General features: G+C 36.6%; 3 protein-coding genes across 3 annotated transcripts in view; 2 read left to right on the top strand and 1 right to left on the bottom strand.

Moving 5' to 3' along the window:
• The window catches only part of LOC110792750 (V-type proton ATPase catalytic subunit A), a 7,396-nt gene extending 6,392 nt beyond the window's left edge, over positions 1-1,004 (top strand). Inside the window, exons 19-20 of the mRNA XM_021997575.2 lie at positions 260-348; positions 455-1,004. Of these exons, the coding sequence (XP_021853267.1) occupies positions 260-348; positions 455-569 (204 nt within the window). The 3' untranslated portion in view covers positions 570-1,004. The remainder of the gene's footprint in view (positions 1-259; positions 349-454) is intronic.
• A 36,457-nt stretch (positions 1,005-37,461) lies between these two features.
• On the top strand, positions 37,462-40,975 carry LOC110779298 (uncharacterized). Its single transcript, XM_021983828.2, has 4 exons — positions 37,462-37,727; positions 37,809-37,891; positions 40,502-40,557; positions 40,648-40,975. Exons 1-4 carry the CDS (start codon positions 37,556-37,558, stop codon positions 40,724-40,726), a joined length of 390 nt encoding a protein of 129 aa, XP_021839520.1. The 5' UTR covers positions 37,462-37,555; the 3' UTR covers positions 40,727-40,975.
• A 659-nt stretch (positions 40,976-41,634) lies between these two features.
• LOC110779297 (dihydropyrimidine dehydrogenase (NADP(+)), chloroplastic) lies at positions 41,635-48,913 on the bottom strand. The gene is made up of 8 exons (XM_021983827.2): positions 48,340-48,913; positions 44,528-44,791; positions 44,249-44,419; positions 43,773-43,885; positions 43,497-43,680; positions 43,050-43,159; positions 42,807-42,973; positions 41,635-42,022 (listed from the first exon to the last, which is right to left on the bottom strand). Exons 1-7 carry the CDS (start codon positions 48,607-48,609, stop codon positions 42,817-42,819), a joined length of 1,269 nt encoding a protein of 422 aa, XP_021839519.1. The 5' UTR covers positions 48,610-48,913; the 3' UTR covers positions 41,635-42,022; positions 42,807-42,816.
• Positions 48,914-72,089: the final 23,176 nt, after the last annotated feature.

Genomic DNA, 72,089 nt, shown 5'->3' with positions numbered 1-72,089 from the left:
CAAGTATGCTAAACTTAAGGTAAAGGTGGGAACATGAAGATTGTGTATTTCACCTTTATACTGGTACCACTTGAAGCGATAACTATTCTATTCCATTTGCCATAATGCTTAAAATTATTCTATATTTGCTGGATTTTCATGTAATCTCAAACAAGGCATTGTAATAGAGTAGATGCTAAAATGTATTGGCAACAGAAAGAATGGGTTTTAATGGCTCAATGTTTGCTTATGGTGTTATGCTTTGATCGTCTGATTTTAGGCTGTGGAACGCGGTGCTGGTTCTGATGGTCAAAAGATTACCTACAGCTTGATCAAGCTTCGTCTTGGAGACCTCTTCTACCGTTTAGTGTAAGTGGACTGAGTACAGCTAATCTTGAGTGTTTGAGTAATTAACATTCTCTTGAATGAGCATCTTGTAATGTAATGTAATGCAATTATCTTTGACATACTACAGGTCACAAAAATTCGAGGACCCAGCGGACGGAGAGGATACCCTAGTTGCCAAATTCAAGAAGTTGTACGAGGATTTGAGTGCTGCTTTCCGCAATCTTGAGGATGAAACTCGATGATTAGCTTGCATGTTGGGTTAATATCTATCTGTTGAGCAACAAGTAAAATCCTGTTAGGGTTGAAGTTGTTGCTTTTCTCATTGTACAAGAAACGCAATAACACTTTTACAGACAGCCTTGCTTGCTTTGCAGCCCTTTTTGGGCCTTTGTATTTTTTCCCTTTTTTGAGGCTTGTCTGGAATGTAGTGTTACAATGTTGATGACTTTATTTATTGTTTCCGGTATAGAGAATAAGGTCCCCTTTACATTTGAGGGTTAAAAATAAGTTCTTTTCATGAGTTGATATGAAATTATGAGGCTGAGAACCCTGTGATTTAGTAGGAGTAGGGATTGCTTTTTGTATTCTTAATTTATTTCCTCAAGTTGAACTGGAAACCACATCTGTATTATTGGTTGAAGCATTTATTTTCAGCAGCTGAGTACTTTGGTTTTTAATAGTACTTCTATATTAGTACTACATATCATTCATTACTGTGCAAACTACAGGCATCAATTCGTTTCTCTTTTTCCACAAACTCTTAATTAAGGTTACCTCAAAATGCATATAATACAAAAGTTTATTATTTTTTAGCGATAAAAATAAAAATTATCCCTTCAATATAACTAATAATGATTAATGAATGATACAATCTCAAAGAGTACGGAAAAACGAGAATCAAAGGTTAGTACCATAGGGTGGTAAACCTGGAAACGTGTTTTGGAGTGTTGCGTGCCCAGCACGTTTTAGACACAGTTAAATTCAAATTGTTGTCGGGTACGTGCATCCTTGCCGAAAAGTTAACTAACTTTTAAAACTAGAATCCCTTGATGTCATTATGAATAGCTACTAAAGCCCAGTGTAATGTTTTGGTAGCTTTTAGTTATAGGTTGTAATCATGTTTTTAAGTTCTATGCAAATTTAAGCTTATGTAAAAATAAAAAAAACAAAAAAAAAAACTCATTGTTAATGTCGTTAAATGATTTAATAAGAACAAATACAAAAAAAAGTTAAATGACTTTCGAAAACATGAACTTTTTTTTTTTTTTAAAGTATTTAATTAATTGCATTAATAATGGTTGATAAATGATAATGAATAATGACATTACTTTCAGTTTCCGTTGGCAAAATTTGAGGTAGGGTTAGAATTTTAATGGGTGACTTTTCTAGTAGACACAATTTGACTTTTGACACTATTTATATAACCTAATTTCACTATCAATTGTATGATTTATACAGTACTTGAGAAAAAAAAAATAGCGATACTGTATGAGGTCTTGTTATAAACAGGGGCGGGTCTCAATTGCGTACCCTCTTTAAAATAGTTTTCTATGATTTAATAACATAAATAGAGTTGTAGCTTGGTGGTAACTGGAGATGTTTTTAAAGCTTTATGTAGACGTGAATGGTCATGGGTTATATCCTCATGTCTAACCCTAATTTGTCATTTTAGCTTGGTGGTAATTGGAGATATTTTTAAAGCTTTGTTTAAATGTGTATGATCATGTGTTTTATCCTCATGCCTAACACCAATTGCCATTTTGGCTCCGTTCTTCAAATTTTGCCCTAAAATATTTGATTTCCTTGTTTTCTTATTTTGTTTTCTTAACGTATGAAATACTCATAATATTTTAATAAGTATGTTCACCCTATTCCGAATTCTTGGATCCGCCACCGATTATAGTCGTCTCATTGTATAGATTTATATTATCAGCTTTTTATAAATTTGAATTTTAACAATTAAAGATATAAATAATTAAAATATTGTATTGATAAATGTAATAAAAGAACCAAGTGGTGATTAAGGTTGAACTTGGTAGGGAGGACCTGATGTTCGATCTCCCGCAACAACAATTGGGAGGGGATTGGAACATATCCACTCAGAACTCTCCCCGAATGCGGATTACCCTAAGTGCACGCTTGGATTGAGTGTAATGAATTATGGGGGTAATAAAAGTCAAACCACCATAATAAAAGGACAATGAAGGTGAATTGAGGTGGTTGCAAGGAGGTTGGTGTGGTGGTATTGTGATGAGAAGTTGTGATAGTGGTGGTGTTGTGAGGAGAAGGGAGGAAGGGGGGAAGTAATTACCCCCCAAATGAGGGTAATAATCACCCTAGTGGGATGGTGGGTAACTATTCCCCCAATGATGAGGGTATTTGTTCCCCCTTCCCTTTAATTTTCTTCTTGCCAATACTAGCTTGTTCCCTTTGCCACCACTTCATCCCCTCATCATCCCCTTCAATTATCTTAGTTTGACTTTTATTACCCCTTTAATACATTACCTTCAATCCAAGCATGCCTTAGGGCATGCTTGGATTGGGTGTAATTGATTATGGGGGTAATAAAAGCCAAACCACCTTAATAAAAACACAATGAAGGAAAAATTGAGGAGGTTGCAAGGAGGATGGTGTGGTGGTATTGTGATGAGAAGTTGTGGCAGTAGTGGTGTTGTGAGGAGAAGGGAGGAAGGGGAAGTTATTACCCCAAAATGAGGGTAATAAACTAATAATCACCCTAGTGGGATGGTGGGTAACTATTCCCCCCATAATGAGGGTATTTGTTCCCCATTTTCTTTTATTTTCTTCTTGCCAACACTAGCTTGTTCTATTTGCCACCACTTCATCCCCTCATCAATTACCTTTTTTTTTAGTTTGACTTTTATAAACCCCTTAATGCATTACTCTCAATCCAAACATTCCCCTTAGTGAACTGGGTGGTACGGCACAAAAAAAAATGTAATAAAAGAGATATGTCTACTAAAAAAAGGACACACGATTTTTTTTCTAATTTTAACTACAAAGTGACAAAGTACAACTCTTCAAAGGTTGTATTTCATAATAGGGGTGTTCAATTTCGGATATCGAATCCGAACAACTCGAAAACTATCCGAACTTTTAGAAAAATAAAAAATAATCACGTTTTAAACTAAATTTTTTCGGATATCCAATCCGAAATATCCGAAACCTTAAAATAGGATAGGATATCCGAAAATTTGGATCGGATTATCGGAATTTTCTAATTTTTTTTAAATATTAAAATATTTTGGATATTTTGGATATCCGAAATGAAAAAAATAGTGATCCAAGTCCGATCTGAAAATCCGAAATTTTTTCGGATGTCTAATCCGAAATATCCGGAATCTTAAAGACGGATCAGATATCCAAATTTTCGCATCGGATCATTAGATTTTCAGATCAGATCAAACGGATAGGATATTTTTGCACAATGTACTACTCCCTCCGTATTTATTTAAGAGATACGCTTGGCCGGAAACGTATATTAAGGAGAAGAATTGAATGAAATAAAATAATAAAGCAAGTGGGGTTGGATAGATATTTTAATAATTAAAAAAGTGGGGACCATGTCATTTTGGTGGGTGGAAGGTGGGGTGTGTTAGGTTATGATACATATGAATAAACATAAATCATGCGGAAAAACCATAAAGCCAGGAAACATATTATTTACACATAATCATTTAGCATAATTCAGATGCATACACTTTGTAGCGTGCCCTCCCTAGCTGCGCCCGAACCGAACAAGAACAAGTCTTTAGGACTCCAAGTGTCGTCCATCTGTAGATAGTCCACAGTGTTAGGTTATGATACATATGACAATTCATGAATCATGCGGAAAAACCATAAAGCCAGGAAAACATATTATTTACACATAATCATTTAGCATAGTTTAGATGTATACTCTTTGTTGCGTGCCCTCCCTAGCTACGCCCGAACCGAACAAGAACAAGTCTTTAGGACTCCAAGTGTCGTCCCTCCGTAGATAGTCCACAGCACGTCCAGATCCGCCTTAAGATTGACCAACTAGAATCGCCCTTAAGGTACTTAGAATTTTCGGCACTTTATAGGCAATTGTATGACTGAATTTTGCTCTCAAAAACTCACTTTGAATACTTGAATGCTCGATGTAAATATGTGACCCTAGGCACCTATTTATAGAGTTATGGAAAAGGATTTGGAATCCTATTAGGATACTAATTTATTTAATTATAATCCTACTAGGACTCTAATTAAATAAACTAAATCTTTTAGGATTAGATTTAATCATATGACAAATCCCGGTAGCTTTAGGATTCGAGTAGCACACAAACACACACGCACGTACAGCAGCCCACGAGGGGCGCCATGCGCGCGCGCGCAGCCCGCGAGCTCGCAGCCCACTGTCGCAAGCCCACACGCTGCCGTAGCCTTGGCGCGCGCTGGGCCTGCCTTGCGGTGGGCCTGGCGCAGCCTTGGCTGGTGCGTTTGTGGCGCGCTGGCTTGCTGGGCGATGGCCCGGCTTCGTGCTGGGCCTTCGTCTGGTAGGCCTCGTCCGATGCTAATTCGTACGATACGCTTCCGATTAATTTCCCGATTCCGGAATTCATTTCCGATACGAACAATATTCAATATTTCCGATTCCGGAATCAATTTCCGTTTCGAACAAATATTTAATATTTCCGTTTCCGGAATTATTTTCCGATTCCGATAATATTTCCGATTCTGACAATATTTCCGTTTCCGGCAATATTTCCGATTCCGGCAATATTTCCATTTCCGATAATATTTTCCGATACGTACCATGTTTCCGTTTCCGGCAACATCTACGACTTGGATAATATTTATATTTCCGATACGATCCATATTTCCGTTTCCGGCAATATCATCGTTTCCGGAGTATTCATTTCTTGCCTGTGACGACCTCAGCTCCCACTGAAACCAAGATCCGTCGATTCCGAATATCCATAGATGGAGTATTTAATGCCATTAAATACTTGATCCGTTTACGTACTATTTGTGTGACCCTACGGGTTCAGTCAAGAGTAAGCTGTGGATTAATATCATTAATTCCACTTGAATTGAAGCGGCCTCTAGCTAGGCATTCAGCTCACTTGATCTCACTGAATTATTAACTTGTTAATTAATACTGAACCGCATTTATTAGACTTAACATTGAATGCATACTTGGACCAAGGGCATTATTTCCTTCAGTCTCCCACTTGTCCTTAGGGACAAGTGTGCATTTCCTAATTCCTTTGTCGCTCGATGCTTGCTCTTGAACATAAGGTAAGAGTTGTCATCCTTATTATGTCCAGAGGTGTTTCTCGGTTTCAGAGTTCAACTGATCAAATAAACAGATAATCATAGCCTATGATTCATCCGAGCACGGCCATGCATTTCACAGTTTCTAGCTCTCCGAGTGGCCTTGTACAACTTTTAAGCATCTCACCCCGATTTATGGGAGGACAATCCCAATCTTGCAATCTTGAGATTAGACTTCGTTTGATAGGTGATTACCTGAGCGTTGCCTTTATAGCCTCCTTTTACGGTGCGACGGTTGGTCAACGTCAAAGCAACCAGTTCTCAAACAAGTAATCTCAAATCACTCAGGTATTGAGGATTTAGTGTCTAATAATTTTAATGAAATTTACTTATGACAGATTTTCATCTCTTACAGTAAAGTTTCATAGGTCTTGTCCGATACTAGTCTTCCCAAAGTAAGTATCTATGCAAATGATTATGACATTGCCGTGTCCACATAGTTCAAGAAACAGAACTACTAGTCATCTTGCATTCTAATCGTCTAACGTTTTCTATGCGTCCAATTTTATAGAAAACTCCGAGTAGGGACCATTTTCAACCTTTGACATTCAAGTTCACTTGATAGACATTTCTTAGTCACAGGACTGGTCCTGAAGTCTATCTTGAATATATCGTCAAATTGAAGGGACTCATCATTTAATACTAAACCAAGATTAAATGGAATATGAAAATACATTTCATATATGATAAATGTTCAACCCCATTGTTTTACAACCATGGGCCTCTAACCCATCTTTAAAACATTTCATGGAATTCAAAGCTATGCTTGATTTCCAGTGCTACAACGTGAGTGTTGCTTCTCACTTGTTGCATAGGTTTAGTTATCATGCTTTGCCAATCTTAATATCCTTTTCATCGAATGTTCTTCGAGATATGATGATAAGATCTTTTGAGTTTGTTTATTATGTGATCTAGTCTTTCTTACTTCGATAGTGGTTCTACGCATTTTGCAATGAAGAACCATCAAGTTAGCAGACATGTGATCCACCCAAGTTCAATGAAGAACTCATTAATATAAACAACTTTGTTTTATTGCTTCTTAGGCAATAATTACTTTTACTTCAACTATTTAGGTTGCTAGTGATGCTTTGTTTGGATCTACTTATCCAAGCAGTTCACAGATATGTGGAAGACTCTCCAACTATATCTTAGAACATAGAAATTATTATTTTAATTTCCCACGCAACAACTCATGGTCTTCAATCCATGTTGCCATTTCAAAACACGATGCTCTTTAGCTCGTCCTTGTCAATGGTTAACTCCAAAGGGTCTTGCTTGATCCTTTGCCAGTGTTTATGCGTGTAGCATCAATATTTAGCACATCTTTATTTCCTTGAATCAAGAACTATTCCTATGTACCTTTTCAAGTACCATAAGTATTCTTGATCTCAATCTAGTTGATCTTCACTTAGATCAATAGAGATTGGTATATGTTCGTCATGCCTAAAGTCATACGATACGTTTTTGGCGATCCTCATATTATATTATATATGATAAATTCTTTTGCAGAATAATTCTCAATGTAACTTTAGCTCATTCAATTTCAGTAGATACTGAATCCAGCTAAATTCTTTGACATATAATATAGGTTAAGAATCTCATTTAGATCCTTTGATGTTTTAACTTAGTAAATTCTTATACATAGTTCAAACATTCATTACTTAGATTTATTCATATGGATCGAATATCTCCAATGGAGTCTTTCGTGTTTGATTTAGTAAATGCCATTACTAAACAATATCATAAGATCTTTGTAAATAGATCTTAATACCCAGTATGTACTAAGTTTCGCCTTGGTCCATCATTGATGAATAATTTCAAACCTAAGTCATTAGCATTTGAATGTTATTTCACAATGGAGAGATATGTGTGATACACATAGGACCAAATAAGTTTTACGTACTCCCACTAAACTTCTTATATATCTATAAGAATCATGTATATTTTATGAAACTAAAATTCTTATTAGCTTCACTAAAATACAGTTCCAATTCCCAATTGCTTGCTTAAATCTGTACTTAGATTTCATAAGTTAGCATTCCTTTTCAAGCATTTATTTGGATCCACAAATCCTATGACATGCCATGTACATAGTTTTCTTCCAACATTTGATTGAGGAATACGTTTTGTCATCCAATTGTCATATGTACCAATATGCAATCATTGCTTGAGTTATATACTTGAGCATTACGATTATGCATGAGGTTTCAACACAATCCACGCCGTGAATTTGCTTGTAACCTTTAGCAACTAATCTAGTTTTGTGTGTGAACACAATTTCATGTTTGATGGTTTTTATCCTTAAAACAAACTTGCAACCAATAGGTGTGAAACTATTCTTGCAAATCAACAAAATTTCAATTTTGTCATCAAAACATTGGTTATGTTTTATGGCCTTTAACCATCTAAAACATTTGAGTCTATATATGGCCTCTAACCATTTTAGGGAATCTGGGTTTCGTCATAGCTTTCTCACAGGTTATAAACTCATTAATCTATATGATAATAGTTTGACTGCAAGTTGTAGGTTTCTTCACTATCTAATAGAAGAATCGCATAGCTTTAGTGACCTGAACTCCATGTTTCTTCACTATCCAATAGAAGAATCTCATAGTTTCAGTGACTTGAACTCTATGCCTACAAGGATATAGAACATCAAACAACAGAATATCAATAGCCACTTAAAAGTCCTTTGAATATTCTGTTCTCCTTGAAGCACTTGTAAAGTCTTCTAAGAGATGTCTATTCTTTAAAATCCACTTCTAAAGTCCTTAAAGAATACGTGTTCGGATTTTCTAAAGCACTTCGAAAAAGCCTCCGGAATGTCCGTTTATGTTTGTTGTTCGCCTCGAAGACTTTCAAGGTCTATTTTCTCCCACTTGTCATTTTGGAAACGAATCTCCAAAAGGACATTATTTCGAGCAAACAAACATTATGTTCTCAAAAATTCGTGGTAGAAACAATACCCTTGTGTCTCATTTGAATAAATCACAATGAAACATATATCTATACTTGGGGCCTTAGTTTGTTGAATAACAAACACTAAGCTCCCACTGAGTTTAGGAACTCTTTAGATATATTTTATGAAAAGTTATTCTGAAATTACTTTTCAATAGCTTTGACGAATTTGGTTTAGTTTGGTGGTAGTTGAGCATTTTGTTTTAGAAATTATAGGAAAAGTCTTTATGATTCATCATTGATTGAATCAAGTACTAATTGACTTCGATTATTCCAACGTAGATATGCCATATCTTATGGAGCTAGATTGTGAAATTACAACACACAATCATTGATGATCATATTTGGTCCCAAGTAATCTTCAACATGATCTAACCTAGATCTTTATGATTTCTTGCCAAGTGGATTTTATACTTCTGAATCTTTGAACTAGCCAAACAGATTCAACTTATATCACATTTGAGTAAATAAACCTATATTCACTCAAATCCATGTGAAATAATAAAGTCATAAAACCTTTCTTTAGCTTTGAACTCTATCGTCTAGGCGTTCTAACAATAGTTCATATTCTTTATTACTTTCAACAAGTAAGACTAGCTTGTCTTAAGTTGATCTAGAAATCAACCAACTTTCAAAAGTCCATTAAAATAGAGTTTGTGAATGTTAACTTGTTGATATGGTCTAAGCAACAATGCCAAAGATTAATGGAACTCAAATCAAGGGTTTGATTTGAACCTAGTAAAGTTTTTATTGTTAAAGAGTTGTTTGTTTTAATTAAGCATATTGACTCATCCCGTAAATGACCATTTTATTCAAATAAACAAACAAACAAACATTGTTTTTGTTCTTCTGAATGTGAGTCTTTCTGTGTTTGAAGCAGAAATTTAGGTATGCTGATTATGGAACAAAATAGCCATTTAGTTCCAGCCTTTGAAAGGACTTAAAACAAACTAGATGACCCTACAACTAATGTAGCATTGCCATGCTTCATTTCCCACTTGTAGGTCATTAGTGTATCCTAGCTTCCATTGTTTGAGTTATTACCGAAGTAAGAACCTCAAGCGGTATATGATACCAAGGAAGTTTGATTGCTAGGTCACTTCTCTTTAAACATAAATTTATAGGTAGAAACGGAATCGTAAATTCCTTTCATTTGTTCCTCGTTTTCCTATTTCTTGTACCCTTTCTTATAGTCTTAAGAATTGAATTCTTTAGTGTTGACTTTTATACTTTGTTAGACATGTCCAATGTCACCAACAAGGTTCTTTACCATTTTAATTTATGTTGAATATTTTGTTTCAACTAGATGATCTTACCAGAAGCTTCTAAAGTTCTCTAAGCATCGATCTATTCGAATGTCTAGGGACTAGACTCATTCGAGAATTAAATGGACAAAGATGTTTAGGTTGTTAACCATTGGTAAAGCTGAGCGTTTAAGCTCAATGCTTTATGATCTCAAAACTACAGTGTATTTTGAATTCACAAGCACCAATTGGTTTGCCATTCGATTTTGATACTCGAAAACAACCATAAAAGTCGCTATAAGAAACGTACATTTTAAATTGCTCATTTTCTCTCATTTCCGTGAATCGTTCTTGGATTCACTACCAATAGAGGAAATTTACTGTTACCTTTCTAAAAGGATTTACCGCAGTGCAAGATTTTTAATTATAAACAATAATTAAAACATACATTGAAGCATGCAAAGTCTAAACATTTATCATGAATAATAACTTGAAAATTAAAGCAATCATGCAATTCAAACAAGTTATTACATTTTATTCGAATTTATTGTTCCGGCAGGTGTGAATAAAATGATTCCAAGATCCTAAAATCATTGAAGAACTAAGCACAGTTTGTCGACTTAATCCTAAAACATCTTAGGTAAGCAAAAGCCTTTTTGCTAATAGTCTAGAAACTACTCTTGGTTGATAGGTACGTCTAAGAACTTATTAGGTAAACCTATCGATTTTGCCACGACATAAAAGGACTCCTTACTTATATCGTTGAGTTTCACCAAAACTAACATGTACTCACAATTATTTGTGTACCTTGCCCCTTTAGGACCAATAAGTAACACCTCGCTGAGCGAAAACTATTACTGGATTGATGTAAAGGATATCCAAGCAAGTGTATATTTTGGCATGGCACCTTTTAACTCAATTTTTAAGTTTGGAACTTAAGGCTCTTACTATGTTGGTTAGATTTTAAGTGAACTAAAATCCTTAATCATGCAACATAATCAAGCTTTTGATCTCATGCATTTTAAGACATATTTAAAAGCAATAAATAACTTAAAACATGCATAAGATAAATGTGATCTAGTATGGCCCGACTTCATCTTGAAGTTTTAATTCAAAGTCCGTCTTGAAAATCTCCGTGGGAGGCACCATTTTCTTCAAATAGGATAAGCTATAATTAAAAACTAATTACAACTATTTGATGGTACGCAGACCATATTTGAATTGAAAAACAACTCTGGTACTTTAGACCAATTACATTCAAATTAATGGTACGCATACCATATTTTCTATCCTATTTGGGCCATACTAGTCACTTCATAACCTGCAAAACAGTACATATACAATATATACCATTCACCCATTCATTATCATGAATGGCCCACATAGCTGGTTAGTAAAACACATTATGCATCACGTAAACATTTGCAGCAATTAATCAAGGGCACCAATAATCTACCAATTATTCAGTCCTTATTAATTCTAATCAAGTTGTTTTAACCTTAAGGATTTGTAGACCTAATCAAGAGTTTATGACTAAAAAGGGCCCCCACTTAAACCAATAAATTCATATGCTTTACTAATTTTAAACATAAAAATGTATTTCTAGTCTAACCGGAAACATACAAATTTAATTAAAATTTAAAGCTCATATAAATTTATAATTGAATCCACAAAGTTTAATTTAATTTCAGTCGTATTTAAATTAATTCATGATTTTAATTTTAGTAAAATAATTAGAATAAATAAAATTTATTATAATTACAATATTCAAAATTAAAATCCAAGAAAATAATTTAAATTATTAATTTTAAAATTAATTAAAATTACGTAAACTGAAAATTTCAAATTAAAATTTCAAAACGATCCATTCGCAACGCAACAACCCCACGCAACGCACGCCCATGGGCCACACGCACACAGCCATCGCTGGCCATGTGCGCGCAGCCCATCCGCTGCGTCGCATCGCTGCTGCTGCTCTCCTTCGCAAGGCATCACGCGAGCTGGTGCTCGCTGCGCGGCCAGCACTTGATGCACGCGAGCCATCGCTCGCTGCGCTCGCTCGCCAGCGCTCGCTCGCCAGCGCTCGCTTCATGCGAGCCAGCGCTCGCTGCGCGCGCTTGCCAGCGCTCGATCCTGCGAGCCTCGCTCGCTGCGCGAGGCATCAACGCTGGGCGTAGCACTCGTGGCACGCGAGCTTGCGCTCGCTGCGCGCGAGGCTCCGCACGCTTGCGCGAGGCAGTGCGCGCTGTGGCGCAGCTCGCTTGCTGCCCACACGCGACTGCTGTGCCTTGCTTTCGCCCTCGCCCATTCGTCCATTGCTCACAGCCCACGACACAAGGCAGGGCTGCTGCCTTGTGCTCGTGCACCATGGGCTTGCTCATTGCATTCGTGCCGCATGGGCGACGAGCTCCCTTGCTCGTCGTCACATGCCCGCACTATACAACACCCCTTAAGGGTAACACGTAGCGTCCATTGCTTTGTGCGTGCAAGTTATATGAGCGAATCGCATAAAATTTAAAAAATTTATATTTAAAATTAATGACAAATTAATAAATAATATTAATTTCATAATTTTAGGGCGAAAAAATCGAAAATTTATTATTCAATTGATTTCCGATTAACATTGATTCAAGTCTAGGTCATAAAAATTTAAAATTTAACATAAATATACAATTTTTATGGTGGTTTTTAATCATAGGTATCTAATTAAATTATAATTAATTATGAAAATCAAATTAATTCTAAATTATTCTAATTTTCAACAAATTAATCATAATTACAAATTAGATTGCATAATTAACAAGGCTAGGCATTCAAACTTGTTAAACATATACAGTAGGTCAATCAAAAATTCAAGATTTATCAACAAGAATCGCAAATATTTAATTTAACATCTTAAATTTACGAAATTTTGCATTCGAAAACTAAAACCTCCGAAATAGTTAGGCTTCGAATTTGAGAATTCTGGGTTCGGCCGAAAAATACTTCTTTTGTCAAAATTTTAGAATGCCTTTTACATGCGGAATTGACACAAAAATCACTCGATTTGGATGAGTAACGAAGAAACTGCCGAAAAACTGAGTACGTATAATTAAATAAACGCAATTTGCAATTAATTAACAATTACGAAAATTAATCACCCCTTTTAATTCATGCAAATTTGTAATATTTAACCATGTTCATGCAATTTAGATTATGAAAATAATAAGAGGCTCGTGATACCACTGTTAGGTTATGATACATATGACAATTCATGAATCATGCGGAAAAACCATAAAGCCAGGAAAACATATTATTTACACATAATCATTTAGCATAGTTTAGATGCATACTCTTTGTTGCGTGCCCTCCCTAGCTGCGCCCGAACCGAACAAGAACAAGTCTCTAGGACTCCAAGTGTCGTCCCTCCGTAGATAGTCCACAGCACGTCCGGATCCGCCTTAAGATTGACCAACTAGAATCGCCCTTAAGGTACTTAGAATTTTCGGCACTTTATAGGCAATTGTATGACTGAATTTTGCTCTCAAAAACTCACTTTGAATACTTCAATGCTCGATGTAAATATGTGACCCTAGGCACCTATTTATAGAGTTATGGAAAAGGATTTGGAATCCTATTAGGATACTAATTTATTTAATTATAATCCTACTAGGACTCTAATTAAATAAACTAAATCTTTTAGGATTAGATTTAATCATATGACAAATCCCGGTAGCTATAGGATTCGAGTAGCACACAAACACACACGCACGCACAGCAGCCCACGAGAGGCGCCATGCGCGCGCGCGCAGCCCGCGAGCTCGCAGCCCACTGCCGCAAGCCCACACGCTGCCGTAGCCTTGGCGCGCGCTGGGCCTGCCTTGCGGTGGGCCTGGCGCAGCCTTGGCTGGTGCGTTTGTGGCGCGCTGGCTTGCTGGGCGATGGCCCGGCTTCGTGTTGGGCCTTCGTCTGGCAGGCCTCGTCCGATGCTAATTCGTACGATACGCTTCCGATTAATTTCCCGATTCCGGAATTCATTTCCGATACGAACAATATTCAATATTTCCGATTCCGGAATCAATTTCCGTTTCGAACAAATATTTAATATTTCCGTTTCCGGAATTATTTTCCGATTCCGATAATATTTCCGATTCTGACAATATTTCCGTTTCCGGCAATATTTCCGATTCCGGCAATATTTCCATTTCCGATAATATTTTCCGATACGTACCATGTTTCCGTTTCCGGCAACATCTACGACTTGGATAATATTTATATTTCCGATACGATCCATATTTCCGTTTCCGGCAATATCATCGTTTCCGGAGTATTCATTTCTTGCCTGTGACGATCTCAGCTCCCACTGAAACCAAGATCCGTCGATTCCGAATATCCATAGATGGAGTATTTAATGCCATTAAATACTTGATCCGTTTACGTACTATTTGTGTGACCCTACGGGTTCAGTCAAGAGTAAGCTGTGGATTAATATAATTAATTCCACTTGAACTGAAGCGACCTCTAGCTAGGCATTCAGCTCACTTGATCGCACTGAATTATTAACTTGTTAATTAATATTGAACCGCATTTATTAGACTTAACATTGAATGCATACTTGGACCAAGGGAATTATTTCCTTCACACAGCACGTCCGGATCCGCCTTAAGCTTGACCAACTAGAATCACCCTTAAGGTTACTTAGGATTTTCGGCTATTTTGAGTTGCAAGTGTTTGGCTGATTTTTGCTTAAAAATCTTACCTTTGAATACTTCAAAATCATCTATCAAATATGTGACCCTAGGCCCTTATTTATAGAGTTTATGGAAAGGAATTATAATGCTACTAGGATATGGATTTATTAATTAGAATCCTAATAGAACTCTAAATAATAAATTTAATCTTTTAGGATTAGGATTTAATCAATGCACGAATTCCGATAGGATTATGATTCGTTACGAACACGAGCACACGCACACGCATGCACGCCCGTACGCAGGCCTTGCGGCCCACACCGAGCGCACAGCGCATGCGGCCTCGCAGCCCATGAGCTTCGTGCGCGCCTGCCAGTGCTTGGCTGGGCCTGGCCTAGCCTCGTGCTGAGTCTGGTCGAGCACTTGGCGTGTGGCTTGCTGGGCGTTGGCTTGGGATGGCAATGGATCTGATTTGGGTCGGATGTAGTAAACTCCAAATCCGATCCATTTAAAATTCGGACTCTAAAATTGCATCCATATCCATATCCATTTAAAATTCGGACTCCAAAATTGCATCCATATCCATATCCATATCCAAATCCATTTAAAATTCGGACTCAAAAAAATTTATCCATATCCAAATCCGAATCCATATCCATAACCAAATCCAAATCCAAATCCAAATCCATATCCATATCCAAATCCGAATCATGCGTTAACTTTACTTACATAGAACTTGTATTTATTAATTTTAAAATAAATTAGAAATCCTATTTCTCATTTACCAAGATCTAATGAGTTTCTAATAAATGAATAAATTATAAATATATGCGCTTTAATTAAATATATTAGATTAAATTAGGAATTTCCTTTTTAAAAAATGTTATTACGAAAAACAATCACTTTGAAATAATTTCGGGTCGGATTTGGACTCGGATTCGGACTCGGGTCGGATTCGGGTCGGAGTCTCTGCGGACTCCATATCCGATCCATATCCATTCGGATTCGGATGTTTTTAATCGGATTCGGATTCGGACTTTTTTTCTCGGATTTGGATCGGATTTTTTCCTTTGGATCGGCTCGGACTCGGTTCGGATTCGGATGTGATTTCCATCCCTAGAGTTGGCCTAGCCTCGTGTTGGGTCTTCGTCTAGCAAGCCTCGTCCGATGCTAATTCGTACGATACGCTTTCCGATTAAATTCCCGATTCCGGAATTCATTTCCGACACGAACAATATTTAATATTTCCGATTCCGGAATTAATTTCCGTTTCGAACAAATATTTAATATTTCCGTTTCCGGAATTATTTTCCGATTCAGATAATATTTCCGATTCTGACAATATTTCCGTTTCCGGCAATATTTCGATTCCGGCAATATTTCCATTTCCATTAATATTTTCCGATACGTACCATGTTTCCGTTTCCGGCAACATCTACGACTTGGATAATATTTATATTTCCGATACGATCCATATTTCCGTTTCCGGCAATATCATCGTTTCCGGAGCATTCATTTGCTTGCCTTTGACGATCTTAGCTCCCACTGAAACCAAGATCAGTCGATTCTGAATATCCATAGATGGAGTATTTAATGCCATTAAATACTTGATCCGTTTACGTACTATTTATGTGACCCTACGGGTTCAGTCAAGAGTAAGCTGTGAATTAATATTACTAATTCCACTTGAACTGAAGCGGCCTCTAGCTAGGCATTCAGCTCACTTGATCTCACTGAATTATCAACTTGTTAATTAATACTGAACCGCATTTATTAGACTTAACATTATATGCATACTTGGACCAAGGGCATTATTTCCTTCAGTCTCCCACTTGTCCTTAGGGACAAGTGTGCATTTCCTAATTCCTTTGTCGCTTGATGCTTTCTCTTTAACATAAGGTAAGAATTGTCATCCTTATTATGTCCAGAGGTGTTTCTCGGTTTCAGAGTTCAACTGATCAAATAAACAGATAATCATAGCCTATGATTCATCCGAGCATGGCCATGCATTTTACAGTTTCTAGCTCTCCGAGTGGCCTTGTACAACTTTTAAGCATCTCATCCCGATTTATGGGAGGACAATCCCAATCTTGCGATCTTGAGATTAGACTTCCTTTGATAGGTGATTACCTGAGCGTTGCCTTTATAGCCTCCTTTTACGGTGCGACGGTTGGTCAACGTCAAGGTAACCAGTTCTCAAACAAGTAATCTCAAATCACTCAGGTATTGAGGATTTAGTGTCTAATAATTTTAATGAAATTTACTTATGACATATTTTCATCTCTTACAGTAAAGTTTCATAGGTCTGTCCGATACTAGTCTTCCCAAAGTAAGTATCTATGCAAATGATTACGACATTGCCATGTCCACATAGTTCAAGAAACAGAACTACTAGTCATCTTGCATTCTAGTCGTCCATCTTTATAGAAAACTCCGACCAGGGACCATTTTCAACTTTTGACATTCAAGTTCACTTGATAGACATTTCTTAGTCACAGGACTGGTCCTGACAGTCTATCTTGAATATATCGTCAAATTGAAGGGACTCATCATTTCATAAACCACAAATTAAATGGAAAATGAATTCTATTCATTTATTGTGAATGATTAACCAATAATGTTTTACAAAAGATTAAACTCTAAAACTTTAAAACATCAATCAAGGACATCAAAGCCATTCTCCAATATGCTTGATTCCCATAGCTGTAGTGTGCGAGTTGTGCTTCGCCTGCGACAGAGGTTTAGTCAATGGATCTGATATGTTGTCATCAGTTCCAATCTTGCTTATCTCGACATCTTTTCTTTCAACGAACTCTCGTAGAAGGTGAAATCTACGAAGTACATGCTTGACTCTTTGGTGGTGTCTAGGCTCCTTTGCCTGTGCAATAGCTCTGTTATTATCACAATATAGGGCTATTGGTCCTTTAATGGAGGGGGCTACACCAAGTTCACCTATGAACTTCCTTAGCCATATAGCTTCCTTTGCTGCTTCATGTGCAGCAATGTACTCCGCTTCAGTTGTAGAATCCGCAATGGTGCTTTGCTTAGCACTTTTCCAGCTTACTGCACCTCCGTTGAGGCAGAAGACAAACCCAGACTGTGATCTGAAATCATCTTTGTCGGTTTGGAAACTTGCGTCCGTGTAGCCTTTAACAATTAATTCATCATCTCCACCATAGACCAGGAAGTCATCTTTGTGCCTTTTCAGGTACTTCAGGATATTCTTGGCAGCAGTCCAATGTGCCTCTCCTGGGCCTGACTGGTATCTGCTCGTAATACTGAGTGTGTACGCAACATCCGGGCGTGTACATATCATAGAATACATTATTGAACCAATCAATGATGCATATGGAATCCCATTCATTCGTCTACGCTCGTCAAGTGATTTTGGGCACTGAGTCTTGCTTAGAGTCATTCCATGAGACATGGGTAGGTAGCCTCGCTTGGAATCTGCCATCTTGAACCTATCAAGTACCTTATTGATATAAGTTCTTTGACTAAGTCCAATCATCCTTTTAGATCTATCTCTGTAAATCTTGATGCCCAATATGTACTGTGCTTCTCCTAGATCCTTCATCGAAAAACATTTCCCAAGCCAAATCTTGACAGAGTTCAACATAGGAATGTCACTTCCGATAAGTAATATGCCGTCAACATATAATACTAGGAAAGCAATTTTGCTCCCACTGACCTTCTTGTATACACAAGATTTGTCTGCGTTCTTGATGAAACCAAAGTCACTGACTGCTTCATCAAAACGTATATTCCAGCTCCTGGATGCCTGCTTCAATCCGTAGATTGATTTCTTTAGCTTGCATACCTTTTTAGCATTCTTTGGATCCTCAAAACCCTCAGGCTATGTCATAAACATAGTTTCTTTTAAAACGCCGTTTAAGAAAGCGGTTTTGACATCCATCTGCCATATTTCGTAATCGTAATATGCAACGATTGCTAACATTATCCGAATAGACTTTAGCATTGCAACTGGTGAAAAGGTTTCATCGTAATCCACACCATGGACTTGCCTGTAACCTTTTGCAACCAATCTAGCTTTGAAAACTTCAAGTTTCCCATGCTTGTCCTTTTTCAGTTTGAAAACCCATTTGTTAGGTTATGATACATATGACAATTCATAAATCATGCGGAAAAACCATAAAGCCAGGAAAGCATATTATTTACACATAATCATTTAGCATAGTTTAGATGCATACACTTTGTTGCGTGCCTTCCCTAGCTGCGCCCGAACCGAACAAGAACAAGTCTTTAGGACTCCAAGTGTCGTCCCTCCGTAGATAGTCCACAGCACGTCCGGATCCGCCTTAAGCTTGACCAACTAGGATCGCCCTTAAGGTACTTAGAATTTTCGGCTAATGTAGGCAATTATATGACTGAATTTTTGCTCTCAAAAATCACTTTGAATACTTGAATACTCTGTGCAAAATAATGACCCTAGGCCTTTATTTATAGAGGTATGGAAAGGGAATTGTAATCCTATTAGGATACGAAATAATTAAACTAGAATCCTAATAGAATTCTTATTTAATTAATTCATCCTTTTAGGTTTAGGAATTTAATCATATGTCGAAACCTGATAGCTTTAGGATTCGTATAGCACACAAACACACACACGCACGCACAGCAGCCCACGAGGGGCGCCATGCGCGCGCGTGCAGCCCGCTAGCTCGCAACCCATTGCCACGAGGCCCACACGCTGCCGCAGAGTTGGCGCACGCTGGGCCTGCCTTGTGATGGGCCTGGCGCAGCCTTGGCTGGTGCGTTGTGGCGCACTGGCTTGCTGGGCGATGGCCCGGCTTCGTGCTGGGCCTTCGTCTGGCAGGCCTCGTCCGATGCTAATTCGTACGATATGCTTCCGATTAATTTCCCGATTCCGGAATTCATTTCCGATACGAACAATATTTAATATTTCCGATTCCGGAATTAATTTCCGTTTCGAACAATTATTTAATATTTCCGTTTCCGGAATTATTTTCCGATTCCTATAATATTTCCGATTCTGACAATATTTCCGTTTCCGGCAATATTTCCGATTCCGGCAATATTTCCATTTCCGATAATATTTTCCGATACGTACCATGTTTCCGTTTCCGGCAACATCTACGACTTGGATAATATTTATATTTCCGATACGATCCATATTTCCGTTTCCGGCAATATCATCGTTTCCGGAGCATTCATTTCTTGCATGTGACGATCTCAGCTCCCACTGAAACCAAGATCCGTCGATTCCGAATATCCATAGATGGAGTATTTAATGCCATTAAATACTTGATCCGTTTACGTACTATTTGTGTGACCCTACGGGTTCAGTCAAGAGTAAGCTGTGGATTAATATCATTAATTCCACTTGAACTGAAGCGGCCTCTAGCTAGGTATTCAGCTCACTTGATCTCGCTGAATTTATTAACTTGTTAATTAATACTGAACGACACTTATTAGACTTAACATAGAATGCATAGTTGGACCAAGGGCATTATTTCCTTCAGTCTCCCACTTGTCCTTAGGGACAAGTGTGCATTTCCTAATTCCTTTGTCGCTCGATGCTTGCTCTTGAACATAAGGTAAGAGTTGCCATCCTTATTATGTCCAGAGGTGTTCCTCGGTTTCAGAGTTCAACTGATCAAATAAACAGATAATCAATAGCCTATGATTCATCCGAGCACGGCCATGCATTTCACAGTTTCTAGCTCTCCGAGTGGCCTTGTACAACTTTTAAGCATCTCATCCCGATTTGTGGGAGGACAATCCCAATCTTGCGATCTTGAGATTAGACTTCGTTTGATAGGTGATTACCTAAGCGTTGCCTTTATAGCCTCCTTTTACGGTGCGACGGTTGGTCAACGTCAAAGCAACCAGTTCTCAAACAAGTAATCTCAAATCACCCAGGTATTGAGGATTTAGTGTCTAATAATTTTAATGAAATTTACTTATGACAGATTTTCATCTCTTACAGTAAAGTTTCATAGGTCTTGTCCGATACTAGTCTTCCCAAAGTAAGTATCTATGCAAATGATTATGACATTGCCATGTCCACATAGTTCAAGAAACAGAACTACTAGTCATCTTGCATTCTAATCGTCTAACGTTTTATATGCGTCCAATTTTATAGAAAACTCCGACTAGGGACCATTTTCAACCTTTGACATTCAAGTTCACTTGATAGACATTTCTTAGTCACAGGACAGGTCCTGACAGTCTATCTTGAATATATCGTCAAATTGAAGGGACTCATCATTTAATAAACCACAAATTAAATGGAAAAATGAATTCTTTTCATTTATTGTGAATGATTAACCAATAATGTTTAAAGATTTAAACTCTAAAACTTTAAAACATTAAACAGGGATATCAAAGCCATTCTCCAATATGCTTGATTCCCATAGTTGCAGTGTGCGAGTTGTGCTTCGCCTGCGGCAGAGGTTTAGTCAATGGATCTGATATGTTGTCATCAGTTCCAATCTTGTTTATCTCGACTTCTTTTCTTTCAACGAACTCTCGTAGAAGGTGAAATCTACGAAGTACATGCTTGACTCTATGGTGGTGTCTAGGCTCCTTTGCCTGTGCAATAGCTCCGTTATTATCACAATACAGGGCTATTGGTCCTTTAATGGAGGGGACTACACCAAGTTCACCTATGAACTTCCTTAGCCATATAGCTTCCTTTGCTGCTTCATGTGAAGCAATGTATTCCGCTTCAGTTGTAGAATCCGCAATGGTGCTTTGCTTAGCACTTTTCCAGCTTACTGCACCTCTGTTGAGGCAGAAGACAAACCCAGACTGTGATCTGAAATCATCTTTGTCGGTTTGGAAACTTGCGTCCGTATAGCCTTTAACAATTAATTCATCATCTCCACCATAGACCAGGAAGTCATCTTTGTGCCTTTTCAGGTACTTCAGAATATTCTTGGCAGCAGTCCAATGCGCCTCTCCTGGGTCTGACTGGTATCTGCTCGTAGCACTGAGTGCGTACGCAATATCCGGGCGTGTACATATCATAGCATACATTATTGAACCAATCAATGATGCATATGGAATCCCATTCATTCGTCTACGCTCATCAAGTGTTTTTGGGCACTGAGTCTTGCTTAGAGTTATTCCATGCGACATGGGTAGGTAGCCTCGCTTGGAGTCTGCCATCTTGAACCTATCAAGCACCTTATTGATATAAGTGCTTTGACTAAGTCCAATCATCCTTTTAGATCTATCTCTGTAAATCTTGATTCCCAATATGTACTGTGCTTCTCCTAGATCTTTCATCGAAAAACATTTCCCAAGCCAAATCTTGACAGAGTTCAACATAGGAATTTCATTTCCGATAAGTAATATGTCGTCGACATATAATACTAGGAAAGCAATTTTTCTCCCACTGACCTTCTTGTATACACAAGATTTGTCTGCGTTCTTGATGAAACCAAAGTCACTGACTGCTTCATCAAAACGTATATTCCAGCTCCTGGATGCCTGCTTCAATCCGTAGATTGACTTCTTTAGCTTGCATACCTTTTTAGCATTCTTTGGATCCTCAAAACCTTCAGGCTGTGTCATAAACACAGTTTCTGTTAAAATGCCGTTTAAGAAAGCAGTTTTGACATCCATCTGCCATATTTCGTAATCGTAATATGCAGCGATTGCTAACTTTATCCGAATAGACTTTAGCATTGCAATTGGTGAAAAGGTTTCATCGTAATCCACACCGTGGACTTGCCTGTAACCTTTTGCAACCAATCTAGCTTTGAAAACTTCAAGTTTCCCATCCTTGTCCTTTTTCAGTTTGAAAACCCATTTGCTTCCAATGGCTTGGTAGCCATCTGGCAAATCGACCAAATCCCATACTTGGTTTTCAGACATGGAGTCTAATTCAGATTGCATGGCTTCTTGCCATTGCTTGGAGCTAGGGCTAGTCATAGCTTGTTTGTAAGTCGCAGGTTCATCACTTTCAAGTAATAGAACGTCATAGCTCTCGTTCGTCAAAATACCTAAGTACCTTTCCGGTTGAGATCTATATCTTTGCGATCTACGCGGGGTAACATTTCTAGATTGACCATGATTCTCACCAGATTCATCTAAAGATCTCTGAGTTTCATCCTGAATGTCATCTTGAGCATTCTCTAGAGTTTGTTGTTCGACTCGAATTTCTTCGAGGTCTATTTTTCTCCCACTTGTCATTTTGGAAATGTGATCTTTCTCCAAAAAGACACCATCTCGAGCAACAAACACTTTGTTCTCAGATGTATTGTAGAAGTAATACCCCTTTGTTTCCTTTGGATAGCCCACAAGGATACATTTGTCAGATTTTGGATGAAGTTTGTCTGAAATTAATCGTTTGACGTATACTTCACATCCCCAAATCTTAAGAAAAGACACATTTGGAGGCTTTCCAAACCATAATTCATATGGAGTCTTTTCGACAGCTTTAGACGGAGCTCTATTTATAGTGAGTGCAGCTGTATTTAGTGCATGTCCCCAAAATTCTAATGGAAGTTTGGCCTGGCCCATCATTGACCTGACCATGTCTAGCAAGGTTCTGTTCCTCCGTTCCGACACACCGTTCCATTGTGGTGTTCCAGGAGGAGTCAATTCTGATAGAATTCCACATTCTTTCAGATGGTCATCAAATTCATAGCTCAGAATTTCACCGCCTCTATCAGACCGCAATGCCTTAATCTTCTTGCCTAATTGATTCTCTACTTCACTCTGAAATTCCTTGAATTTGTCAAAGGATTCAGACTTATGCTTCATTAGGTAGACATAACCATATCTACTGAAGTCATCGGTGAAAGTGATAAAGTAGCTGAAACCACCTCTAGCATTTGTACTCATTGGTCCACATACATCTGTATGGATTAAAGCCAATAGTTCATTTGCTCTTTCTCCAACTTTAGAGAAAGGTTGCTTTGTCATTTTGCCAAGTAAACATGATTCGCATTTACCATAATCCTCTAAGTCAAATGGTTCTAGAATTCCTTCCTTTTGAAGTCTTTCTAAGCGTTTCAAGTTTATATGGCCTAATCGACAATGCCACAGATAGGTGAGATCTGAATCATCCTTTTTGGCCTTTTTGGTATTTATGTTATATACTTGTTTGTCGTGATCTAATAAATAAAGTCCATTGACTAATCTAGCAGATCCATAAAACATCTCTTTAAAATAAAACGAACAACTATTGTCTTTTATTAAAAAGGAAAATCCCTTAGCATCTAAGCAAGAAACTGAAATGATGTTTTTAGTAAGACTTGGAACATGGAAACACTCTTCCAGTTCCAAAACAAGCCCGGAGGGCAACGACAAATAATAAGTTCCTACAGCTAATGCAGCAATCCGTGCTCCATTTCCCACTCGTAGGTCGACTTCACCCTTGCTTAACTTTCTACTTCTTCTTAGTCCCTGTGGATTGGAACATAAGTGTGAGCCACAACCTGTATCTAATACCCAAGAAGTTGAATTAGCAAGTATACAGTCTATAACGAAAATACCTGAAGATGGAACGACTGTTCCGTTCTTCTGATCTTCCTTTAGCTTTGGACATTCTCTTTTGTAATGGCCTATTCCATCACAATAAAGACAGCTTGATGTGGACTTGTCCTGCTTTGATTTAGCATCGCCCTTGGACTTTCCACTTTTCTTGAACGGTCTCTTTCTAGCCTTGAGTAAATCTTTGGCTTCACAGTCCAGTATTATTTCAGCCTTTCTGACAAGGTGAACAAATTCTGCAACTGTTTCTTCTCTTGGTTCACTTAGGTATAGTTTCTTGAAGCGACCAAACCCACTGTGTAGTGAATTGAGCAAGATAGAGACTGCCATCCTTTCGCTTATTGGTGTTCCTAGTAGACTTAGGCGATCAAAGTATGAACGCATAAGATCCACATGGAACCTTAGTGGGACGCCTACCCTCTGTTTAGTGCGAAGGAGCTGAACATGTGTTTCTTGGACTTCCATCCTATAACACCTGTTGGGAGAACTAACCTTTAGACCAGACATTGATTCAATTAACTCATGGACGTTCAGGTCCCTGTCCTCCGTGCTTCCACGACAGATATCCCTCAGATTCTTGATGAGCGTAAAAGGTTCATAGGCTACAAACCTTCTAGCCCAATCATCAGGGATATTGTTCAGCATGAGACTCATAACCTTTTTGAGATCCGCATCCCAAGCGTAAAATCTCTCAGGGATCATGTCTCTGGCATAGTAGCTTGGCATGGGATGTGATAGTACATACTCAAGTCCATTGAGTTTGACTATTTCAACTAGCTTAGCTTCCCATTCAAGAAAATTTGCCAAGTTCAGCTTGACCATAAGCTCAGAACCCATGATGATGTTTTGATTGTTGTTTGCCATAGTTAAAACTACAATTGAAAAGAATAAACAAATAAATAACCATTCACAGTTTCTCTTAATAAACTTAAATTCTAGCATACATGCATAATTCAATGTTCATTAAGCATTTTATTCAAGTTATGTGTTCCGGCAGGTGTGAATAAAATGATTCCAAGATCCTAAAATCATTGAAGAACTAAGCACAGTTTGTCGACTTAGTCCTAAAATATCTTAGGTAAGCAAAAGCCTTTTGCTAATAGTCTAGAAACTATTCTTGGTTGATAGGTACGTCTAAGAACTTATTAGGTAAACCTATCGATTTTTCCACGACATAAAAGGACTCCTTACTTATATCGTTGAGTTTCACCAAAACTAACATGTACTCACAATTATTTGTGTACCTTGCCCCTTTAGGACCAATAAGTAACACCTCGCTGAGCGAAAACTATTACTGGATTGATGTAAAGGATATCCAAGCAAGTGTATATTTTGGCATGGCACCTTTTAACTCAATTTTTAAGTTTGGAACTTAAGGCTCTTACTATGTTGGTTAGATTTTAAGTGAACTAAAATCCTTAATCATGCAACATAATCAAGCTTTTGATCTCATGCATTTTAAGACATATTTAAAAGCAATAAATAACTTAAAACATGCATAAGATAAATGTGATCTAGTATGGCCCGACTTCATCTTGAAGTTTTAATTCAAAGTCCGTCTTGAAAATCTCCGTGGGAGGCACCATTTTCTTCAAATAGGATAAGCTATAATTAAAAACTAATTACAACTATTTGATGGTACGCAGACCATATTTGAATTGAAAAACAACTCTGGTACTTTAGACCAATTACATTCAAATTAATGGTACGCATACCATATTTTCTATCCTATTTGGGCCATACTAGTCACTTCATAACCTGCAAAACAGTACATATACAATATATACCATTCACCCATTCATTATCATGAATGGCCCACATAGCTGGTTAGTAAAACACATTATGCATACATAAACATTTGCAGCAATTAATCAAGGGCACCAATAATCTACAAATTATTCAGTCCTAATTAATTCTATCAAGTTGTTTTAACCTTAAGGATTTGTAGACCTAATCAAGAGTTTATGACTAAAAAGGGCTCCCACTTAAACCAATAAATTCATATGCTTTACTAATTTTAAACATAAAAATGTATTTCTAGTCTAACCGGAAACATACAAATTTAATTAAAATTTAAAGCTCATATAAATTTATAATTGAATCCAAAAAGTTTAATTTAATTTCAGTCGTATTTAAATTAATTCATGATTTTAATTTTAGTAAAATAATTAGAATAAATAAAATTTATTATAATTACAATATTCAAAATTAAAATCCAAGAAAATAATTTAAATTATTAATTTTAAAATTAATTAAAATTACGTAAACTGAAAATTTCAAATTAAAATTTCAAAACGATCTAATCGCAACGCAACAATCCCACGCAACGCACGCCCATGGGCCACACGCACACAGCCATCGCTGGCCATGTGCGCGCAGCCCATGCGCTGCGTCGCATCGCTGCTGCTCACCATCGCAAGGCATCACGCGAGCTGGTGCTCGCTGCGCACGCCAGCGCTCGACGCAACAGGCATGCTGCCGCAGCCCATTGCTGGGCGCAGCGCTCGTCGCATGTCGCAACAAGCAAGCTGCTCGCCATCGCTGGGCGCAACGCTCGTCGCACGTCGCAACAAGCACGCTGCACGCCATCGCTGGGCGCAGCGCTCGTCGCACGTCGCAACAAGCACGCTGCACGCCATCGCTGGGCGCAGCGCTCGTCGCACGCACACTAGCGCTCGCTGCGCGCGAGGCTCCGCATGCTTGCGCGAGGCAGTGCGCGCTGTGGCGCAGCTCGCTTGCTGCCCACACGCGACTGCTCGTGCCTTGCTCTCGCCCTCGCCCATTCGCCCATCGCACACAGCCCACGACACAAGGCAGGGTTGCTGCCTTGCGCTCGTGCACCATGGCCTTGCTCATTGCATTCGTACCGCATGGGCGACGAGCTCCCTTGCTCGTCGTCACATGCCCGCACTATACAACACCCCTTAAGGGTTACACGTAGCGTCCATTGCTTTGTGCGTGCAAGTTATATGAGCGAATCGCATAAAAAATTTAAAATTTATATTCAAAATTAATGACAAATTAATAAATAATATTAATTTCATAATTTTAGGGCGAAAAATCGAAAATTTATTATTTAATTGATTTTCGATTAACATGGATTCAAGTCTAGGTCATAAAAATTTAAAATTTAACATAAATTTACAATTTTTATGGTGGTTTTTAATCATAGGTATCTAATTAAATTATAACTAATTATGAAAATCAAATTAATTCTAAATTATTCCAATTTTCAGCAAATTAATCATAATTACAAATTAGATTGCATAATTAACAAGGCTAGGCATTCAAACTTGTTAAACATATACAGTAGGTCAATCAAAAATTCAAGATTTATCAACAAGAATCGCAAATATTTAATTTAACATCTTAAATTTACGAAATTTTGCATTCGAAAAACTAAAACCTCCGAAAAGTCATAGTTAGGCTTCGAATTTGAGAATTCTGGGTTCGGCCGAAAAACATTTTTTTGTCAAAATTTTAGAATGCCTTTTACATGCGGAATTGACACAAAAATCACTCGATTTGGATGAGTAACGAAGAAACTGCCGAAAAACTGCGTACGTATAATTAAATAAACGCAATTTGCAATTAATTAACAATTACGAAAATTAATCACCCCTTTTAATTCTTGCAAATTTGTAATATTTAACCATGTTCATGCAATTTAGATTATGAAAATAATAAGAGGCTCTGATACCACTGTTAGGTTATGATACATATGACAATTCATAAATCATGCGGAAAAACCATAAAGCCAGGAAAGCATATTATTTACACATAATCATTTAGCATAGTTTAGATGCATACACTTTGTTGCGTGCCTTCCCTAGCTGCGCCCGAACCGAACAAGAACAAGTCTTTAGGACTCCAAGTGTCGTCCCTCCGTAGATAGTCCACAGCACGTCCGGATCCGCCTTAAGCTTGACCAACTAGGATCGCCCTTAAGGTACTTAGAATTTTCGGCTAATGTAGGCAATTATATGACTGAATTTTTGCTCTCAAAAATCACTTTGAATACTTGAATACTCTGTGCAAAATAATGACCCTAGGCCTTTATTTATAGAGGTATGGAAAGGGAATTGTAATCCTATTAGGATACGAATTAATTAAACTAGAATCCTAATAGAATTCTTATTTAATTAATTCATCCTTTTAGGTTTAGGAATTTAATCATATGTCGAAACCTGATAGCTTTAGGATTCGTATAGCACACGAACACACACACGCACGCACAACAGCCCACGAGGGCGCGATGCGTGCGCGCGCAGCCCGCGAGCTCGCAGCCCATTGCCACGAGGCCCACACGCTGCCGCAGCGTTGGCGCGCGCTGGGCCTGCCTTGCGGTGGGCCTGGCGCAGCCTTGGCTGGTGCGTTGTGGCGCGCTGGCTTGCTGGGCGATGGCCCGACTTCGTGCTGGGCCTTCGTCTGGCAGGCCTCGTCCGATGCTAATTCGTACGATACGCTTCCGATTAATTTCCCGATTCCGGAATTCATTTCCGATACGAACAATATTTAATATTTCCGATTCCGGAATTAATTTCCGTTTCGAACAAATATTTAATATTTCCGTTTCCGGAATTATTTTCCGATTCCGATAATATTTCCGACTCTGACAATATTTCCGTTTCCGGCAATATTTCCGATTCCGGCAATATTTCCATTTCCGATAATATTTTCCGATACGTACCATGTTTCCGTTTCCGGCAACATCTACGACTTGGATAATATTTATATTTCCGATACGATCCATATTTCCGTTTCCGGCAATATCATCGTTTCCGGAGCATTCATTTCTTGCCTATGACGATCTCAGCTCCCACTGAAACCAAGATCCGTCGATTCCGAATATCCATAGATGGAGTATTTAATGCCATTAAATACTTGATCCGTTTACGTACTATTTGTGTGACTCTACGGGTTTAGTCAAGAGTAAGCTGTGGATTAATATCATTAATTCCACTTGAACTGAAGCGGCCTCTAGCTAGGTATTCAGCTCACTTGATCTCACTGAATTTATTAACTTGTTAATTAATACTGAACCGCACTTATTAGACTTAACATAGAATGCATACTTGGATCAAGGGCATTATTTCCTTCACCATTTGCTTCCAATGACCTTGTAGCCATCTGGCAAATCGACCAAATCCCATACTTAGTTTTCATACATGGAGCCTAATTCAGATTGCATGGCTTCTTGCCATTGCTTGGAGCTAGGGCTCGTCATAGCTTGCTTGTAAGTCGCAGGTTCATCACTTTCAAGTAATAGAACGTCATAGCTCTCGTTTGTCAAAATACCGAAGTACCTTTCCGGTTGAGATCTATATCTCTCCGATCTACGCGGGGTTACATCTCTAGATTGTCCATGATTCTCACTAGAAACTTCTAAAGATCTCTGAGTTTCATCCTGAATGTCATCTTGAGCATTCTCTAGAGTTTGTTGTTCGACTCGAATTTCTTCGAGGTCTACTTTTCTCCCACTTGTCATTTTGGAAATGTGATTCTTTTCCAAAAAGATACCATCTCGAGCAACAAACACCTTGTTCTCAGATGTATTGTAGAAGTAATACCCATTTGTTTCCTTTGGTTAGCCCACAAGGATACATTTGTCAGATTTTGGATGAAGTTTGTCTGAAATTAATTGTTTGACGTATACTTCACATCCCCAAATCTTAAGAAAAGACACTTTTGGAGGCTTTCCAAACCATAACTCATATGAATTCTTTTCAACAGCTTTAGACGGAGCTCTATTTATAGTGAGTGCGGTTGTATTTAGTGCATGTCCCCAAAATTCTATTGGAAGTTCGGCCTGACTCCATCACTGATCTAACCATGTCTTGCAAGGTTCTGTTCCTCCGTTCCGACACACCGTTCCATTGTGGTGTTCCAGGAGGAGTCAATTCTGATAGAATTCTACATTCTTTCAGATGGTCATCAAATTCATAGCTCAGATATTCACCGCCTCTATCAGACCGCAGTGCCTTAATCTTCTTGTCTAATTGATTCTCTACTTCACTCTGAAATTCCTTGAATTTGTCAAAGGATTCAGACTTATGCATTAGGTAGACATAACCATATCTACTGAAGTCATCAGTGAAAGTGATAAAGTAGCTGAAACCACCCCTAGCATTTGTACTCATTGGTCCACATATATCTGTATGGATTAAACCCAATAGTTCAGTTTCTCTTTCTCCAACTTTAGAGAAAGGTTGCTTTGTCATTTTTCCAAGTAAACATGATTCACACTTACCATAATCCTCTAAGTCAAATGGTTCTAGAATTCCTTCCTTTTGAAGTCTTTCCATGTGTTTCAAGTTAATATGGCCTAATCGACAATGCCACAGATAGGTGAGATCTGAATCATCCTTTTTGGCCTTTTGGTATTTATGTTATAAACTTGTTTGTCGTGATCTAATAAATAAAGTCAATTGACTAATCTAGCAGATCAATAAAACATCTCTTTAAAATAAAACGAACAACTATTGTCTTTTATTAAAAATGAAAATCCCTTAGCATCTAAGCAAGAAACAGAAATGATGTTTTTAGTAAGACTTGGAACATGGAAACAGTCTTCCAGTTCCAAAACTAGCCCAGAGGGCAACGACAAATAATAAGTTCCTACAGCTAATGCAGCAATCCGTGCTCCATTTCCCACTCGTAGGTCGACTTCCCCTTTGCTTAACTTTCTACTTCTTCTTAGTCCCTGTGAATTGGAACATAAGTGTGAGCCACAACCTGTATCTAATACCCAAGAAGTTGAATTAGCAAGTATACAGTCTATAACGAAAATACCTGAAGATGGAACGACTGTTCCGTTCTTCTGATCTTCCTTTAGCTTTGGACATTCTCTTTTGTAATGGCCTATTCCATCACAATAAAGACAGCTTGATGTGGACTTGTCCTGCTTTGATTTAGCATCGCCCTTGGACTTTCCACCTTTCTTGAACGGTCTCCCTTTAGCCTTGAGTAAATCTTTGGCTTCACAGTCCAATATTATCTCAGCCTTTCTGACAAGGTGAACAAATTCTGCAACTGTTTCTTCTCTTGGTTCACTTAGGTATAGTTGCTTGAAGCGACCAGACCCACTGTGCAGTGAATTGAGCAAGATAGAGACTGCCATCCTTTCGCTTATTGGTGTTCCTAGCAGACTTAGGCGATCAAAATATGAAAGCATAAGATCCACATGGAACCTTAGTGGGACGCCTACCCTTTGTTTAGTGCGAAGGAGCTGAACATGTGTTTCTTGGACCTCCATCCTATAACACCTGTTGGGAGAACTAACCTTTAGACCAGACATTGATTCAATCAACTTATGGAAGTTCAGGTCCCTGTCCTCCGTGCTTCCACGACAGATATCCCTTAGATTCTTGATGAGCGTAAAAGGTTCATAAGCTACAAACCTTCTAGCCCATTCATCAGGGATATTGTTCAGCATGAGACTCATAACCTTTTTGAGATCCGCATCCCAGGCGGAAAATCTTTCAGGGGTCATGTCTCTGGCATAGTAGCTTGGCATGGGATGTAACAGTACATACTCAAGTCCATTGAGTCTGACTATTTCAACTAGCTTAGCTTCCCATTCAAGAAAATTTGTTAGGTTCAGCTTGACCATAAGCTCAGAACCCATGATGATGTTTTGATTGTTGTTTGCCATAGTGAAACTACAATTGAAAAGAATAAACAAATAAATTAATCATTCACAGTTTCTCTTAATAAACTTAAATTCTAGCATACATGCATAATTCAATGTTCATTAAGCATTTTATTCAAGTTATGTGTTCCGGCAGGTGTGAATAAAATGATTCCAAGATCCTAAAATCTATTGAAGAATTAAGCACATTATGTATTTAGACTCAATTCTAAAATCTTTTAGGTAAGCAAAAGCCTTTTGATAATAGTCTAGAAACTACTCTTGGTTGATAGGTACGTCTAAGAACTTATTAGGTAAACCTATCGATTTTGCCACGACATAAAAGGACTCCTTACTTATATCGTTGAGTTTCACCAAAACTAACATGTACTCACAATTATTTGTGTACCTTACCCCTTTAGTATCGATAAGTAACACCTCTCTATGGCGGAAAACTATTACTAAGATCGATGTAAAGGATATCCAAGTAAGTGTTATTTTGGCATGGCACCTTTTAACTCAATTTTAAGTTTGGAACTTAAGGCTCTTACTATGTTGGTTAGATTTTAAATGAACTAAAATCCTTAATCATGCAACATAATCAAGCTTTGATCTCATGAGTATTTAAGACATATTTAAAAGCAATAAATAACTTAAAGCATGCATAAGATAAATATGATCTAGTATGGCCCGACTTCATCTTGAAGCTTCAACTTCAAAGTCCGTCTTGAAAATGGATTGGAAACTCCGTCTTGAATTTCACCGTGGAAGGCGCCATTTTCTTCAAATAGGATAAGCTATAATTAAACTAATTACAACTATTTGATGGTACGCAGACCATATTTGAATTGAAAAACAAATTTGGTGCTTTAGACCAATTACATTCAAATTAATGGTACGCATACCATATTTTCTATCCTATTTGAGCCATACTAGTCACTTCATAACCTGTAAAACAGTACATATACAATATATACCATTCATCCATTCATTATCATGAATGGCCCACATAATTGGTTAGTTAAAACACATTGTATGCATCACATAAATATTTGCAGCAATTAATTAAGGGCACCAATAATCTACCAATTATTCAGTCCTTATTAATTCTATCAAGTTGTTTAACCTTAAAGGATTTGTAGACCTAATCAAGAGTTAATGACTAAAATTGCTCCCACTTAATCCAATAAATTCATATGCTTTACTAATTTTAAACATAAAAATGTATTTCTAGTCTAACCGGAAACATACAAATTTAATTAAAATTTAAAGCTCATATAAATTTATAATTGAATCCACTTATTTAATTTATTTTCAGTCGAATTTAAATTAATTCAAGGTTTTTAATTTTAGTAAAATAATTAGAATAAATTAAAATTTATAATAATTATAATATTCAAAATTAAAATCCAAAAAAACAATTTAAATTATTAATTTTAAAATTAATTAAAATTACTCGAACTGAAAATCTCAAATTAAAATTTAAAACGATTCAATCGTAACATGACGAGCACTTGGGCTTGCGCCCAAGCCCCATCGTGTGCACGATTGGTCGCTGCACAAGGTACGCACATCACCACGCAACGCACAGCCATAGGCCACACGCACACGCAGCCATCGCTGGCCACGATGCGCGCAGCCTCTGTGATGTGTCGTGTCTGCTGCTGCTCACCCTCGCTAGGCACCGCTCGCTTGCACGCGAGCCATCGCTCGCTGCGCAGGCAGTGCGCGCTGTGGCGCAGCTCGCTTGCTGCCCACACGCGACTGCTCGCTTGCCTTGCCCTCCCCCACGCCCATCGCATAACACACACGGCCAGCACCTTTGCTTCGCGCGCGCGCCATGCTATGCTGCTCGCTGCATTCGTACCGCACGGGCGACGAGCTCCCTTGCTCGTCGTCGCGTGCCCGCACTATACAACACCCCTTAAGGGTAACAAGTAGCTTCCATTGCTTTGTGCGTGCAACATTCATGAGCGTTTTCATAAAAATTTGAAATTTTTAATTTAAAATTAATGACAAATTAATAAATCATATTAATTTCATTATTTTAGGGCTAAAAATCGAAAATTTATTAATCAATTAATTTCCGATTAACATGGATTCAAATCTAGGTCATAAAAATTTAAAATTTAACATAAATTTACAATTTTTATGGTGGTTTTTAATCATAGGTATCTAATTAAATTATTAATTAATTATGAAAAACAAATCAATTCTAAATTATTCGAATTTCAACAAATTAATCATAATTACAAATTCGGTTGTATAATTAACAAGTCTAGGCATTCATAATTGTTAAACATATACAGTAGCTCAATCAAAAACTCAAGATTTATCAACAAGAATCGCAAATACTTAATTTAACATCTTAAATTTACAAACTTTTGCGTTCGAAAAACTAAAACCTCCGAAATGTCATAGTTAGGCTTCGAATTTGGGAATTCTAGGTTCGGCCGAAAAATATTTTATTTTTGTCAAAATTTTAGAATGCCTTTTACATGCAGAATTGACACAAAAATCACTCGATTTGGATGAGTAACGAAGAAACTGCCGAAAAAACTGCGTACATATAATTAAATAAACGCAATTTGCAATTAATTACGAAAATTAATCACCCCTTTTAATTCCTTGCAAATTTGTGAAATTTAACCATGTTATGCAATTTAGATTATGAAAATAATAAGAGGCTCGTGATACCACTGTTAGGTTATGATACATATGACAAAACATAAATCATGCGGAAAAACCTTAATGCCAGGAAACATATTATTTACACATAATCATTTAGCATAATTCAGATGCATACACTTTGTAGCGTGCCCTCCCTAGCTGCGCCCGAACCGAACAAGAACAAGTCTTTAGGACTCCAAGTGTCGTCCCTCCGTAGATAGTCCACAACACGTCCGGATCCGCCTTAAGCTTGACCAACTAGAATCGCCCTTAAGGTTACTTAGGATTTTCGGCTATTTTGGGTTGCAAGTGTTTGGCTGATTTTTGCTTAAAAATCTTACATGTGAATACTTCAAAATCATCTATCAAATATGTGACCCTAGGCCCTTATTTATAGAGTTTATGGGAAGGAATTATAATCCTACTAGGATATGGATTTATTAATTAGAATCCTAATAGAACTCTAAATAATGAATTTAATCTTTTAGGATTAGGATTTAATCAATGCACGAATTCCGATAGGATTAGGATCCGTTACGAACACGAGCACACGCACACGCATACACGCCCGTACGCAGGCCTTGCGGCCCACGCCGAGCGCACAGCGCATGCGGCCTAGCAGCCCATGAGCTTCGTGCGCGCCTGCCAGTGCTTGGTTGGGCCTGGCCTTGCGCTGGACCTGGCCGAGCACTTGGCGTGTGGCTTGCTGGGCGTTGGCCTAGCCTCGTGATGGGCCTTCGTCTAGCAAGCCTCGCCCGATGCTAGTTCGTACGATACACTTTCCGATTAAATTCCCGATTCCGGAATTCATTTCCGATACGAACAATATTTAATATTTCCGATTCCGGAATTAATTTCCGTTTTGAACAAATATTTAATATTTCTGTGTCCGGAATTATTTTCCGATTCCGATAATATTTCCGATTCTGGCAATATTTCCGTTTCCGACAATATTTCCGTTTCCGGCAATATTTCCGATTCCGGCAATATTTCCATTTCCATTGATATTTTCCGATACGTACCATGTTTCCGTTTCCGGCAACATCTACGACTTGGATAATATTTATATTTTCGATACGATCCATATTTCCGTTTCCGGCAATATCATCGTTTCCGTAGTATTCATTTGCTTGCCTTTGACGATCTTAGCTCCCACTGAAACCAAGATCCGTCGATTCTGAATATCCATAGATGGAGTATTTAATGCCATTAAATACTTGATCCGTTTACGTACTATTTGTGTGACCCTACGGGTTTAGTCAAGAGTAAGCTGTGGATTAATATTATTAATTCCACTTGAACTGAAGCGGCCTCTAGCTAGGCATTCAGCTCACTTGATCTCACTGAATTATTAACTTGTTAATTAATACTGAACCGCATTTATTAGACTTAACATTATATGCATACTTGGAACAAGGGCATTATTTCCTTCAGGGTGGGTTTATGAAATTATCTGTTTAATAGGATGGTGGGTCATAGGGTAAATTAGATATATTATTTAATTAGATGGTGGGGTTGATAAGTTACTAAAAATGACAGGTGTATCTCTTAAATAAATACGACCGGAAAAATACATCCTTTAAATAAATACGGAGGGAGTACATTACTACACCTTTATAAAACTATACCGCTCTCTCTCCTCAATTTCCTCTCTCCTCTCTCCTCTCTCTAGCTCCACCGCCTAATTTTTGCCTCCTTCCTCGCCGGCGATCGGTGATTCACTTCGCCATCGCCGGCAAGAGACCTGTGTTTAGCTCGTTTCCCTTGTTTTCTTAGGTTTTTGTTTGCTTTTGTCGGCCGATCGGTGCTCTCGAAGGTTCTCAGGCCCGGTTTCACCTACCGTTAGCGGCGGCCGGTTTGATTTTGTGCGGTGGTTTTCAATCGGCATCGGGGATCTGGTGCTTCTCACTGCCAATCTCTTTTGTAGAAGATTAGGATCGTTCTGGTATGGTTTTATCGCTCCTTCTCTTCTCCCTTAGTGTGTTTTTTGTAGATTTTGGTTCCCTGTTAGCGGATTGTGTTTGTTTTGGAGTTCTTAGTATGTTTGTGTGGTATCTTCGTCTTGGATTTCCCGTGATTCTTTCTGGTTGGGTTTGGTGTATAAGGGTTTCTTTGGGCGTTGTTCGAATTTGGGGTTTTGAGTTTTTAATTAAACTCGGTGGGCTTATGAGCATGTCTGAAGGGTGGAAAGTGCTGACGTTTGTTCTGGGTTTGCGGTGGCAAGTGTTTGGTCCCTCTGGCTGGTGTAGTTATAGTCGGGAATGTGGGTTTCCTAAGAAGTGGTTTGGTTGGTTTTTCTTAGGAGTTTGGTTGTTTAATTGGCTTGAAAAGATTCAAAGTGTGGAATCTCGAGTCATAGTCCTACTTTCAGGGTTTTGGTTTGTCGTGAGGATTGTGTTTGTTGTGCTTGTTGTGGGTCGTGTGTCAGATGGGGTTGGCTCAATGTTAGTCAGTTTCATCCCGGTCTTGGTGATGGCGTCTGTCATTGCTGTTAAAATATTAATCTTGAAAGAGGCTCCCCAACTTCAATGTTTGGGGCAAGCAAAGCCCTCCAGTTTCTTGTATTCTCTTGTTTGGGGAATACAGGATGTCCTGCACTTTGTTGCAGGTAAGTCCATCGAGGAGTCAATAAGGAAGGTGTCTCCCTTGGCAAGATCTCAAGACTTCCAGGATGAGCAGTTAATTTTTGGTCCCTGGGAGTGGACAAAAATGGTTCAGTGAGTGTCTCGCATGGTGCGGCATTCCAGTGCAATCTCTCGACATCCTCCATCAAAGTGTAGTTATGTTGCTTTCGCTTGGTATAAAGCCCGGTTCCAGCATCATTGTCCCTACTTTGCTCGTTTGCAAGTGGCCCTTAGTATACACCCTTTGAAATACTTGGGAGGAGCTTTGGTAAGTTTTTTGTTTTGCAAGGTTCGAGTTCGTGTTAAGAGCTCCGATGTCTCTTGGCTTTGGTCTTGCAATCCGGTGGTTGGGTTCTTACTTCTTGTAATATTATTTCATGTTGTGGTGTGTATGATGTTTGTTTTTAGCTTTTCTAGTGATAGGTTGTAATTTGTCCTTCTTTTAATGAACTCCTTATAAAAAAAATAAAAATGAATAAATACTACACCTTTATGTCCACGTGGATCGCGTGTCCTTCCTCCTCCTTCAAACACTTAGCAAGTAAGGCATCCGATCGTGCTCGTAGTCAAAAACCAACATCTCCCACCTACGAAGAAGAAAGAGAAAATCAAAATCAGGAGAAAATGGGCTTACAATGGATGATCCTCACCTACGCAGTTGCAGCAGAGGCCGCCATTTTTCTTCTCATCTCACTTCCTTCACCAAAGGTTCTCAAAACTCGTCTGGTTTCCTTAATCTCTCTTATCCTTCAGCCGTTAATGTTCATCGTCCCTTTCGCCGCTTTTCAGCTTCTCGGTATCACCTCTTTCTCTCTCCCCTTCCCCATTTCTTTTCTCGTTTGCGATGTCGAATTCAATTTTCTATTTTGATTTTCAGATATTTACTGGAAGTATGAGCACCGATTGACGTGTACTTCTGAGATCTGTACTGCCACTGAAAGAGATCGCTATGAGAAATCGGTAATTTTTGTTTTGTTGTTGATTGTCTAGGGTTTACTTACGTGTCTTAATTTTGTGCAATTTAATTTCTAATTTTTGTTGGATTTATTATTATCATGATTATTTACTGTCGGCAGATTAATTGCTCCTATCATCCAATGTTTAGGATTAATGGGGTGGTTTAATTGCCATAGTTTTCCTTTTGATATTGTTGTTTGTTGGAGTTAATTGCTCCAAACTTGACTTATTTATAACATTGTTAATCAGAAAAGCTTGGTGTTGATTCCCCGGTAGTTATAATGATGGATTTGAGGTTTTGTTATGGCGGTGATGATACTGCATTGTTGAAAGACTCAAAATAGAGCGGAGAGGCTGAGCCTAGGGGTATTATTAGGGTCTTAACAATATATTTGGCACTCCATTTGTTAGTTGCAATATTAGAGTCAATTTTCATTAGTTTTATAGAGCCGAATTTGTTGCGAGTGAGCCATTTATACGAAGGCATGTTACTAGTTGTGACTGGCTGTGTGTGAAGGACTGAAGGTGCTTCTTTGTTCCTTTGTTCATCAAGGATTGATAGTAATAAGATTGAGATGTTATCCCCGATTGAATAATGTGTAGGATTACTAGGATATCAGTTTTCCAGATTTGAAGAAGAAGCTGCAAATTTGATAAATGAATATAAACTTGGCTATGGTCCTCTACCCACTTTCTTGTGGCCTATTTAGCTATCTCGATTCATGAAAAATAACCTTTGATTTTGAAGATTTTGTGTTGCTGAGGAGTATTAAGTCATCATATTTTCTATTTTAGTATTGTTTTTGGGAGGTACATTCCTTGTGTTGCTGAATTTTGGCCTTGTTGCAAGGTGTGTGATTAGTATTTTATTTTAAGCTATTCGACGTCTATTTTCTCAACTCGGTCCCCGTCTTTGCCCAATTTTTTTGTCTTTTCCCTTCAAAATGGCTGTTCTATCTCCTATTTTCTTGTCTGTCTTTCAGCTTATTCCTTTTTAATATTCCCTCCATTTCCCTATTCTAACCTTGGTCTCGCGTATATTCATAAATTCATCTCTTCTCTCAAAAGGAGTCAAAACCTACTACCTCTCCTCAGTCTTTGTCAAGCTGGTATCAGGCAGTCAAGGACTACTACACTAACCATGATGTTGCTAGTGTCTTACAAAAAATGAATAGGTATATGAGGATGCTATGTTTTAGAGAATTTCTGTCAAGGAAAAGGAATTTTCTTGCTAAGCGTGGGATAATTGTAGCGGATACAAAAGGATAAGTTTGAGGAATGTAAAGTAGTTTTATGTTGAAGTGAATTGGCTGAGAATTTATAAAGAACTTACCATCTCCTCTTTTCCTTTAATATTTTTCTCGTTTTCTTCTCGCCTCTCACCCCTCCCTTCTACAGATCTACTATGTTCCTATGTCAATAATAGAGTCCAAGTTCTGTTTTCACTATAGCTGCTGCCTGCTTGTAAAAAAATCCATACATCACCTTGACTACTGCTACATACAATTCATTACTGCCATGTTTACTTTATAGGCAAAACCAAGGTCATTTCAGCTTTTAGTGGTTGGGAAAGAAAAAAATGTTTGCTCTATTTGCTGTTGCTGGACTGAGGTGAAACCTCTAAATATGCAGATAAATCAGGCTCATAAACCTCTAAATATGCCGCCATTAATATTAAGTAGGCTCATAAATCAGTTGCTGATTCTCAAGTTCATTCATTCATGACCATCATATTGACCAACAACAATCACCTAATTTATTGATATTGATCTTTCTTCAAAAGGAGAGGAGATATAGCTGGCGGAGAAAGGGGCTGGGGGTAGGGGGTAGGGACAACAGAACACTGGGATCATTGGGAAAGCTCTCTTTGATATGCAGCCAATTCGTTCTTTGATGATATCAGATTCAATGCTGGACTTAAATAGGCAACGACTAAAGCTGGAAAATGAGATTAAAAATATTACATATGGAGTAAGATGAGAAAGCTAACATATCATGAAATAAGTTATTTAAGATCTTTCAGTAATTAAATACAACAACAAAGATCCTTGGAAGAATGTTGGCATCAATGACCTGAGCAGAAAACTCAGCTTGAATATAGTTTGTGTTCATTTGGGAAAAGAGAGATTCGAGAGAGAGAACGTGGAAACATTATAATAAGGTAGTGAAAAGTGCCTCCGAAACTGTTGCCAGGCTGCCAGCTTGCTTAAATACGGCTTCTTCAGTCTGTATTACTCGTCACTTGAAGCATTACCTCAGCTATGTTACACAAGACTCTTCAATGTACAACAAAAACTCGTGTTAGATCCTCTACACTCCGACATTGATATGGACACTTAAGCACTTCTTTTTGGGATACAATCCACTTGGGCACGCACACGTGTCCATAATTAGTACCCGAGTCTAACATAAAGCTAAAGAGAAATCCATAGATTAGAAGCATAAAGAGTTATGTAGTTTTTGGGCAATGGTGTATTAGTTGAATCTTGAATCTGTCTTAAGCATTTATTTGTAGTGCCCACTTGATTTGGATTTATGAATGCATGCCAACTCTAGGCTGCCTATATTTCTTTCTCTGTAAATTTTAACTGTGGCATCTATTTCTCGTGACAGATCTACAAATCTCAGAGGAATGTGCTGCTTTGTTCTGCAGCCTGTCTTCTCTACTGGTATGTGTGCAAAAATAATGAACTCTTAGGTACCCTTTGCTGAATAATTTTGTAGCTTGATTATTTTTGTGTATATTGGATGTATTCTAGGTGCATCTACCGCGTGTGCAAATATAACAAGGATATTGAAAACCTGGAAGAAGTTGAAAAGAGATACAAGAAGCTGTAAATTTCCTCGGCATTCACTTTCGACAGCTATGGAGATTTGAAACTAGTACGGCTGTTTAAAGTCAGGATACACTTGAGCTCAGTCAGGATGACCTTCTTATTGTCTTTCTTTGTGCTTTTTGTTGTTGCTGTTTATAGTGTCTCTTATACTATGAAAACAATCTATGTGAACTCTGAAGACTGCTGGCATGTTCGCCGGAACTTTCTGAGAAATTAAGATTATTGGAGGTTCTTTATTTATTATTGTCAATTTGACATATGTGCATTGTGCAAATGTTGGAATACAAAGATGGGATACTAGATTACAAGACTTGATAAATGTGAGTGAAGAGCCCTACAATATATTTCATCACTACTCATATAGCTAAACTTCTATTTAAATTTAAAATAAATAAAAAGAAGTGAACTTATTTCTCTTTCCTTTGCCAGTGTTATTTACGAATTACAAGAAACTTGTTACAAAAATGCCACAATCCTTTGTAAAAAGGAAGATTGCCAAAGTAAATTGTTTGGTGCTCATAAATTGTATTTGTAAGTTATCTACACTCTTATATTATCTGAAATTTTATCTGAATTTAATTTATCTGAACTTTTAATTGAACTTACTTGAACTTATCTAGACTTATTTTGTCTGAAATAAATCAAACAAAACCTTATTGTAAACGCTTCATTGTCATTGTAGCACAATATAAAAATTTGGCCAATTCAGGGAGATTGATTAAACCAGTATGTGTTTGTGATAAAGCACATAGATTATACTTCCTCCGATTCTTTTTAATTGCAACACTCAAGCTTGAACAATTATTATATTTAATTACTAATAAGTAAAAAATTAATTTTCGCAAAATATACTTTAAACTGAATCTAACGAGACTCCACACGAATATGTTTTTCCTAAAGTATAGATCATCGAAAATAAATAAAGTAGATTTTATGAATAGTGCAAAAATCAAAGTGTTGCAACAATTTTAGAGAGGAGGAAGTAATCTTGTAACCCTAAAGATTGAACACAGAGTACTGTATATCATAAAATGTACTTCGTATACAGTACTACAGTACGTACTAGTATTAAAAGTAAAAGAAGTGTACACCATCTGGTATTATTATTCACTTTCCACCAGAGCGGAATGAGAAGGCATGCTAATTTGATAATTAGATAGTCCAGAAAATAATAACTGTGCATTTTTGACAATGTTAAAGGTTGATTGTTTCCCGTTTCTATCTTCCTTTGATGATCCCTTTCCTTCTATACATTTGATAATGTACTTTTGCATGCTCAAACCAAAGCACCTCCCAACTGCATACAGATTAATCAATAAAAATCACTTAATTTCAAGCTACAGAATTTTCACCAGAAACTCAGACAAGCGAATAAGCAATTCATTCAGATGCAATCGGTAGAGAGGAACAAACGAATCACCATAACAAGTTTCAACATAATACATTGTCCTGAATACCTTAAAACAAGAAAGTAAAGAAAGCCAGATTTCTCGAGAGCAGGGGATTAAACAAAAGAAAAAGATATGTACCAAACTAGCTAGTCACTTATACACCAATCAGAGCTGAAATGTCCTGAATTCCCTACTGAGTAAATTGCAGTTACACTTAAATCAAGGGCATAATTAACTTTTCATGCCTTGTTACAGCAAGCTAAGCTATTAACGAAATTGCGATTGGGTTTCAATATTTGATCCCAGGGATAATTGTAAGCCTACCATTTAATTTTAGTTTATTCATCTAGCACTTGCGTTGTTCATTACTTATGTTTTGTTTGAGCTAGGAACCTTTTTGCATATCTCGAGGTAAATATATACGGAGACACAGAGTAGTTTTCACAAATCATCTATTGTCTAAATATTTTGCAAGATCATCATCCATCTATCCAAGTAAGCGTCTGCTTGTTAAAATGCAAGGTGTGTCTCATCGTATTACCAAAACCTTAACAGTTAACACCCTCTCCCACCTAGGTATAAAAATTTCAGACGTATTTAGTCAAAATTTCAGAGGCTATTTCTTTTTTCCCAAAGAACATAATTTCACAGTCCTATTTCAAAACACCAATTTAGCAAGAAAAGGCTTACTTGGTAAAGATTAGTTGGAAACCATGCTTTCAGTTTCCTGCACAAACCCATCTCCTGTCCAGTCTTTGTCAGATGCCAAACCTTTTCTGGTAGCTTTTCTTTTCTGTATAGCTTCCTGCTGCATTCGTACCAGTTCTGTGTGTGTTGTGAAGTATGGTAAAGAAGCACTGTGGAGAGAAACAAACGAAATTAGAGACATACTAACTAAACCCCGCAAAAGAAATTATAAACTCTAGACTATACCCTCGAAAATCTTCTATCGACGAGAAATTATGCATTCTCATGAAATCCTTTAGCTCAGAGCATAGCTTCTTCACATGACCATACCCATGCATCATGACTCCTGTACAAACCTGAAAGATGAAATCATAGGTGTTTTAGTGTTGTACACAATTTTGTTTCAGTAAATACATCTAGATTTTTGGTTAGAAATGAATATTTGTCTCTTTGCTGAATGTTTGTAGGCAAAATATCCATACAGGTAGGTCCTAAATGTATTATTTCAACCATGGAATCATAAAAAGTACATTCCACTGTCTCCTTGTCAGAATCGTTTCCGTTACCATTTTGTCAAATATGCAGGACTAAATGATTATGACATCAACCTATAAGTAACAGGACATCTAATCATAGAAGAGGGTCATCAGAAAAATATATTTAGATGGTAAAAGGTTATTGAGAAGGTTGTACCTGAACAGTATTTGCTCCAAGCAGAATAAATTCAGCAGCATCACCTCCAGTCTCAACACCTCCAATTCCAGACAAGGAATGTTCAGGACTAAATTCTTCCTGCATCATCTTTGCAATGCTCATCACTTTTGCAAGTGCAATAGGACGAACTGCCTTTGAAGAATATCCGCCAGGGGTTGAGTATCTGTTGGTAAAAATTTGACAATTAAGTTTTTAAATCAAATTAAATTTTGTTATTGGAAATCAATTTCTGTCGCATAACGCAAAAAATCTTACCCCTCGACACAGGGTTCAGGGCGTAGGGTAGTGAGATTGATTCCCATAACACTCTCAATTGTATTGATAGCAGCAATTCCTTCACATCCTGATTTAAGTGCCACCCTTGCTGGCTATATATCCGTGAAAAGATTTATTAGAATATTAGCACCGGGCATAAAGCACAGTCAACAAGCGTATATTCCATTCGTCCCTAGCTAATAGGCCAATTTAGTTTGGGGTAATTTCAAGTAATTAGCTGAAATGACAAAACTATCATTCGGTAGTTGAATGTTAGATCAACTTTCCAATTTAGTACTCCATATTGATCAACTAGTAATAAAGGAAAGTTCAATGTAAACATAATAAACTTAAAAGGTGGTTTATTCTTATGAGACAAAATACATTTGAAATATGGCCTATTACTTTGAAACGAAGATAGTACCAGAGTAAAACTACACACACCGTTGAAAGGTATAGAGCAATATATAACCAACCTCTCTGATATCAGTAATGTTTGGGGTCATCTTTGCCCACACTGGAACAGTAGCTTTAGCATTTATCCAACCACTAATCTCCTCCATCAATGCACAATCCTTTCCTACAGCAGCACCCATCTTACGCTCTGGCATACCATGAGGGCATGAGAAATTGATTTCAATTGCATCCTGCAGAGGAAAAATTATATTTTATAAATTAGCCTCTGCTGTACAATGATTACATTAATGTGTAAATTCCAAATCAAGGTATGACGGATGAAATATTAGTAATATTACAATCCCAGTTTGCTCGACTCGGTCAACAAGCTCCTCCCATGCAGCTCTGTCATATTCTTCCATGATTGAAGCAATCAAAATTCTATCAGGATATTCTTCCTTCAACTGCTTAAATTCTTTCAACATAGTTTCAAGAGGTCGATCACTAATGAGCTCGATGTTTTCCCATCCAATTATTTGTCCTTTTGCGGAACCGTTAACTCCAGCTTTTAAGCGTGCATAGCGTGGAGTTACATTTATTACTTTTGCAGCATCCAATGAAACCTATACAAAATGACAATCCTCAGCTAAGAAATTGCATTCAAACAAGTATCAACAATAACAACCAAGTATAAATCTCATCGAGCGAAAGGAAGGTCCAGAAGTGTCAAACAAGCATCGCAATCTCTTAAACCTCCCTATAACAGTTCACCCTCAAAAGAAGTTCCTAAAATGTACTGTATAATTTTGTTAAGAGAGATATAATGCAAGTTTGCCTTCTTTTCTTTCTCTGATTCGATGCATCAAGTCATACAACTGGTAGTGAGTTTCCTTTCCTAAAAATATCCAAACCTTGTCTTTAATTGATTAAATATTTCACAATAGTCGAATGCTAGTATTGACTTAAATAAATCAAAACTTCAATATTATTGTTCAGTTTCTTTAGGTTTGGTCTTCCCTGCAACTGAAGAGTTACGTTTCTTCAGTCTTCACCCTTCATAGAAGTTGGGAGTTATGTGAATACTGATGCTTTACATAAGATTATGGAGTGGCTCTGATACGATTATGGAGGACTTGAGTTAAGCTTCTTAGGAACGACGTATGGGAATTGGATTGGTAATCCTAATCCAACAGAAGTGGTTTGTTTGGTGGCTTGGCCTTCAGAGATCAATCTAGAATTAATATCCTTGTGTGTTTTAGCGTGCTAATGTTCACATCAGCCTCCCTTGGTTTGGAAATCAACAACAGCTCATTTTTCTGTGCTGGTTTTCTCTGTTACAGGGTGTATCCCTTTATTTGGAAATCAAGAAAAGTTCATTTTCTATGTCAGAAAATTAAAAAGAATTGAAGACTTCAATTGAACACTTTAATACTTTATGCCTATAACTTGCTCCTTAAGCAGAATTTTCAATATTTCAATAGCCACTCTCATAACTCAAGACACCGGCCTCAACCAATGCTATAATTTAGGATCTCACGATCCCTGGTTCTTACAGATTCATTCAATATTTACATCACTGAAGATAATCACTTGCAAGAGACACAATATTTGACTTGAAACTAAACACTTCACGTGAATTTCAAACTCTGAATTTCACAAGCACAAGCTCATACCGGAAACACATTAACATATTTGTCAGCACTTTTACCAGCCAATTGTAATAAAAAAAATCACTAACATAGTGTTTTTATCTTATTTTGTAATGAACTAGATCAACTGTCTCACTAAGTTCTCCTCTACTTCTTAATCATGAACAGTTAGCACATCAAGGTGGTGCACCATTTTTACTGGGCTTCCAATTGAAACCTATTACATTGAATCTCCAATATGGCAGATGAGCCTGACATACTCACTCCTTGCTTAAGGTGGGAAGGATACATACAGGGGTAATGTTGTTGTACGTAGTATCTGTTGGCAGTATCAAAAGGTCACAGCGATGCAAGGATTTGATACAATATCCAAAATCTTAAGTAAGGCTTTATCATAATTAGGATTAACCACTTGTAGATCGTGCTTACGAAATTCAGAGGGAAAAGCAGATAAATTGATAAGAGTGCCTCTTGAAACTGACTATTAAGCTAAACTGGCGGATCCAGGAATTTACAAATGGGGGGTCCAATTTTTTTTTATTTCTCATATTTGCTTTTTAGGGGTTAAAGTGAAAGATATGTAGTCAAAATATTACAAACGCCATAACAAAATCAGGGGGAGATTTATATCATTGGAGGATTTATTGTCTTTTCATAACAATAAAACTCAAAACCTAGTCTAAATTACAACAATAACTTGACGCGATTTCAATAAAAAAAAATGAGTGTATAAGACGAATTTTCATGCTTTGAACTTTGAAGGAGATTTAAGTTATAACAATGGTCGTTGAACATCACACAACGACACTAATAACAAATGGAACATCATTCTCAATGCTTATGGTGCGTTAAGGTATTATATAATTAGGCTTCTAAATAGTTCAAAGAAACATGCAACAAATAAGTCTATAAAAAGCAACAAAATAAAAAAGAAAGTGATAAAGAAAAAACGACCAACAAAGAGAAAGTAAAATAACAAAAATAAAACCATGAAAAATAAATGAAAAAAAAGTTTCTTTTAATGAGATTTGAACCTGGGTCCTCTATTTAACATTTTGATGAAGCAACCAGTAAGCTACAGGCATATTTCGTTTTCTTTAGTGTTAGTTAATTACATTATATATTAATTATTTTATTTTAAGTGCAATTAATTACTTCCATAACAATTTAACAGTTTTTTTTTATAAAAAAAGGGGTCCCTTTGAACCCCTCTGGAACCATGTAGGTCCGCCCTAAACACCCAAACAAATGCTTGTCATTTGAGTGCAACAGCAATGAACTTACCATTTATGACAGCATGTAACAAAGGAACGGCTTATGGCAATAACATTTTCACAAACTCCTTGTGCATCTCAATTGGCTTTTCAAATTTGTGATGAAAAGGTTGATTTACTTTCGGAGATGCAAGTCTAAACTTGCTCTTAGGAAGCTTTTCTATTACGATCACTACTGCCAACTAACACCGTGTTAGACTTAAAACTGTGGAGGTTTACATAGATGATTTTGAGAAGCATAATACTGAAAACCCATGTAACAAAGTGTCTACGTTACTACTACTCCCATATGGAATGTATTAGCATTAGCATTAGCATTAGCATACATGTACTATTAGACAAATACCATTGTTACTATAAACCTAGGACTATGGTGTCTCTGGGACCAAACTTGTATCCCCAAGATCCCCCATTTTATATGCAAAAGCTGACCTTGGTCTTGCTTATCTGAAACTCGGACTAGCTAGTTTGGCATAGCTAGGGATGGCAATTCATCAAAAAAGAATTCTAACTCCAAATCCCATTTTAAAACTACAACTTGGATTCAGACTCAAACCCCACTTCGACAATCAAGGTTTGAAAGTTATTTAGGCACCATTCCAAAATATCAACTAACTTAGCCGGTTAAACTACTAGAGATGGCATGCACAAGGTATCAGGTTCTATAAAGCCAATAAGTTCCAATCAGGTCTATATGTAATCACGTCTGATCAGGTCCAACAAGTTTTAGTCAGGTTATATAAGGCCAATAAGTTCCAATCAGGTCTATAGGTAATCACTTCTCAGGTTCTATAAGGCCAATAAGTTCCAATCGGGTCTATAGGTAATCACGTCTCGGATTCTATAAGGCCAATAAATTCCAATCGGGTCTATATGTAATCACGTCTCAAATTCTATAAGACCAATAAGTTCCAATCGGGTCTATATGTAATCACGTCTCAGGTTCTATAAGGCCAATATGTAATCAGGTCACCCCTAAGTTGGAATCCAGTCTACATCATTTCTTAAATAGTTAAATGAATCTAATTTAATATCAATTGAGGATCCCTAAGATAAAATCATAAAAATAAAACATCTCTTTCATCTTTGACGGGGACCTTGATCATAACAAAATCACCAAAGTAGGTACTAAATTTGACACCCTAATCTTCATCAATACACTACAGAGGATCAATGATCACATCAAAAGCAAATATTTTATGATCATAAATATAGCAGAAAAAATAAAATAATAATAAAAAAGCTCACAGTTTTAGCAATAACAGCACCCCATCCTTCATCGAACGCCTTCTTCATGACAGTGTAGTTAGTCCCGGGAGGGCCCGACCCGATCACAAACGGGTTCGGCATCGTCAAGCCGTTAACCTTGACGCTAAGATCCGGTTCCACCTGGTTGGAGTCGGATGCAAACACCTTGAACCCAACTCGACTCGGTCGGGTTAACCGAGTCGAATTGCGGTGGTGAATGGGCATAATTGGGGTGGTTTTGAGCTGGGTTGTGAGCTTCATTGTCGCCATTGATGAGAGAGAATAAAAGGTTGTCAGAAAGATTGACGAAAGAGGAGTTGTTTTGATTTAACTTTATAGACAAAATTAATTAAAAATATGATAATTGATTTGTTAATTGAGAATGGATAATTGAGAGCTAATTGTTTTGTTTAAGGGATGATTCCTAGAAAGATGTGAGGTGTTTTATTCTTCTGGGGATTACTCCGAGGTGACTCATCAACCGGTTCATTTTACAAAAGAGAAATTGGTGATGGTCTCTGGATTGGTGGCCTCAGGAGGAATTATGTGTGAAAGTGGGTTGTGTCTAAAGTTTGACGTAAGTGAATTGTATTGGTATCGATTAATTTAGTATTGGTAACTAGTATAATACCCGTGCATCAGTTTAGATTAATTTCGAATGAAAATTAAATTATAGTTATTGACAACTGTCATCAATAGTGTTTATAGATGCTCTTCTAACTAAAATTATTATTGGATAGATATGTTATGGCTCCGTCCAATCTCTTATTTTATTTAAGAAAAAAAAAAACACAAATGGTACGTATATAAAATTATTTTCACCATGTTCATCACCCGTGTCAAAAATTAAAGTCATTTACATCCATCATTTACTTAGATAATCATATCCACCTAATACTCAACCAACCATGTATCTTTATACACGATCACTTAACACCCACCTACACAATCTAGTTTATTTAGCTACAGATGACTTCAACGCGGGGCGAGTGCGGAGGATTGGTCACTCCATAACTGTACTTGCTTATCTTGTTCCTATCCTTTCCACCCACGATAAATATGATATTCATCCTCATCGCAAACACAATCTCGATCCCACCCTCGCGGGGCACAAAATAAAACTCATCCCGCTCCTTCACCCACCCTAAAATCTACACCTGCCTCAAGCTCACCCTTGGTCCGACAATTTTTTTTTTGGTATGAATGTTTTGAATTTTAAAACATTGTTCTAGAGTGTTTGGCAACTTAGTTATCTGATTAGGCCGGTGATTGAGTAAATGTGCGAAATTATAATATGTAGGTTAGTATTAAAAAAAATATTGATATACTTATAATCAATTAGATAAAGGATAATTGAAGCTGTCAGGTACTACCTACGGCAGATAACCTCATCACCCGCATCAGATAAACTTTTCATTCCCATAACCCACAAAACTTATCTCCATCCCTAGCCACCTAGGATCAATGATGGGGTCAATCATGTTGAGGGTCAAAAACTTTCCTTCATTCCTGCGTTAGATAACTAAGTTACATATATATGAAATAGTTCATTATCACTTTCATGATTCACGATAAAATTTTAATATCAATTTAGGCCCTAATTTAAAATCAATCTACTTATTGAGTAATAGTGAAGATGTTTACATTTTAATTGATAAACTACAACCCTTGTTGGAAATAATAGCGTAGCAAATGCAAAGCGGTAGCAATCGAACAATAGGAGATTTCAAGTCGAAGTAACTCACAAGTAGTCGCCCCACATAACATCTTATTCAATTTTTTCGTTTTTAGGTGGTAAAAAATATTTTTTTTTTTGGTGGTAAAATACAAGATTTTTTTTAGGTGGTAAAAAACAAAATTTTGATTTTTTAGGTGCTAAAAAACACTTTGTCCTAATAAATATGGACTATGAAATTCTATTTAGCACTCCTATTTTCTTCTTTTTTTGAATGTTCAACAATAAAGCAATACAATTAGATAGTGACACTTGTCAGCTCCTGTGAGGGGGTCGAAAAAGCACGAGGCTAATGCGTGACCTCGTCCCTCGTGGGTGTGACGATTCTTTTTATTCAATCAAGTGTAATTGGATTTCCTGTGAGTATACACCCAATTGACTAGTAATATAGGAGTCGCCATTCAGTTTTTAACGACAATGAGAAAAACTGACAAAACCCGGTTATCGTGACATAAAGGGAGTGCAATTATGTTTGACCACGACGGCCGTAGGTTCCCTTGTGATCCCTGGTGTGGGGATCTCTCAATATACACCCGCAAGGTAGAGATTGAGGGTTCGGGGGACTGTAACTACCGAGAGGAGTACTCGCTCTTCAATAACTCCAGAGGCAGGATATCCTTACTAGCTCAGCATAAATAATTGAAGGGACATGCGTTAACTATTAAACTAATCTGAGTTGATTTTAGCAATATGCAACATATAATACTAATTCGATCGTGATTATCTGATTTAAATAGCATTAAGGGACCTAGCATGATAATCCGATTTCCCAAAAATATTATATTTGTTAGGCGTGATAGAACAATCAGATTTAGTTAGTTTAACAGTTCATAAAAAGGGCGAGGAAAGCAGTTAAATCATCGAAAAGGGACACATTACGACGCACCCTTGAGAGGTGCGTCACGGTTCTCAGAAAACTAACCACTTTGACTTTGCTATTTCTCCTTTTTATTTAATGAATCTCAATTATGGGACAGGATACGTTCTGTTCGATTTATGGATCGATTGCGACAGAACGCGTGAACAATTTCGCAGCGTGAGGCTTAGGCTAAGGGTTGGAGTCAATACTCAGAATATAATTGTGTGTTGTGTGTTTCTTTCACGTCGATTTTAGGGGTCTATTTATAGGGAAGAGTTCGTGGAAAGATAGAATTGCAGAGTTCTAATCCATAAAGAATTAGGAAAAAACACGTACCCAGGTATTTTCAGCGCCCAGGCCTGGGCGCCGACGATTTCGGCGCCCAGAGCCAGGCGTTGAAAATAGGGTCTGGGCTGTTTTCTTTAGTCAGATTCGGATTCCTGAAATCCGTAGAGTTTGAGACTTAATCGAGTCTTTTAGCGCGTATCAATTTTATGACGGAATGCGTCTGGGCCCGTTACGAACTCTAGGCTCGTTAGGATTTTAATTAATACGTAACTCTTATTTTCGAATCATATTAGGAATAGGATTCTCGCAGTTTTCTATCTCATTTAGGATTTATGTTGGAATGCAACACCTAATTCTGACAGGTTTCTATCCTTTATGATTTGCCACTTTTAGAAGCTACCTTTTACGGCAGTTACTATTTTTATCAGGTTTCCATAAATAGCAGGTTTCGGGTGAAATGAAATGGGGAATTGAGATTCGTTTATTTTATAGGAGATGCGTTGTCAAGTGGAGATTTATGCTTTCATCATCGAACCTTTCCCTTTCGGGAATGGGGACAAAAGTAGGTGTCTACAGCTCCACACCGATGCATCTTTATATACATGTATATGTTAATAGATTAATAAAATTGCAAATATGTATATGGCTTTTGAAATTCTCTTTTACACTCCCATTTACTTATTTTTTGAATGTCCAACAACAAAGCAATACAATTTTTCCCCTTACTCTTTTTTGAATTCATTGAATTACTTTTCATAACAGGGGATTTAAATGTTCTTTAAGATATGAATAAGTCATACCCTAATCCGTTCTATGTCATTTTTTAATATGTCATTTGTTGTAAACAACAAAAAATTGTAAATCCAATTGGTAATTTCATATATTTAATTTTTTAACTTGCAACAAAGTCTCGCAATACACAACTTACAGAGGAGGTAAAGAGGAAAATATCAATATAGAACATATAAAAATTTGAATCACATAATGTGTCATCCTTACATACGTTTAGGTTTCAATTAAATTGTTCGTTTGCCTATTTTCTTATTCCTTTTAAACTTAGGCTTTGTTTGGATGATAGATACAGAGTAGTATATTCTTCATCTAATCTATTTCTATGTTGTGTAATAAAAACATATTTCGCTATCCATACAATAATAGCGGCTATAATATTTCAGTATTAATATACGTCATAGTACACATATTGCATGTTCAATTTTTTTGATATAAGATAATATACAGGTTTTCCATAATATTGTATAAGATAATTATTTTTTGGACAAAAAATTATTTATGTCAAAGGTTGTTGAAATTTATTTTCTGGAAGTTTGTTGCATTTCATATAGATACTCGTTAGTATGTAATCAGCAATATTTCAATTTTTATGCAAGTCTACAAAATATGTCTTTTTAAAATTAAAATCTTTATATTATATTCGTACAATATACTCCGTATTGATTCTATCTTCATCTTTCTTTTAATATGAAATATGTTCTTACGATATATTTGATTCTCTCTTCATCTTTGTTTTAATAATTTAATTTTTATAAAAAAAATACTATAGTACATACTTAAATCAAGGCGATACTATGAAGCATGTTCTAAGTGTGAAATAATTACAACAAAAATATGAAATATGTTAAAAGTGTGAAATAATTAGATCAAGGAGATTAAGAATGTCATTTATTGATTTAAGTAAATACATATTCAAACATCCCTTATGTTAATAAACACTTTATTAAACGATTGTAGTTTAATTAAATTATATTGTAAGAGTATTAAACTCTATTGTCTAATCGTAAGAGTGCTTAACATAAGCATGGTTAAATTGCCTATACATTAAATTTATATTTATCAGACAATTGCTCTCTTTTTCTCTCCCCTCTCTGTTTAGATAAGCACGTAATAGAATCTAAATATTAATATTGAATATTGACAATTTATATGTCAAAAAAAATTGCAATATAATAAATAGGCATAACTTGCAATATATAGGCAATTTAACATAAACAATCTCATTACGATATAATTTAATTAGATTATAAGCTCTATTTACATGTCGTTTACATAAGCACGGGAATAGAATATTAACTTGTCTATTTTTTCTATTTTCTATTTTTACTTAGTATTTTTAGGATGTTTATTATCAACAGAATCTTTAAGATTTATATTGGAAAACAATAATATTTTCTTTAGTTCATATTTTTCCTTAAATAAGATAACTTAAAATAACCAACTTCTCTTTGAACCTTGTTCGGTTGTTCCTCGTGTTTTTTAATCTATTTAGATACGACAAACTATTTGCACAATAGCTTAGATAGTTCAAATTTACTTGAACGTAAATATTTAGTATGCAATACTTTTTGTTGTTTGATTCTATTAAACAATTTCTATTAAAAAGAAATAGTGTCTTAGTTGTTTGATTCTATCAAACAGGCGTTATACCGCTATTAATAAAAATAACAAACTTTTCTTTCAACCTTGTTCGGTTGTTACTCGTGTTGTTTAATGTTGAACAATGAAGCTCTTTTATGGATTATTGACATTGTTGGTATTGAATTACTTTTTTTGTTTTTGATGTTATAGATCGGTTTGCATTGGTTTGGGTGGTGGACTGGTGGTCTTACATTGGGAAGAGTTTGGGAATTGTTTCTTTAAATTGTAGAAAAAAATTTCATAAACCGTACTTTGAAAACATACTTCGTAATATGATATTGAACTATAAGCCAAAACATATTTCGAAATATGATAATGAACTGAAATATATATTCCGTATAATTGATTTGTTTGCCGGAAAATATTTTTAGAATGTATATTATAAACAGAATCTTTAGGATTTGTAATCAAAATAAATAATACACTTCCTTAAATAAAATATTCTAATTCCCTCAAAAAAAAATTAATTTTTTAATTAAAAAGAGAGGCGAATCAATGAGTGACACTTGTCATCACCACATTGATTTCCTCTCTTTTAGTATATTATATAGAATATAGATATATAGATATTGATTTCCTCTCCTAAAAAATTATAAAGTTTCCCTAAGAAAATTAAAAATTATAAAGTTTTCCTAATAAAATTACAAAGTTAAGTACTCTTATATTATGAGACTACGACGAAGTTCAAGCTTGAATTTTCTCACTATGTCGATGGCGCAAGTGTTTAAGTTTAGTTTTCAGTTCATAATCCTATATTAGAGTGGAAATGGAGAATGTGAGAGGTGAAAGCTAAAATAGAGGAGTGAAAAAGAAAAAAGAGAACCGACATTCAATATTACACCCGATTTCTTGAAATATTTGGGTTAGACAATACTCCGTAACATCCAATATGATATGCATAAATCGATATTTTCAAATATGTGCAATATTATAAAAAAAACCCTAAATACTTAGACATATATCAACATAATTTAGATAGCATCTGATGCAAAATGCATATTTTTTTTATAGAACTCAGAGATTATATATCTCAATAAGTCAAAGTTCGTTGTTATGCTTGCATATTAGTAAGATATAGTTTTGATATTCAGGAAACATAATTTTTTTTTTGAGGGGATTCGTTATACATATATTCCGTATATGTTAGCAATGTTGTAAAATTTTTAGTAAAAGATTGTTAGTTAAAATATTGATGAAATTTTATGGCATTATCCATAGTACATTTTTATCATTTACAATGAATGCAGTTAGTTATAAATGATAAAAATGTATCTGTAATATATTTTCCCTATATACCTCCTATAGTTAATTCTCTAGCTCTTTATCTTCTTTAATAAGATTTCAGTTTGAAGAGTAAAAAAGGTCTATGATTTGTATACCATATGTTTATATATTACAATATATTATTTAACAAAAATAAAACAAAGACAATAATATCTTTCATATTTTTATAATTAAAAAAATATATTATATAACTAAAAGAGAGGCAAATCAGAGAGCGACATTTTTCAGCTCCACGTTGATTTCCTCTCTTTTAGTATAATATATAGATTGGTATTTCCTCCGTTTTTTAATACTCGTAATATTTGTTATTTTCAAACATATTAATTATAAGCTTGGTAATTTATATCTTAAATTCTCTTTATGCAAAAATTATAAAAAGTTGATATTTTGAAAATACACATTGAGATGAATCTAACAAGATCTCACATGGTTATGTTTTATCTTATATAAAAAACGCAAAAAAATAGTCAAAATAGATTATAGGCCCTGTTTGGTTAGGAGTTGTTAGCTGATAGCTGATAGCTGATTTGACTAACTGTTAGATGTTAGCTGTTTGCATTAGCTGATTTGACTAGCTGGTTGCATTAGCTGATTGTGTAAAAGTGTTTGGTAAATTAGCTGTTACTCCCTCCGTATTTATTTAAGGGATACACTTGGTCGGGCACGAGTATTAAGAAAAAGAATTGAATGAAATAAAATAATAAAGCAAGTGGGGTTGGGTAGATATTTTAATAAGTAAATAAGTGGAGACCATGTCATTTTTTGGGGTGGGAAGTGGGGGTGGGGTTGGGTAGATATTTTAATAAGTAAATTACTCCCTCTGTCCCGGAATACTTGACCTGTTTTCCTTATCGGGTCGTCCCTTAATACTTGACCTGTTTCTAAAATTGGAAATATTCTAACAATATTATATTATTTCTCACTCCACCCCTATTAACCCACCTACCACCTACTCCATACAAAAAATAATTAAAAATTCAACCCTACTCTCCCCCAACTCCACCCCTTTACACATTTCCCACTAACTACATTAAAATAATACCCCACTATCAACTACTACCTATTAAATTAAATAAGTCAATTCAAGTCCCTTAAACTCTGTGCCGGTCAAATCGGGTCGAGTATTCCGGGACGGAGGGAGTATTTGTTTAATAGGATGGTGGATCATATGGTAAATTAGATGTATTATGTAATTAGATGGTGGGGTTGATAAGTTACTAAAAATGGCAAGTGTATCTCTTAAATAAATACGGCCGGAAATAGCAAGTGTATCCCTTAAATAAATACGGAGGGAGTAGTTGTTTAATATGTAAAATGACCATTAAGGACATTCACATACTTTGTTTCTTATTAATATCAGACAAATATTTTACGGATTATTCATGAAATACCCCCGAGTTTTGACGAAATTCACCAAATACCCCTCGACTTTCAGAAATTCATAAAATACACTTATTTCAATACTTAATGTACCAAATACCCCTAATGACGTCATCAACCCCATAATAAATCAATCAATTAATGTCTAATTAACCTCATAACCAACCCACCCATTAACCCACTAACCCACCCATTTATTTTTCTTTTCTCTTTCCCCTTCCTTCTCCCATTGACCCCCTCAACTATCATGGCAGCCATGTTTATGACATGCTTCTCCTCCACCTCCACCTTTGTCGACGCCCACCAAAGTAACACATCTACACTCTAGTCGACGCCCACCAACGCAGAAAACCGACCCACTAATCCTTTCTCTTCCTCACCACCACCACACACCGCTACCACCACTGACACCAACTTGCACAAGCCTGCAATTAACAGTGTATGTACCGATAGTGATGTACATACATAGCCTGCAATTAATTCAATTTCAGTATATCGAATTCCTTCAATTGCAGAATGCAAGTTGTAGGAGCCAAAATTAAAGTTATAGTGACTCATGTGAGTCACTTGAAACCCAACTTTCTTCTCCTTGATGCTGGCCTGGGGAAAGAGAGAATTTCAAACTTCATATCATGGATTTCGATCGTGTGCTAACTGGCCTAGATGGGCAATATGATTTCGGTTTACCCAATTGGAAATGGAATTGAAAGACTCAGATCGCTCAACCTCTAGTAGTGCGTTGTTATGCTCGCTAGGTCACCCAATCGACCCGCCGTTGCTGAGTTCGCCTCTGATTTCGCTCTGTTGTTGTGTTCGCCTCGCCCACCAAATGTAGATCCGGGTTAGCCAGCCACGCGCCGCCGGCGTAACCCAGTCTCCCCCGCCGTTGCTCGCCCTTCCTTTCTTCCTCGGTGTCAGTGGCGGTGTGTGTGGTGGTGGTGAGGAAGAGAAAGGGGTGAGGAGGAAAGGAAGAGAGAAAGAAAGGGTGGAAAAAATGGGTGGGTTAGTGGGTTAATTTATGGGTGGGTCGATTAAGGGGGTTAATTTGTTCATTAAGTGCTAATTGGATTAATTAGGGTTGATGATGTCATTAAGGGGTACTTGGTACATTAAGTATTGAAATAGGGGTATTTTATGAATTTCTGAAAGTCGAGTGGCATTTGGTGAATTTCGCCAAAGCTCGGGGGTATTTCATGAAAAATCCGAATATTTTATTGTGTTAATTTTTTCTCTCTATATTTTTCTAATAAACATTGACTAAATAAAAAATATATATTTTTTAAATTATTCTTTATTTAATTTTTTTAATATATATTTTTCAAATACATAAATATTACTAATGAAATTTGAAGTATGATTGCAATATACTTCAATTGCTTCAAAGTACTAATATAAAATTTATTACAACAAAAAACGAATCTAGTAAATATGGAAAGAAAGTGTGAGTAATATTTTTAGGAGAAAAATATCTAGGGTACCAAGGTTGACAGTGGTTGTAATAATAGGCAATAGTAAGACAAAATAGTCATTTTCATCCACTTTCTCAAACCTCTAATTGCAAAAAGCTCCTATATTGAGCTTTTTCAAAATTAGTTTTTTCACCCCAAAACTCTCTTCCAACCCTCTCCTAACCAAACACTCCCAATTAGCTTTTTCTAAAGGTCAAACCTCTAATTCACCCCAAAAAGCTCTTTTTCCCTCAAACCTCTCCTAACCAAACACCCCCTATATGAATAGTGTAAAAAGTCCAAACGTTGCAAGTATTAAAAATCGGTCGAAGTATTAATCACAAATTCTTATTTAAAAGTGGTGTACAATAAATACCGTACACCGGAGTAAAAGTTGACTTAAAATGCTTTAAAGTTACATTTATGTATATACATACTAGATTAGATCCCGTGCACACATGGATTTTGATAAAAAATTTCAAAAATATCTCCCAAACGATTGCATAGTTATAACATTTTTAACATATACTTGTTTAAATTTATTCATTTAATGTGCATATTTAAAATGTTAATATGGTAATTTTATCAAAATATTGAGTGATATATTTTCCATTATTAATATAACGATTTGACTAAAATATTACTAATTTAGAATAATTATTATTACCTCGTATCTATTATTGCCATAATTTATAAACTAAATTTTATTTCCATACATAAATAGTTTATAAATAAAGGTAGAGAATAAAATAAAATAAAATAGATACACTTTTTTCGGGAAAGTGGTTTTTGGCGGGAAAAAATCGCACTAGGAATTGACACATGTCATTCCTGGTGTCTCTTTTAGTATATAGTAATAGATATAAAAGTTATCTATATTTTAGTGATAAAAATTTTCATTTGCATAAAATTATTTCTTCAAAATCACTAAGAGCATCTCTAATGGTAAGCTAATTTGACAATTAGCTTGTTATGTCACATAAGATTTTAGGCTAGGTGTTGAGAGACCAGCCCCACTCCGCTTTGAAGTTATCTCTAGCTGAATAAAGTATATGGTGGGGGTAGATGTTAAATGATCGGGTAATGATGTAGATGATAGGGGAGTATTAAGTGGGTATGACTATCGAAGTAAAGAGCGGATGAGAATAAATTTATGTTTGACATGGGTTATGAAAGGGGAAGAACATAAATATATCTATGTACCCTTATTTTATTTTATTTGAATTTGTTAAATAAATAAGACGCGGAATGGGATAGTAACAGATCTATCCATCATTAGTTTTAATAAGAAGATTATCTATAAGCTCTATTTTGATAATAATTGTTTATAGCTATAGTTTAGATATGCAAACTTATTATTCATATCATAAATCGTACATCGCACGGGTACTATACTAGTTGTCTAGCTAATTTATGCTCCAATGACTAACAAATAGCTTATTATTTAAATTGGTCCTACTTGTTCCACTTGTTACTTATTTATTTGGCAAATTTGGGAGCTAGTTGTCAAACAAATTAGCTTATTTAAGCTAATTTGCTTGGCCAAGCTAATTTATTACCTTCACTCCAATGGTCTAGCTATTAGCTTGAAACTTTTATAAATTTCAAGCTAGTCCCTAGTTACAACTATTGCAGATGCTCTAATAATGTATAGATTAATCATTTAACCCTTTAAAATTATTTATCAATCACTAACAATGTACAAAAAAGTAGGTTAAAATTACAAAAACTGCATAAAAGTTATCTTGGCGTACAATAAATTTATTGTACATCTTGTGCGCGCAAGACCTTTTGAGTATTAATTAGTTAGTGTGTTATTTGTATTCCATACGCTGCTAATTAATAGTAATAAGAGTCACTTGTATTATTGAAAATAATATGTAAAATAGTAATAAGAGTCACTTTTATTTTGTCCAATTTGATTACGAGTCCACTTAATACTTAGAAACCGTCGTGGGTGCAAAGGCTTGAATTCACCTCTTTTTCATTCATCGAAATGTACCTTAACTTTATTTTAGATGAGGCATTATATGCCTTGTTCGGTAGTTCCTCGTCGAGATTTTGTTAAAGATATCAGAAGGGCAAAAAAATAATTTATACTGTATATACTCTGTATTTATGCAATTAATATTATACTCCGTATTTCGTAATTCCTCTGTTTCTTTTAGGATTTCTTTATTTATTGGTTGGTATGTTATGCTCTTTATTTTTGGATAATCGATTCTTACTATATTAGTGATATAAAAATGATTTTGACATATCTATCGTGGCAACATAAAATTTATGTGATATTTTTTTCATTTCTTAATGAATACATCATGCATATTTATTACTATATATTAAAAGAGACACTAGGAATGACACGTGTCAATTCCTGGAGCGATTTTTTCCCGCCAAAAATCACTTTCCAAAAAAGTGTATGTTTTATTTTTTATTTTTTTTTTACTTTTTTTTTTAACATAGGCTGAATTTTACATAGAATAAAGAGGTTTACACAACTACGTACACACTAAATTCTACAACAAAACTAAGGTGTTTATAGACCATTACACATATTAAACCAACAAAGTAAACATAAACAAACAATGAAAGGGCAATGTGATCTTCTCGCTTGAGCCCCTGATTGTTGAAAATGCCTTGCTTACACCACCTTTGATGCGGTGTCCTGCCAAGGCAACTTGCGACCGAGTTTTCTTTATAGTAGATGGTGCTGATGATAGGCCACTTACGACTAGGAGACTTTTGGAAGAACCTGCAGAACTTGGGAAACAAGGAAAGGGACGACAGAGAAACCATGCTACGGCCTAGGCTCATAGACCTTGTGTATTGCACACAAGCATCGAAATAGAACTTGTTTAGCATGCTATGAAACCCCATAAAATGGGGAGCAGCGTTCAGATACTGGTTTTTGAAAGCGCCAAGAACAACTCTTAACGCTAACCTAAAAGAAGGGATAACAAAAGCTACCCTCCACGACCAAAGGACCTCCCAAACCCAATAACAACAGACCTTCCCATAGTTTGTTTCCCCTTACTTAATCAAACAACTAACACTACAACCCCCAAACCTACACCTAAATCCAAAGGACATGAACTCTATTATTGAAGGAAATAATGCCCTTGGTCCAAGTATGAAGGAATTATGTCCTTAGACATTTCCGGCAATTACTAAATACAAATAGGAATTAATTATGAAGATAATAAGTTAATTATTTTAGTAATCATATTTGCTTGCTAGGGAATAAATGTGATTAGTAGGACAATATTGATTGGACCTACAACTAAAATAATTTAATCCTATAAGGTCACACATATAAGCACTAATTGGAATGGGCCCAAAAGGCCCGATGGCAACCGGCCTATTAAGGGAAAGAATGTTGGGCTTTGGTTTTGTGTTAACCTAAAACTCTCACATTATAATAGTTATAATGTCAGGGATTTAGAAATCACGTTCATTCAATATCTGACAAAAAGGAAAACACAAAAAACCCTAATTCTAATTCTCTAAACGCCGTACATCCCAAACAAAGCAAGAGACAGATTGTGATCGTTCTCTTCCGTACTAGCATACGTGGGATTCAATTCGTGCTTGTGGACTGAGTAGAGGAGCAACAAGTGGGGCTCTAAGATCTTCGAAGCTTGCATACGAACGGGAGAACACGCTTCAAAGGTGATTATTCTTTCGACTTAATCTGATCTATACTATTGTTATGCATGAGATCCTGTGATAGATGTTAGGAAATTGTTTCCTGAAATTCCGCTTTATGCATCTATATGTTCTACAGTGGTATCAGTTTTAGCCTCTTGCATAATATTTTATGATCATGATTGTATGCAACATTATTATTTTGATTCAATTAAGGGAAGATTTATTTATGGCTTGAATTTGCACAATTAATATATGATATTAATTGATTGGAATCATTAAATCGTGATTTAATTAATTTTTGCTCAAAATAAATTTATAAAATTCCGAAATTTTTATCACAGGGTCGAAATTAACAGTTAATATCACATAAAAATTTTCGGATTTTTTAAAATTAAATTCGTCAGATTTTAAATTATTTAATGGTTAATAAGATTAATCATGGAAATAATTTGTTAACAATTAAAGATTTGATTTTTAATTTGTTAAATAAATCTACTGATTATCCCCTAATTTTTATACAATAGCCGAAATTTTTTGGTAATTTTTTAACTAATTTTCGGAATTTTTGTATATTAATTATTGAATTTGGTTAATTTTTATGTTTAATTCGATTAATCATAAAATTTAAGGATAACAATTAAAATTTTTGATTTTATTTGTTAAGAAAATTCAATAGATCTTCCTGGTAATTTAATTCGAATTTTTCGGACAATAATTGTTATTTTCTTGAATTATTTGAATAAAATGAGATAATTATGCCTTAAATTTTGAATTCTTGTTAGATTTAATTTTAATAAAGAGTTTAAATTGAAATCTAACTTCTAACAGCCCTAAAATTCAGTTTAAGGATTGTTAATTTATTCAAATTTTTTGCCATTATTTTCGGATAATTAAACCCTAATTAAATTGTTAATCTTTAACAAAAGTTGAATAAAGATTAATTTAATTTAGGTAATTGTTACCCAAATTAAAATAACAACCTCCATGGCGGGGTGGCCACCACCCGCGACGGTGGAGCCACGGTGGAGGATAATTAGGGCGGCGTTCCGGCGGGAAAAGTGAATTAAAAATTGGAAATAAGATCTCCTAATTTTTTGGAAAAGTTAGAAATTTTCTCAAATTAAAGATTGTTTTCCAAAAGGTTTTGGGAAATAGTCTGGGTTGAAGGTTTTGGAAATTTGGTGTTTTGGTTCGATTCTCATTTATTAATTGAAATTGATAAGAAGAGTTGGAAATTAACTTGGGTTTAGTTCTTCTAAATTAAAAATAATTTCCAAAATATATTTTGAGTAACTTGAAAATATTTTTTTTTGAAAAACATATTTTCAATGTTGAGCATAAATCCATAAATTTCCTTTAAAATGCAAATTTTTGATTAATAAGATTATTCTAGCCATATTTAAATAGTAATTGAATTAAAATAATAAAGTTTCCCAAATAACGTTAAACTTAAATTGTTTAAGTTTTTTAGTATTATTTTGGAAATGTTATTTGCTTATTAATAGTTAATGAGTAAATAATTTTTGTCTAATATATTTTAATATTATATGCGTGTATGGAATATTATGATATTTTGTTACAGGCAAGTGACTAGTATGGCCCAAAATAGGATAGAAAATACGATCTGCGTATCGTTTTGTATTCTTGTAAATTTTGAAATACGATCTGCGCATCGTTCTGTATTGTTGTAATTTAATTTAAAAGTTTAAATTAGATTATAAAGTTCGTATTATAAGTTCGATGAAGTAAGAAGGTTCAATCAAAAATTCAAGGATGGAGATCCAAGAAAGATGAACAGGAACCCAAGAAGATTTGAGCTTATTTTTTAGGGGCCATACTAGGATCACATTTATTTTTATGCATTTTATATTGCCTTAAAATGCTTATTGAGTTTATGTATGTGGTTATTTAAAGCAATGTGTTCACTTTTAATTAACCAACATAGTAAACTTAGGTCCCAAAATAATATTGAGTTTAAGTGCTTTTCCATACAACACCTATAAAGCCTTAGATCATGAGTAATAGGTTCTGCCAAAGCAGGGTGTTGCTTATAATTCCGGGGATAGTAGGGTAGGTTTTTTGAAACTTACATGTTAATGTTTGGTTTAACTCAACAAAACTATCAAAAGACAAAGTTTTGGGTTTTGAAGCTAAGAGATAGGAAAATACAAAGAGTTGTTAACCTGTCTACCAAGAGTTATAATCAGTTATAATTAGTAAAATGTTTACTTACCTCGAATACTATAAATTAAAGTAGCAGGGCCAAAGTCCGTTTAATTGTAGTGGGAGGGGATCTTGGTTAATTCTTTATTCAATGGGGACTTCTAATTTTGAATAAAGGGTAGTAGTGAATTGAATTTGTTTAATTGCTACTTTTGATAAACATTATATTGAATCTTGCTTTACTTTTTATTGTAGTTATCATGTCTGGTGCAAACAACTCTACTTTTAACTTGCGCCCTCTAATTGAAAAAGACAAACTGAATGCTACCAACTTCCTACAATGGCAAATGGCTGTGAGAATTGTTCTCAGAGCGGAAGGAAAAGAAAGTGTTCTTGACAATCCTCTCCCTGAACCATTGCCAGAAAATGCTACTGCAGCTCAAAAGCGAGCTAGACAAACTCTAGAGGATAACTCCTTGCAAGTAACATGCTTGATGCTTGCTTGCATGGAACCAGAGTATCAAAAACGTTTTGATGGTCTGGATGCCTACAGCATAATCCAGCAACTGAAAACTTTATTTCAGAAAAATGCTAGATTGGAGAGATTTGAAGCAAACTGCAAACTTCTGGATTCCAAGTTGGAAGAGGGGAAGCCCGTTGGTCCGCATGTGTTCGATTTGATTGGACATTTTCAGACCATGGAGAAATTGGGTTTCCCTTATCCTAAGGACCTGGCAACTGACATAGTCATCAGATCCTTGCCTGAAGATTTTCATAACTTTAAGTTGAACTTCTACATGCAAGGAGGGGAGGCTACCCTGCAAGAGTTGCATGGTTCACTAATTCAGGCTGAGAGAAACTTACCAAGTAAACCTAAACATAAGGATGTTCTAATGGTTAGTAAAGGTAAGCAGTTCAAGAAGAAAGGGGCTCCCATGAAGAAGAACAAGGGCAAGGTAGTTGCCAATGAGAACTCTTCAACCAAGCCAAAGGCCACTCCCAAGGCTAAGGTAGCTGCTCAACATGAGTGCTACCACTGCCACAAGATTGGTCATTGGAAGAGGAACTGCCCCAAATATCTGGAGGATAAGAAGACTGGTGCTTTAACTTCAGGTATCTATGTCATAGAAGTTAATTTAGCTACAACTGCTTCTTGGGTATTTGATACCGCTTGTGGATCTCACATTATTGGTAATGTGCAGGGACTAAAAAGAAGTAGGAGCTTGAGCAAAGGCGAAGTGGATCTCCGAGTAGGCAATGGAGCAAGAGTTGCTGCTTTAGCTGTAGGAGATTATAGTTTACGCTTGCCTTCTGGTTTAATATTAGAACTTTATAATTGTTATTACGTTCCAGTTATTACCAAGAACATAATTTCTATTCCGATTTTGAATTCGGAAGGTTTTTCATTTCAAATTATGAATAATTGTTGTTCAGCATATTTGAATGGTATGTTCTATGTCTCTGCTAAATTATCAAATGGTTTGTATGTACTAGACTTACAAAACCATATCTATCACATAGAAAACAAGAAACACAAACCAAATGATTTGAACCCTACTTACCTATGGCATTGTCGATTAGGCCACATAAGCTCAAAGCGCATAGAGAAACTTCATAAGGATGGAATTCTCAAATCATTTGATTTTGAATCATTTGAAGTATGTGAGTTTTGCTTAATGGGGAAAATGACAAAATCTCCTTTCACAGGCTCAAGTGAAAGGGCCAATGATCTTTTAGCCCTCATACATACTGATGTGTGCGGACCTATGAGTACTTTGGCTAGGGGAGGGTACGGGTATTTCATTACTTTTACTGATGATGTGAGCAGATTTGGATATGTTTACCTCATGCGACATAAGTCGGAATCCTTTGAAAAGTTCAAGGAATTCCAAAATGAAGTACAAAACCAACTTGGAAAGAAAATTAAAGCATTGCGATCCGATCGTGGTGGTGAATATTTATCTCAAGAGTTTGATGATCATTTGAAAGATTGTGGAATACTTTCGCAATTGACTCCACCAGGGACACCACAATTGAATGGGGTTTCCGAAAGAAGGAACCGAACTCTATTAGATATGGTTCGGTCCATGATGAGTCTTGCTAACCTTCCTGCCTCATTTTGGGGATTTGCGCTTGAAACAGCGGCATTCACACTCAACAGAGCTCCGTCCAAAGCAGTAGAAAAGACGCCATATGAGATGTTGACTGGAAAAGTTCCAAAATTGTCTTTTCTAAGGACATGGGGTTGTGAAGTTTATGTAAAACGTTTACTTTCTGATAAGCTTTCACCCAAGTCCGATAAGTGTCTTTTTGTGGATTACCCAAAACAGACTAAGGGATACTACTTCTACAACCAAAGCGAAAACAAAGTGTTTGTTGCTCGCGATGGTGTCTTTCTGGAAAATGAGTTTATTTCCAGAAAAACAAGTGGGAGTAATGTATATCTCGAAGAAATTCGAGATGAGCAACAAATGGATGAGGTTCACACCTCGTCAGAGACGACCCAACATGAAAATGCTCAGGAGGCGGTGCATTCCATTCATGCGCCTTCTACCGTCCCACTTGGAGATAATCCATGCGAAGTCCCTCAACCTAATGAGGTGGAAACTTCTCCTGTTGTTCCCCAACGTAGGTCTAGTAGGACTGTCATTCCGTCAAAGAGATATATTGATTTCCTTTTGACTGAAAGTTCTGAAATAGAGATTTTTGAACATGAGGAACCTATTAGCTACACAAATGCTTTGACGAGTCAAGACTCCGAGAAATGGCTTGAAGCCATGAGATCCGAAATGGATTCGATGTTTGAAAATCAAGTATGGGACTTGGTTGCTTTGCCTGATGGGGTTAAACCCATAGGTTGCAAATGGATTTTCAAACTGAAAAAGGACAAAGATGGAAACATTGATGTCTTTAAGGCAAGACTAGTGGCAAAAGGTTTTAGACAAATTCATGGTATTGACTATGATGAAACCTTCTCACCACTAGCCATGCTGAAATCCATTAGGATAATTCTTGCGATTGCTGCCTTTCATGACTATGAGATCTGGCAGATGGACGTCAAAACCGCTTTCTTGAATGGGTTCTTGAAAGAGGATGTGTACATGACACAACCACAAGGTTTTGAAGATCCAAACAGTCCAAGAAAAGTTTGCAAGCTTAAGAAGTCCATTTATGGGCTTAAGCAAGCATCCCGGAGTTGGAACCTCAGATTTGATGAGGCAGTCAAATCTTTTGGCTTCCTCAGAAATGAAGAGGAATCTTGTATATACAAGAAGTTGAGTGGGAGTAGTATTGCTTTCCTAGTCTTGTATGTGGATGACATACTTCTCATAGGAAACGACAAGACCATGCTTGAGTCAGTCAAGGAATGGCTTAAAAGTTGTTTTTCCATGAAAGACCTAGGAGAAGCTGAATACATCTTGGGAATAAGGATCCATAGAGATAGATCCAAAAGGCTGATTGGACTTAGCCAAGAGACTTATATTGATAAGGTTCTTGCAAGGTTCAAGCTGGAAAACTCCAAAAGAGGTTTCATTCCCATGCAACATGGCATTTCACTTGGCAAGACTCAGTGTCCTTCGACACCTGATGAGGTCAAGCGCATGAGTAATGTTCCTTATGCCTCTGCAGTAGGGTCCATTATGTATGCCATGGTATGCACTCGACCGGATGTTGCATATGCTTTGAGTATGTGCAGCAGATACCAGTCAAACCCAGGAGAGGCGCACTGGATGGCAGCAAAGAATATCCTTAAGTACTTAAGAAGGACTAAGGATGATTTCTTGGTCTATGGTGGAGATAATGAGTTGGTTGCCACTGGATACACCGATGCAAGCTTCCAAAGTGACAAAGATGATTTTCGATCACAATCTGGTTTCATTTTTTGTTTAAATGGAGGGGCTGTGAGCTGGAAGAGTTCTAAGCAGAGTACCATCGCAGATTCTACAACAGAGGCTGAGTATATTGCAGCAAGTGATGCAGCAAAAGAAGCTGTTTGGATCAAAAAGTTCATTAGTGAACTTGGTGTAGTTCCTAGCATTGAAAATGGCATTGAGTTGTATTGTGACAACAATGGTGCCATTTCCCAGTCCAAGGAACCCAGATCGCACCAAAAATCCAAACATGTGCTCAGGAGATTCCATCTTATTCGAGAGATCGTTGAAAGAGGGGATGTGAAAGTAAGCAAGGTTCATACTGAGGATAACGTGGCTGATCCTCTGACTAAACCGCTTGCTCAACCTAAGCATGAGAGTCATACTAGGTCTATGGGGCTTAGGCATATGGGAGAATGGCTTTAGTTTGTTTACTTTATGTTTACAATTGTAAAGACATTTATTATGTTTTGAATGTTTATCAATAAAAGTTCATTCTTATTTAATTGTTTGGTTTAGTATTAAATAAAATGTCCAAATAACTTGTGTTTTTCAAATAGGATTATCGAAAACGTTTTGATAATGGAACCCTATAAAGTGAACTGAAATCACAACTTATTAAGTCCCTAGTCTGAATCACTAAATTGGACATAAGTGATTTATGAGAAGACTAGCATGTAATTAATTGATAGTGCAGTTCCATGGGCTATGGAGACATAGGGATGTCTAATTGATTATATGGATGTGTACTTGATGCATTGAGACTTGACCTAACTAGATTCTAAAAGTAGAATCAAAATTCTATATTTAGTGGATTCCTTAGACATGAGTATGTCTTAATAACCATGAGACAATTAGTTTAACCTTGACTCTGTTAAACGCCGCGCCGTAAAAGGAGGTTATAAAAGCAGTGATCAGGTGGGCTAAGAATTGAGTGGGAGTTATGGTCATACAAGAGTGAATAAGTCCTCCTATTTGATAGGAATGGTGTCTGGGCCTCTTGATGAGCGAGAACTGAAAAATTGCATGGCCATGCGGAATGGGATTAAAATGTTAATCTTTATTTGAACAGTTCGAACTCGGCGATCAAGAAACTAGAATTTGAGAATAACAGTGTGTTATCAAATTTTGGCATTAAGAGACTTAAGGAATTTAGCATTGCTTTCTTGTCTTCGGACAAGTGGGAGATTGAAGGAATTATGTCCTTAGACATTTCCGGCAATTACTAAATACAAATAGGAATTAATTATGAAGATAATAAGTTAATTATTTTAGTAATCATATTTGCTTGCTAGGGAATAAATGTGATTAGTAGGACAATATTGATTGGACCTACAACTAAAATAATTTAATCCTATAAGGTCACACATATAAGCACTAATTGGAATGGGCCCAAAAGGCCCGATGGCAACCGGCCTATTAAGGGAAAGAATGCTGGGCTTTGGTTTTGTGTTAACCTAAAACTCTCACATTATAATAGTTATAATGTCAGGGATTTAGAAATCACGTTCATTCAATATCTGACAAAAAGGAAAACACAAAAAACCCTAATTCTAATTCTCTAAACGCCGTACATCCCAAACAAAGCAAGAGACAGATTGTGATCGTTCTCTTCCGTACTAGCATACGTGGGATTCAATTCGTGCTTGTGGACTGAGTAGAGGAGCAACAAGTGGGGCTCTAAGATCTTCGAAGCTTGCATACGAACGGGAGAACACGCTTCAAAGGTGATTATTCTTTCGACTTAATCTGATCTATACTATTGTTATGCATGAGATCCTGTGATAGATGTTAGGAAATTGTTTCCTGAAATTCCGCTTTATGCATCTATATGTTCTACAAAGTATGCATTCTATGTTAAGTCTAATAAGTGCGGTTCAGTATTAATTAACAAGTTAATAATTCAGTGAGATCAAGTGAGCTGAATGCCTAGCTAGAGGCCGCTTCAGTTCAAGTGGAATTAATGATATTAATCCACAGCTTACTCTTGACTGAACCCGTAGGGTCACACAAATAGTACGTAAACGGATCAAGTATTTAATGGCATTAAATACTCTATCTATGGATATTCGGAATCGACGGATCTTGGTTTCAGTGGGAGCTGAGATCGTCACAAGCAAGAAATGAATACTCCGGAAACGATGATATTGTCGGAAACAGAAATATGGATCGTATCGGAAATATAAATATTATCCAAATCGTAGATGTTGCCGGAAACGGAAACATGGTACGTATCGGAAAATATTATCGGAAATGGAAATATTGCCGGAATCGGAAATATTGCCGGAAACGGAAATATTGTCAGAATCGGAAATATTATCAGAATCGGAAAATAATTCCGGACACGGAAATATTAAATATTTGTTAGAAACGGAAATTAATTCCGGAATCGGAAATATTAAATATTGTTCGTATCGGAAATGAATTCCGGAACCGGGAATTTAATCGGAAGCGTATCGTACGAATAAGCATCGGACGAGGCCTGCCGGACGAGGGCCCAGCACGAAGCCAGCCATCGCCCAGCAAGCCAAGCGCGCCACACGAACAGCCAAGGCCACGCCAGGCCCAGCGCAAGGCCAGGCCCAGCAGGCCATGGCAGCGCGCGCAGCGCGCGCAACAATGGGCTGCGAGCTGTGCTGCTGCTCGCGTGGGCCGAGCGGCCGTGTGGGCTGTGCGCGGGCATGGCCTGCACGCTCGTGGGTCATGCTCGTGTAGAGTTTGTGTTCACATACGAAACCTAAATTGTATAGGATTTGTTTGATGATTAAATTCCTAATCCTAAAAGGATAAAATTAATTAGTTAGAGTCCTACTAGGATTCTAGTTTAACTAATTAGTATCCTAATAGGATTCCAGTTCCTTTTCCATACCTCTATAAATAAGGGCCTAGGGTCATTATTTGCAGGTACGATTGAAGTATTCAAAGGGTAAGTTTTTGAAATATAAATCAGCCATACACTTGCAAACACATAGCCGAAATTCCTAGTAACCTTAAGGGCGATTCTAGTTGGTCTAACTTGAGGCGGATCCGGACGTACTGTGGACTATCTACGGAGGGACGACATTTGGAGTCCTAAAGACTTGTTCTTGTTCGGTTCGGGCGCAGCTAGGGAAGGCACGCTACAACATGTTTGCATCTATTCTATGCTAAATGATTATGTGTAAATAATATGCTTTCCTGGCTTTATGGTTTTTCCGCATGATTTATGAATTGTCATATGTATCATAACCTAACAATTATTCCAACATCAGCTACGGTGGAGGGAGGACACACCTGGCCACACATTAACTCCCCCCACCTAACAAACAACCCCGTCATTTGAACAACCTTAACGGGGTAAAACCACCTACAAACTGAATATATCTTTAGGATACATCCAAACAACACCAGAAAACTCAGACGAACACCACAACCAACAATCTTATACGGACAACACATACCAAAACCAAGAAGAAACCAACACAAAACTGCCCAAATCAAAGTAGTACACCAAAACATATTAAAATCAGACCTAAAGACTAACACAAGGCAAAGCAGGGGAGGAATGGGCACAAGCACAAGAGGCAAAAATTAACCCAAAATTAAAACCCTAAACTAACCTTTGCCTTTACCGTCAAGGTGGGGGTGATTCGACACTACAAGGCGGTGACAACTACCTTTACAGTTAAGATCGGGGTGGTTCGACTCTACAAGACCGCGGTAACTACCTTTACCGACCAGATTGAGGTGGTCCGACACACACAAGACGGGGCGATTAGAAACGCTTGGGAAAAAACAAGCCACTTTAACAAAAGGCCTTGGAAAAACCAAGCCAAAACAGGTACCCAAACAATTCAATAGAACTCAACCTGAAAACTTAGCTATTCCAATCCAAAAATTAAACCCTAACCCCTAAAAGTTTACCTTTACCGACGACCGAAGGCAACGATTAAAGCAGGCCTGGAAAAGACGCCTAGGTTGAGATCTTGACCCGATCGATTACCTCCAAACCCAAAACAAGAACTTTGCTTGGCTAATCTGGAACACGAACAAGAAACCCTAAAAAAATCGAGGACCGCCTACAAGAAACGGCTCCGGCGATACAAGATCCGGCGAGAAGACAACACTAAGAGGAGGTAGAAACTTCTTTTCGAAAAAAGCTTGTCTCCGTCTCCGTGTTCCCTACCGGAGAACACCCTTGAATTACAAACACACACGCTAACGAAGTTGAAGGAGGCTCGCTGGCGGCTGTTTAGTAACAGCGACCACCAGCGAGCCGCCTAAGTGAGCGGCTAGGGTTATGGTTTGGGTAGAAAGAAGGCAGAGGAAAAAAAATTAGAGAGAGAAAGTCTGAGTAGTTGCGGCTTTTTTTTACCTTTTTTTATTAACTATTTATGTATGGAAACAAAAATTTACTTATAAATTATGGCAATAATAGATACTCCGACGTAATAATAATTATTCTAAATTGGTAATATTTTAGTCAAATCGCTATATTAATAATGGAAAATGTATCACTCAATATTTTGGTCAATTTACCATATTAGCATTTTAAATATGCACATTAGATGAATAAATTTAAACGAGTATGTAAAAAATGTTATAACTATGCAGTAGTTTGGGAGATATTCAGTTAAATATTTTGTAAAAAAATGATCAAA

The sequence above is a fragment of the Spinacia oleracea genome, chromosome 1 (genome assembly GCF_020520425.1).
Source record: "Spinacia oleracea cultivar Varoflay chromosome 1, BTI_SOV_V1, whole genome shotgun sequence".
In the NCBI taxonomy this organism is placed as follows: Eukaryota; Viridiplantae; Streptophyta; class Magnoliopsida; order Caryophyllales; family Amaranthaceae; genus Spinacia; species Spinacia oleracea.
Note: the sequence above shows the minus strand (reverse complement) of the source record. Positions and strands in the feature narration are given on the sequence as shown.

What these genes read in the sequence shown, in the direction of transcription:
- LOC110779298 (XM_021983828.2), top strand. Translation starts at nt 37,556, where the DNA reads ATGGGCTTACAATGGATGATCCTCACCTACGCAGTTGCAGCAGAGGCC. An exon ending in CGCCGCTTTTCAGCTTCTCG is followed by an intron (nt 37,728 to 37,808) that starts GTATCACCTCTT and finishes TTTGATTTTCAG; the next exon opens with ATATTTACTGGAAGTATGAG. An exon ending in GAGATCGCTATGAGAAATCG is followed by an intron (nt 37,892 to 40,501) that starts GTAATTTTTGTT and finishes TTCTCGTGACAG; the next exon opens with ATCTACAAATCTCAGAGGAA.
- LOC110779297 (XM_021983827.2), bottom strand. Translation starts at nt 48,609, where the DNA reads ATGGCGACAATGAAGCTCACAACCCAGCTCAAAACCACCCCAATTATG. An exon ending in GAGTCGAGCAAACTGGGATT is followed by an intron (nt 44,420 to 44,527) that starts GTAATATTACTA and finishes TTTCCTCTGCAG; the next exon opens with GATGCAATTGAAATCAATTT. An exon ending in CCTGAACCCTGTGTCGAGGG is followed by an intron (nt 43,681 to 43,772) that starts GTAAGATTTTTT and finishes TTTTACCAACAG; the next exon opens with ATACTCAACCCCTGGCGGAT.